This window comes from Melospiza georgiana, chromosome 11 (assembly GCF_028018845.1).
Source record: "Melospiza georgiana isolate bMelGeo1 chromosome 11, bMelGeo1.pri, whole genome shotgun sequence".
NCBI classification, from domain to species: Eukaryota; Metazoa; Chordata; class Aves; order Passeriformes; family Passerellidae; genus Melospiza; species Melospiza georgiana.
In genome coordinates this window covers 1,197,725-1,267,372 of record NC_080440.1, presented here as the reverse complement: position 1 = coordinate 1,267,372, position 69,648 = coordinate 1,197,725, and the positions used below count along the sequence as shown (strand labels likewise).

The following is a 69,648-nucleotide window of genomic DNA, read 5'->3' as shown; positions in this document are numbered from 1 at the left end:
GGTGTTTGCTCTGCGTGGACCCTCAGCCCTGCCCATGTCCATGGGTGCCAGTGCTGATGGGACAGGGCTGGCTTCCCGTTACAGCCGTGGCCTTGCCCCCAGTGCTGCACTTTCCTCCTCTCTGACCTGTGCTCTTTATTCCCGTACCCAGGAGGGGCTCCCACGCTGTTGTTTTCTGAGCACCAGCTCAGCCCGGGGATGATGCCCACAGTCTGTGGCTGCCAGAGCTGTCGCACCAGAGGAATAATTAGTTTCTCTCTGGAGCACAGCTTTATCCTCCCTTCAGCCCCTGGAGTGCAGCAGCTCTCCCTCCTCTCCGGTGGCCTCTGTGCCATGAGAGAGAGAAGAGGCCGAGCTCTCCCCTGCTTTGAAAGGACTGATGAATATGCAAACTCTCAGGGCTGAAATATTGCTTATCCACGTCACGGGGTGTGCACGGAGCTCGGCTTGTGCCGCTGCTGAGGATGTGGACACCACCAGAGTGCAGCTGAGCAGCTTAGGGAAGATTTAACTCTTATTTCTATTCTCGACACTGAATCATTAGTAAGGTTATGGCTGTGTTGGGGGCTTTTCCCAGTGCCCTCCTCCTGCTGTGGCAGGCCTGGGGACCTGCTGCTGGCTTTGGCTGCAGCTATTGATCAGGGCAAAGCTCCAGCCCCAATGGGAGCAGTCACTGATGATTATCTCGTGCTATTAGTGCACGTATTGTGAAATTGGTGTGATCTGAGATGAAATGTGACCTATGGGCATAGGCAACATGTTCTAATGTATTCAGAAAGGCCAGGGCTGACGAGCTGTTGCTGCTGGTACCACGCTGATTAAACCCCAGCTCACTCTGCTCCCATTGAAGTCAGTGGGAGGTCTGTCCCTGCCTTGGCGAGTGCTGGACTGCATCCAGGCTGCCCTGCATGGGATGCATTATTCCCCAGGATTAGAGAGGCACAGGGAGTGGGATTCCTCTCTCTCACTGATCTCTGTGCTCAGATGTTTGCCTTGGAGCTGGCTGGGACACGGAGCACCCGGGCTGGTTTTGGTGTCAGCCCCGGGAGGAGATGAGTGCTGTTTGCTGCTGAAGGTCGCCAGGGCTGGGGTGCTGCTCTGGGAAAGGCGAGGGGCTGGGCACCCCTGTGATCACCCAGGGGGCTCCTGGTGGCGTGGGGATGAAGGAGGCAGGGTTCTCATCAGCATGGCCTGCACCAGTGTTTGACCCTGCAGCGCTGGAGCCCCGTTCAGCAATGAGCAGCCCGGTCCCACAGAGGGGTCCTGGCTCTGCACGCTGCTCAGGACAGGGCTGGGCAGGGGTTTTCTCAGCTTCTCCATTTCACACGAACGTTTGACCTCAAGGAGGCGCCAGTTGTGCCGGGGCTGGGTTCCCCCGTGGCAGGGGAGGTGCGGGGGCAGCTCTCAGAGCCCATCCCAGCCACAGCACACGGGCCCGGCTGAGCCCTGGGGTGGAGGGAGGATGACTCAGGGCCCCGTGCAGGGAGCGAGGGGGTGGCACTGACCCCCCCAGCGCTGCTGGGGAACTGAAGCAATCTGTTTATCATGGAAAAACGGCTCTTTGCAGCAATTCAAATGGAAACTTCCCAGAATGAGTGTTGCAGAGCTTTCCCCTTGAATCACCGGGCCTCCCAAGGGCCGCTTTCTAAGACGATGCCCTCGGGAGAGCTGTCACCGTCCCTGCTCCCTGCCGGGCCTGCCTGGAGCTCCCTCAGTCAGCACAGCCGCTCCCAATCCCTGCTCGGGCCCCTTCCCACGGGAGCAGCGCCCTTCCCCAGGCGGGACAGCCCCGGGACCCCCAGCCGCAGGTGTGCCCGCAGCTGCTCTGGGGGCTCTGCGGTGGTGCCACCCCCAGCCCGGTGCAGGCTGCAGGGCAGCACCCGCTGCCATCCCGACGGGCCATTTGCCCGTTTCCCCTGCCCTCTGGCTGCCCCATCACCTTTTCCGTGGCTGAAATGAGTGTCCAAAGGTCACGGGGAACTCGGGCGCTGCCGGGTGAATAAGGAGTGAGTGAGTGAGTGAGTGAGTGAGTGAGTGAGTGAGTGAGTGAGTGAGTGAGTGATGCCTGACTCGCTCCGCTCCCCTCCCGAGGCTGCCTGGCCCCGCTGTGCCCGGCCATGCCAGCCCAGTGCCCGTGCGGTGCCCCCGTGCTGTGCCCGCAGCTCGGGCTGCCCAGGGATGCAGCGGGCACGGCACAGCCACCGCTGTGAGTGAGCCCTGAGCTGGCAGATCCGGCCGAGATAGCCCCGGGATGTGTCACAAGGGCCGGGAGGGCACCGGGGCAGGGAGGGTCGGCAGCTCGGGCACCCTGGTGATCCCAGTGCCACCCGCGGGGCGAAGCTGCTGATTTTTATACATTTATTCCTGCCGGCCCCGCGGTGCTTGTCCCCATAGTAACGGAGCAGGCTGGCACTGCAGCGCTCGGTGACATCCCTGTCCCCAGGGGGAAGCCAAGGACCTGCGTGCTCCGTGTCCCCAACTCCTCGGCGATGTGCAGGGGCTGGGGACAGCTTTGCTGAGCCTGTCACGCTTTCACTGCATCCCTGCGGCCCTGGGAAAGCGGAGCATTGTCGGCTGGCAGGGCACGTGTGGGGCTGGGCCGGGACGTGGCAGCACCGTGCTGGGCTAGGGGCTGGCTTGGTGGCAGGTCCCTGTCCCCGGTTTGGTGACAGGTCCCTGTCCCCAGGGCAGGTTTGGTGGCAGGTCCCTGTCCCAGGTTTGGTGACAGGTCCCTGTCCCCAGGGCAGGTTTGGTGACAGGTCCCTGTCCCTGGTTTGGTGGCAGGTCCCTGTCCCTGGTTTGGTGGCAGGTCCCTGTCCCTGGTTTGGTGGCAGGTCCCTGTCCCCAGGGCAGGTTTGGTGGCAGGTCCCTGTCCCCAGTGCCCGCAGCAGTGCCCAGGATGTGCTGCACGTGTGACAAGCAGGGCCCGGCCGGGGCAGGAACCACAGAGGGGTTTCCGGGCTCCAGCGAGCACCTGAGGTCAGGAGGCATCTGCAGCTGTTTGAACCCACAGCGAGGCAAAGGTGTTTTGAAGGAGACCGGCAAGACAGAGATCTCTGCTCAGATCCTGGAGGATGAGTCAAAGGATTCCTGAAACAATTAGAGCTGCGAGGTGCAGCAGCAACAGCACCTCCACCGTCAGCAGCCCTGCCAGGCGCCCTCGGCCAGCTGTTCGTGCTTTCCCTTTAATAAGGCACATTAGGCAATTTCCCATTTAAAAATGTTTATGGGAATATATAAATATTCGCTTATACAGAGCCCGCCCGGCCCTTGGTGCGCAGAGCCGTGGCGAGAGTGACTTGAATTGTTATGAACCCATCCAGACAGCCTGGGATGGAGCCGTCAGCACGGGCACAGGGATGTCTCAGAGCCCCCTGAGTCCTGCAGGTGCCAGCGTGGGACACCCTGCTCCGTGGGACACAGTGTCCCCGTGGGCAGGACAGGCCGCCCCAGGCTGTGCCACATCCCCTGTGCCAGCCCCAGGCAGCCTGGGCAGGGTTTTCCCTCTGTGATTTCCCGATGGCCACAGGAAGAGCTTGCACAGACCTGATCTGGATTTAATCAAAGGAATTTTTTTTTTTTCATTTGCTGCCTTATGTGCTGACCACCAAACCACATCCTTCGAGCCTGAGCCCAGCACAGTGAAACAAAAACTAGGCCAGGGCTTTTTGCTATGCTTTTTTTTTTTCTTTTTTTTTTTTTTTCCCTTAGTGCATCAGTTGGGTGCAAAGCTGGCACACACCTCTCCTGCAGCCCCTCTGCTCCCACACAGCCCCTTCCCAGGGCAGCCTGGCATTTCCACCCCCTGAGCCAGCACTTGCAGCTCCACGTGAAACCTGGGAACTATCCAGATTATGTGCACTGAGCACAGTGCAGTGGGAAGGGAATACAGAGGAATAATGAGCAATGACGTGCTGGCAGACCACGTCGGGACCTAATAAGGCACAAGGTGGGGACTGTCCTTGGCTCTCGCTTGCTTGGGGCAGCCTGGCTGTGGGGTCAGAGCGAGCCAGAGGGGCCCCTGGTGTTTATATGGTTTTGTGTGGTGGGAGCCGTGGCTGTGCTGTGACTGTCCCTGGCAGCATCCCACAGCATCCAGGGGCGAGGTGCCTGCGCAGGGAAGTTCTCACGTTCACAGAACAGAGAGCAGCTTTATTGTTGTATTTTGCAAACCAAAACCAGCCGGGAGTTTCTGAAGCGTCTGCCATCCCCGCAGAGAGCTGTTTAGTCATGCCTGGTGTGTGTGCATGTGAGACAGCGAGGGGAGGGAGGCTCGAGGACTTTGCAAAGATTAAAGATTTATGCTGACCCTTGAATCTGATCCAAGGCTACTAATCTGCCCTGATCCTATCATCTGCTCAGGGTGGATCTATTTCACTTTCCTTCATGGTACTCCTGACTCATTCCACTCCCACTCCAGGCCAGTCCAGTGGGAATGGGAAGCGCTACCACATATTTGTTTGGGTTTGCATTTAAAGCTCTGGACCTGTAGTGGGTGCAGCTCATAAAGGAAACCAGTGTGGATAAGATATGAGTGAGCTGAATGCTTGGAAACCACTCCCAAACGCGAGCTGAAGTGGTTTGAAATCAAGGTGGAGTGATGTACTGAAGGCACAATACTTGGCAGCTACGCCCAGCGTGTGAGAAAGGCATTTAAATGCAAGGTGGTGAGGTAGGCAGGGCACCCCGTGTGCTTCCCACAGGACAGCCCGTGCCTCGCAGGGTGTGCAGTGCCAGGGCGCTGGTACCACCCCTGCTGCCCCCTGCCCTCTCTGTGCCCCTGTGTGCCCCCCAGCGCCTGCAGGAAGCTGTGCCAGGGTTCTGCTCTGCCCTGGCACTGCTCCGCCTGGAAAGGGCTGCTCGTGCTCCATCACCCTGCACTGAAATGGCTGCTGGGGCTTCGGTGTAAGGAGCAAGGTGTGGAGGAGAATACGGACCCGATTGTTTGGAGGGCAGAATATAATAAAAAATAGCGTGGCAGAAAGAGAAATGGGAGCTTTCCACCCCTCAGCTCTGCTCTGCTGCAGCCACACGTGTCTGGAGGGAGGCTGGGGATGCCACAGCAGCCTGGCCTGCGTGCCGGCCGGGCTGGGTGGGCGACAGCACCGGGCAGCCCTGGCAGACGGGCAAACAGCATCAGTCACAGGGCCTGGCCGCGGCTGGACCGCCGGGAGATGGAGTGTGCTGTATCCTATTTCAGATCCCCTGGGACATCCTGTTCTCCTGATAACTGATGATATGTAAATATAGCAAATGCAAAGCCAGGCACTTTGCTAGGGTGCCCGGCCCAGGCTGCTTATAGAGCAGGGCCGAGCCCAGCGGCGCTCGGGAACGCCCATTGCAACTGCCACACGGGCAGCGCGCTTTATTTTTAGTTTAACACCAAGTTCCTGTTTGTAAGGCCAGAGGGGTTACAGGAAGAAAAATTATGAAGTGGGATCATTTACTGCTATTTTCTTTTCACGTGTCCTTCCTTCCTTCCTCCCTCCTGAGAAATGGGATGTAGCACATCGCTATTCCAGGCTGCGATGCTCGCCGGTTCCTGCTCCCTCTGAAGAGGCCCATTAAGCCTGGTGTGACAAAAGGCTCCATCGTCCCAGTCCCCGGTTAGCCCTGGTTTGTGCTGCTGCACTGAGCTCTTATCTCGCGGTGCTGACTCGCAGCCCCGTTCTCTCTGGGCAGAGCTTGGGCAGGGTGACAGCCGGGGCATGGGGATCCCTCCCGGCCCATCAATCCCTTCCTCCCCCGCCGCTGAGCAGCCCCAGCAGCCACGGGACCGAGGGAAACAATGGGAAGCATTCGGTGGGGTCAGCCAAAGGAGCCTCCTTAATGAGCAGAGCGCTAATTAGTCGGTGCGCAGCCCCTGCCCCACGGCCGTCCCTGCAGGCAGGGTCGCGGTGCCAGGGCAGCCGCACGGATGAGCCTGGCAGGTGCCCACGTGTTTTTCTCCTCCCCTGCCCTGTTAGGGAAAGGTAATCCCGAGCTGACAGGAGGGAGACTGCGAGCTGCTGACGGGAATTCCCAGCTGAGAGCTTTTGAGAGCGGGGCGAGCTTTGGCGTATGGATTAGGTTGCTTATATACACTGCAGTGTGAAGGAAAAGGGCGGTTTTGCTAATTCCCTTGCACTTTGGTTTAATAAAGCAGGATTTGTCTGCTGGGAAAGCGTAACAGTGGGATTTGAGCTGTGTGAGTCTCATGACTGGTGGGAAGCAGGGAAGCATCCATTGCATTCTGTCTCTCCTGTGTTCTGGTGTTTTTAGACATGATTGGAGTGCCCACAGCTTGGGATGAGCTTTATTTGGGATGAGGTTTATTTAAAAAATCCATATGCAGATGCTTGCACTGAATTTGTTTTCCAGAACTATGGTGCCCTTGTGAGAACCAGGATTGCTCAGTTTATCAGTGCCTTGTGACAGAGACTCACCTAAAGTGAGAAAGAGTAAAAAGGGGGTGGCCAGGACACAGGGGGAGAAGGTGCAAGTTAGTGTCTGGTACAGCCTCTGTAAGGAAACGAGATCCTTCTGCTTCTGGTTTTACTGGGAAAGGCCCCAATGGAAATTTAAAATCTGGATCTGCATCAAATCCTCAAAGCTCAGGCAGTTTGGAGCGAGGACTTTGGTCCATTCCATCACTCATCAGAGCTGTCTGCAAAATTCACATCCCAATACTTTTTTCCAATCATAAATTCTGCCAAAGATGTGTGCTTGGATGTGAGACGTTTTTCTTCTTTTTCATCCCTTTTGCTAATTTAATTCCCAGATCTAAATCAAGTTTTCCGTGTCAGACTCCCAGGAGCTGGGATGCCCTGTGGGCAGCTGGGGAGCTTTGCTGTGCCCTGTGTGGTGTGGGGGGCTGGACAGGTTCACCTGCCTGCAGGTGACCAAGGGAAGGGAGGCCTCAGGGTCAGGCTGCTTCATTGCCAGAGTTTTGGGATGTGCTAGGGAGCAAATCGTTACAGTGCTCCTGCCCTTCTGCCCCTTGTTATCAAGAGGATAAAACCCAAGCCATTTTGGGATATGCACAAATATGCTCCTGATGAGGGCCCTGAGCAAGCAGGCAGATTTTCTGAGCAGCCTTGAAGCAGCAAGGCACAGCAGCCACATGCTGGGCTCTCCCTTATTCTTATTCTTTTCTGTTTTCTTGGGTGTACAATAAGAGCTAATCAAAGTGATGCTCTCCAGCAGGCTTTTGTGTATGGCATTACAGCAAAATCCTAAATTCCCCTTCCTGCTCATGCATACAAAGCAGGAAGAGCTAGGATGGCTGCAGTCTATTTTCAGATGATTTAGCCAAGGAGAAAATAACTGGATGGCCGGGAGAGGAGCATTTGAGAGGAAATAACCTTGAAGGCCAGCTCTGGCATGATGGTGTGGGTGCCTAGTTCCTTGTGATGGCCCCACTCCGTGAAATGCCAGCAGGGAAGGTGACTTGCAGAGGGGATGACAAAGGGCAATACAGACAAGCAGAGCACCCAAAATCCAGTGCAAGAGAGACTGCAGAGTGGGCTGGTGCTGCCTTCTGCTCCTGATTTCAGCACTGACACACACGAAGGTCCCCTGCTCACTTCAGGATTGTCACCAGGTGCTGAGGCAGCAGTTGTGTGTTTGGCTGGAGTGAATGAGTTCAGCTCAGCTGGCTGGGATCCTGGGAGCCCCTTTGTACCTGTGGATTGTTCCTTCTTCCCTCACTAAAGGCACCAGCTGGGATTTGCCCCTCACAGAATCTGACACAGGTTGGATGCTCCTTCAGCACAAGGTGAAAGTGTGGTGACACCTGTGACCCCTCTGGGGACAGCTCCCCTGAGATGTCAGGGGAGGGTTCACACGGGATTGGCTTTGCTGTTCTGCTGTCCGTCTCTCGGGAACGGCTGATGACATCCCTCACCTTGGATTTATCCCGAAAATTAGAGAGGAAGATTTGCTGCGGTGCCCATGTGCCAGGGCAGGGCCGGGTGAGGGTGCTGGCACTGCCAGCCAGGAGCTGTGCTGGGCAGGGAGCCCAGCCAGGGCAGGCAGAGGGTGAGGATGAAGGTGAGGACACAGCCAAACCCTTCGGGGAAGGAGGACGGCTTTGCTGAGGCTGCATCCCCCTCTGCTGGAAAATCCAAGCAAAGGCAGCAGAGCCGCTGGCCAAGGAGAAAACCTGAGAGGAAAAGGGGAAATTAGAGCGCAAGGAACACGAGTGGGACCCGCTGGGACATCGCAGCATCCCTGGGCTCTGCCGGGGTTCATCCCGTGCCCGCCGCAGTGGGACAGGCTGTTCAGAACCGGGACACATCCCCTTTGTGCCAGGCACAACCCCGCTTCCCAGGGTGGGAAGGGGTAAGTGAGGCAGGGACAGCACCCAGGGCCGTGCCTCAGGCTGGTCCTGGTGGTGTGGCAGAGTTTCAAACACAGAATCCTGTCTGGAATAAACAGAATTGCACAGGCGGGCTCAGGGCTGTGCTGCTGGGTTCGGGGCTGCTCCAGAGCCCAGGGGTGCCCAGGTGTGCCCAGGGGCCGCGGCTGATGGGCGTGAGCTGCACAACACCTGGAGGGACTGAAATACACAGGGCAGCCTGGACTGTGGGCACTGGGGTTTGTGGGGAAAGGGGCTGCAGCACTGTTTGGATATTGCCTGGCAGCTGGGAGGGAGCTCTGCCCCAAAGCAGGGGCTGCAGAAATGCCTCCCCTGGCCTGGCACGTGTGCATGGTGCCTGGTGGGCAGCCCCGGGCTCAGTCTCACCAAGGAGTCCCTGCTGTGGCATTCCCGAGGCGCTGCTCCCCTGAATCTGCTCATACAGGTGTGTGTGCAGAGCTGGAGCCCAGCGCTCTGTGCCCGCCTTTCAGAGCCTCGCTTGGAGGCTGTTTGTGCTCAGGCTGGAAGAATGGGTTTGTTTCCTTGCAGGTTGAAAATTTAAATCACAGAAAGGGTGAGATGTGGTGACTGGGCTGGCCAAGGCCCTGAGTGTGCACTAAATCTGCAAGCGTGGGCCTGGTTTGTGTGCAGGGGGCTCTGCAAGTGCCAAGGTCACTGCTAATAAATCTGACTGGAGGACCAGGAGAATTTTATTTAACCTACTGCTAACAGCAGCCTCCTTTTTAACGATCTCTTTTTTTCCCCTGCTCCCTTCTGCTGATTCATGCTCCTGCTCCTTCAGCACTGGGAGATGCCAGCATTCCTAAAGGTCATCACTCGCATGCAGCAGCTCCTGCTGGGGAGTGTTTGCCAGCACCTACGAAACCGAGATGCTGGAGTGAGTGCCATCACTTATATTGTCCCTGGCAGTGACAGACACTTGCACAGCCTGCCAGCCACCGAGCTGCCACGTTTCCAGCCTTGCTGCAAGGTGAGGGAGGCGTGTGGAGAGCGAGCTGACACCAGGTCACCTTGGGATGAGGATTCTCACCTGCAGGCACTCCTGGAGACACCTCGGTGTCTGATCGTGCACCCCTGACCTACAGCCCGACCCTGCTGCGGGGCAGTGATCCCGTGGCTCTGGAAATGGGATCCTGCTGCTGGCGTCAGGGCTCACGCAGCAGTCACGCTGCTGCCCTGGCTGCTGGGGAAGCAGGGCTGGGCTCCCCCCTGCCTCCTCCCTCCCCACCTGGGGCTTTCCTGGGCTGCAGAAACAGGCAGCATTTTGTGGCATGCTGGCAGCGTGCAAACATCTCTGAGGGAAGAAGTTATGGTTTAATTTTCACCGTGTGTCTCGCTCTTCATGGCAAAGGAATACTTCTGGTTTGACTCAAGCAGTAACAGCACAACTGACACATTTATTTTTTCAGGACAGAAGTGAGGAAGACACAGAGAAGTCCTTCCTTTGCCTCCTCGGGTTATTTAATGACTGTTTATGCTGTGGCAGTACTAAAATGCTGTATAGAATGACAGGAGGAGCCTTACAGGCTGTGGCAGGTTTAGGAACCAGCTATTTAATGTCCGTCTCTCTAGAGGTGACCACTAACCTTACCCTTTCCTTTAAGAGGCTGTAACATAAGAAGACACATATCTTGTATCTGCTATCATCTGCCTCCGTTTCTTGTGATATTATTTTGAGTGAGCCTTGAAAGAGCAGAGCTGGAAAGAGCCCCCAGCTGCCTGCTGGCACTGCAGAGCGAGGCTCCTGTTTGTCCTGACAGCCCTCAGATTCCCCAGAGCTGAGAGCTTCTCCCTCCCTCCCTCCACAAGGGAGGATCCTCACCTGGGAGGCACCCACAGTCTCTAAGACATTTTATAATATTTTCTATATTATTACATTTTGCATTATATAATAATATATAATATCATATATATAATTTATATTATTATTATCAATATAAATTAAGACATTATAATGTAATATAATAGATTAAATAATTATAATTCTTAATCTATATTGTTAATATTATAATTTTATATAACTACACTTTATAATATCTTCTATATTATTACATTTTACATAATTTATATTATGAAATTAAAATATTATATATTTTATAATAATTTATATAATATAAATAATTTCTATAATATAGATGTCTATAAATATTGATTTTATTAATCTATAAATTATTATATTAATGACATCATTATTGATGTATAAATTATTATAATAATAGGTAACATTTAAATAATATGAGAGTATATAATGAGTATATAATTTGAATATATATAATATATATAATATATAGTATATATATAATAATATAATATATAATAGTATAGTATAATAACAATATATAATATATATAGTATATAATTTGAATATATGTAATATAAATAATATAAGAGTATATAATTTAAATATAATAATATAAATATAAATATAAATATAAATATAAATATAAACATAAACATAAATATAAATATAAATATAAATATAAATATAAATATAAATATAAATATAAATATAAATATAAATATAAATATAAATATAAATATAAATATAAATATATTATAAATTTAAAATTTACATCATTTTCTATTATAACATTTTATAACCCAACTGAATCCTGGAAGAAAATCAGCACCCAAAGGAGCAGAGGGCACTCCCAGGGCGCGTGTGTTTGCCTCCTGAGAGCACGGAGTGTGAAGGAGCAGGGGAGCAGGAGCTCAGAGCAATATTGTCACTGTGTTTTGGCTGCAGCTCCTTGCTGGGCAGCAGGGGACGTGCCACGCAGCAGGCTCTGTAACTCATCAAATCAATTAGCTCCTTTGTCTGCGGGAGGAGGCGTCAGCCAGACACAAATTAAAGGAAGGGCCTGTAAGATATTCTGCTCTGAGAGGAGCTGTCCTATTTTCTCATACTAATGACAGGCTCCGAAATCTGTGCACAACTTAGCTCGTTATTAGAACTAATTGGTGCCAGGCATTCCATCCTCTCTGATAGGGCTAACCATGGGGATGAAATTTTCTGAGTTAATGAAGCAGAGAATGGATTAAGAACTTTCAAAGTGCAGTTCATATCTCAGCTTAATTGGAAGGAGTATATTAGTTGGCTTTTTTTACGGATACAAAGGAAAGCCGTGTTTTGGGGTGGAAAAGCGCAGGCACAAATGCCTTCCCTGCCGCTGGGAGCAGGGAATTCCTCATTTCAGTGTGGCAGGGCTCTGGCATTTGAAGGCAGTGCCTTCCCCAGCCCTGTGAGCCTGAGGAGGGATGGAAATGGGATTTATTCTCTGCGTGCAGCACTCGCTGCTCCTCCTGTGCAAGGCCCTGTGAGCAGAGACCAATTAGCCCCATCCTGCAGCTTCCTTGTGATTTTTTTTCTGCTCCCTCTCCATTTGTTCCTGCCTGGCCTCACAGTGCACAAACCACTGGGTAACTCCCCACAGAGCTGAGGCCACAACATTTGTGAATTTGGGCTTACTTTGACTGGGAATTGAAATAACCCCAGTTACAGTGACAAGAACCCTGATAAATCATCCAAAAAGTCCATGCAATGCGTGCTGCTCCTTCAACTCCACTTGGAATTGCTTCCTGCTGGAAACTAAAGTGACCTCAGTAAGTTGTGATAAATGCACCTCGTGGAGTGGTTTGGTCAGTGTTACCTATTTAGATACCACTTACCTACTCATAGTTTATTTGGCTCAAGCAGAAAGTCAGTTTACCAAAGTCCATGCAAAAGGCAGGAACTTCTGGAGAACATCTGGTTATGTGAGGATAACTGGGGATAATGAGGTGAAGTGGGCTGTCCTTTTGGTTTTGGAAGTTCTGTGAGCACACAAAAGGTTTTGTATTTCACTAGATTAAAACATACTTGGGCTAACTGGGAATATTGCAGTTGAAGTTTTTTTAATCCTTATTCCTCTGCAAGCTGGGATTGGATTTGTGGGTGGCCCTGAGGGGCCCTCACAGCACTGCAGGGATGGTGTGTGAGCGGTGAGGGTTGGCACCTTCACCCCATCCCCACCGCGGCAGGCAAGGACGAGAAGACACGGATGGAATCCATGCCAGGGGATGCTCAGGTTGGACATCAAGAGGAATTTCTTCATGGAAAGGGTGGTCAGGTGCTGGAAGGAGCTGCCCAGGGTGGTGGAGGAGTCTCCATCTCTGGAGGTGTCCAAGGAACGACTGGACATGGTGACAAGGTCTGGGTGACAAGGTGGTGTTGGACTCGATGACCTTGGGGGTCTTCCCCAGCCTAATGGAGCCTGTGATGGAGAAGGCAGGGCATAGCCTGCTCCATGGCAGGGTCAGGGGGGTCACCACCGCCCACCCTGCTCCATGGCGGGCTCGGGGTGACGCAGCCCTCCTCACCACACCCAACATGGTGGGAGTAGGGGGGACACAGCCCTCCTCACCACACCCAACATGGTGGGAGTAGGGGTGGCACAGCCCTCCTCACCACACCCAACATGGCAGCTCAGGGGTGTCACATCTCACCACACCCAACATGGCAGCCCAGGGGTGTCACACCCTCCTCACCACACCCAACATGGCGGCTCAGGTGTGTCACATCTCACCACACCCAACATGGCGGCTCAGGGGTGTCACACCCTCCTCACCACACCCAACATGGCGGGATCAGGGAGGTGTCACTCCTCACCACACCCACCATGGCGGCCCCGCCCCGCCCTCTCCCGCCGCGGGTCCTCCGGCCGCCAGGGGGCGCTGCGGGCCGGGGCGGGGCCGGCGGGGCCGGGTGACCGCGGCGTCACGTGAGGGCGGCGGGGGGAGCCGGGCCCGGACGAGCGCGGCTGTCCCGGAGCGGCCGAGAGCAGCGCCCGGCACGGCCCAGCGCGGCTCGGCACGGCACAGCCCGGCACAGCCCGGCCCGCAGCGTCCCGGCCCGCCGGAGCCATCGCCCGGCCCGACCCGCAGCGCCCCCGGCCCGGCCCGCAGCGCCCCCGGCCCGCCCGCCCGCCGCCACGATGCTGGCGCTGCTGTCCCGGCTGCTCGACTGGTTCCGCTCGCTCTTCTGGAAGGAGGAGATGGAGCTGACCCTGGTGGGGCTGCAGTACTCGGGCAAGACCACCTTCGTCAACGTCATCGCGGTGAGCGGGGCGGGCGGGGGCCGAGCTGGGGCCGGGGTGCGGGGATGGAGCCGGGCCGGGCCGAGCCGGGCCGCGGGGATGGAGCGGGGCTGGGCCAGGCCCAGCCGGGCTGCGGGGATGGAGCGGGGCCGGACCGGGCCGGGCCGCGGGGAGCAGGGTGTGAGCCCTCGCTGGAGGGATGGCCGAGCCTCGGGGGCTGCCGTGCCTCCGTAAACCTTTGGGAACCCGTGGAGACACCGATCCCCCAGCAGGGTCGGCCCCACAGCGGGCTCGGAAGGCGCCCTTTAGTCAGGGTGTCGGTGTGGCGGGGCTCTCTTAGCAGATGTGGAGATAACATTGTGTGTCTTCAGCTGCCGCCTCTCTTTGACTGCTTTTCGGTAGTCCTAAATCACTTAAGTGTTAGCACCTACTCACGGTTCTCCTCTCAAATATTTGCTTATCGATTGCTGGAACCCATATCAAATAATCTTTCTCTTAAGGTGTAACTTACCTGAGAAGTACAGCTCACAAGCCCATCAGCAGCCCATCAGCACTGGGGCCTGCTGATCTGGTGATGTGCCTGGAGCAGGTAAAGGAAGGGTGTGGGAATACTCCTACACGAAGCTTTTCCATTGTTGAACGAGATAAAGAGTGGCTTTGCCTAAATTGCAGGCGTGTTCAGCTTCATCAGTGTCCTGCTCTGCTGATGTATGGGATGGAAAACATTCCAGGAGACAGGCTGGACTTTTGGAGCTCCTGAAATGGGCAGCCAGGGTGTCTTTTGGTTTTTCAGGGAGTGTGAGTGACCTGAGTGCAGTGCACCTGGAAGGAGAAAGCTGATGTCCCCAGCTTTAGAGTGAGCACACCTTCAGCTTGTCTCTTGGTTTTTGAGGCTGTGTCCTTAGCACCATGGAATTCTTGTAAGTTTGTGTTTATTTAAGTGCCACTTGAATGAGTTAGTGGCTGGGAAAAGGACTTTCATTCTCTTGCAGTTGTGCATCACCCTTGCACACTGACAAACATCCTGGCAAACCATAACCAAGCCCTCGTGTAGCTCAGGTGTGAGCACTCAGTGGGCTCCTGATGATCGTGGAAAATGGGTTACTTCATGAAAGGTAACTTCTCTGGCTTGTTGTCAGCTAAAAGTTGCTGGAGTGACCCAGGAACGCCAGGAACCTTTTCTTTCACACTCTGCCAATACATCTTGGCTCGGATTTGTAGAAATGGAGCTCTGAGAGTGCTGTACAGCCTCGATCTGTGGCTGCTGGGCTGGTACTGGTTGGAGTGTTTCTGCAGCTGGGGGCTCTGGGCAGGCTGTTAATCACCTGGAGTCCTCCTGGTGATGGCCCATAACAAAAAAATGCTTTCCCTCTGTATAGTAGCAGCAGCACGAGTTTGGGGAGTAACCTGTGCAACTCACTGCAGGTATGTGCAGCAGTCAGAGCTGTAGTAGCTGCACATCACTTGAGTCCACCTAAGTTGTCTCCAGTGGGAGAAGTTTCCCCAAGTAAAGCTGGAGCTGTTTCCAGCCTCCTCTGCGGGGGTTGGATCTTGCACGGTTTCAGCCACATGTTAGGATCACACCCAGGCATTTATCTGAGTGAGTGCCATTCAGGGAGCCTTGCAAAACCCCGGGCAGGGAGGAAGCTGCTGAGCATGCTGACACAGCCTCCTTAGCTGGTTTAGTTTGGAAGCATCAGGTCACATTTCTGAAGTTTTTAATTAGGAAATCTGGTGAGCCTTTACACAAAAAAAGCAGAGGGAAAGGGTTTGCCCAGGTCTGTATTATTTGTTTAAACAAAATAATGGCATAAGCTTCAGTTTGCAGTGCAAAATCACTTTTCAGAACAGTGCAGTTCATGGCATGCAGAGCTGTTTCCTTGTTTGCTTCCTTGACTGACTTTAGTACAGAGTCTGCATCTGGGGATGAGTGCAGGAAAAGAACAACTGCTCTCTGCAGGCCAGTTAATGGTTTGGGTGGATGAGGCTGTTGGGATTCCTCAAAACTGAAATGAAAGGAATGACACAGCAAGATGTCCTGTAGGACAGCTCTGAAGGCTGGAGTGCTCACCAGGAGCTTGCTGTGGCTCAGGAGGTTGTGTGCTGCCTAACAAAGGGCTGCTGCCAGTCTGCCAACAGCGAGTTTAATCCAATATCAATGTCTAATGTAATCTCTGCCCATCCAATCAGGCATATGGAACTAGAGGGAAAACTCACCCAGTTACACGGGGAAGCTGGTACAGGGCCTGGCTGCTGCTGAAGTGGACAGGCCACAAGAGGCAGACAGTCCAGTTCTAGAATAATCCTCTTCTAGATTGGTGGTGGGTTTTGATCACGTTTATTCCTCCAGTGTAAACAAACACTTGATTTGTAATCAGGCTAAACAAGGGCCGGGAGAGAGGACAAGAGGGAATGGATTTGAACTGCGAGATGGAAAGGTTAGATTAGATATTAGGGATAAATCCTTCCCTGTGGGGGTGGGCAGCCCTGGCACAGGTTCCCAGAGCTGCTGTGGCTGCCCCTGGATCCCAAGGGCAGCTTGGACAGGGCTGGAGCAGCCTGGGACAGTGGGAGGTGTCCCTGCTATGGCAGGGGTGGCGCTGGATGGGCTTGAATGTCCCTCCCAACCCCAACCCTCCTGTGTTCAGTTTGATTAGGAGGTTTAAAACCCAACGTTAGCAGTGAAATCTCGTTAGAGCTGGATCAGCTAATGCAGCTTCTGCTTTTCTAAGGCTCTGCATTAGTCACTGTCTCTAATTAGATATTAAGCATAAGTTTTCCATGTGTGTGAGTAAACTTGCTCACAAGGGAGGATATCATTTCTTCCTGGTCCTAATTTCCCTAATGTGGATGGCCTGTGGCTCTTATTCAGAGAAACTGCGTGTCATCCCCAGGATCGCATCTGGGATTGTCGGCTCCTGAGCCGAGCCCTGCGAATGCCCATTATTTACAGCCTCTGCAGGACCTGGTGGTGTTTGCAGCTCGTGGCCATTCCCTCAGCCCAGGAGCTGGGAATGCTGCTGTGGGGAGCACGAGGGGCTGCTGGGGCCGTGTGAGGCCACTGAAACACAGCTCAAGTAAGCTGAGCCTGCCCACGGCCCTGCAGGTGTGCTGCTGGGGGACAGCAGGGCTCCCCTGCAGCCAGGGAACAACGGGGCACCCCTGCAGCCGGGGGACAACGGGGCCTCCCTGCAGCTGGGGGACAGGGCACCCCTGCAGCCTCCACAGCCTATTGCACGGAATAGTGGCATGCGCTGGGGTTTCTGTAGAAGTATTTCCTGATGCCTGGCAGGTTGATCCTTGATCCAGGTGTTTGGCACTGAAGCTCATTAGCCTGGTAGTCAGTGAGCAGAGATCTGGAGGAGTGGAAGAAGTTGGACTTTTCTGATATGGTTATCAGGTTCAAGAGCTAAACTCAACCTGTTTGTGGTGACAGGGTAAATAAGGTCCCTCTTTAGGATTTGTGTCAGAGCCTGAATTAGTGTGGTTGGATTTTTAACTTTGGAATATCTGGCAAGTGTTGGAATGAGACTGTGGTTTCTAGAGAGAGGCAATTCCTGAAGTGCCTCTCAAGGAAAGATTCGTTTGGCCAGCTGGGAGCTGCAACTTCCTTCTGTTCTCATGGCTGTTAAAAGTAACTTAGGCTTGAAGAAGTCGCACCAGAGAAGTGCAGGAAAATATTGCTCTAAAGAGCTGCACTGCTGTTTTAATGCCTCTTGAACACCCAGGCAGGCCATAAATCCCGTGTGTTGTCACTTCATACACACCGTGGCTAAGGGAGAAGGCTGATAAAATTTGAAGTGTTTCTTAATGGCAGAAGTCTCTTGAAATGCATTGCATCACTTCATTAGCTAATAAAGCTCCTAGGAGGTGACTCAGACCCTTTCTTTGAGGTCCTGCTGCCTGTACCCTAGATGGGCTAAAACAGGTGACTGAAATCAGAATCTCCTTTTTCCATCTTGGTACTGAGTTCCTTTAGAGCACTTGGTAAGCAATGGCAGAGCTTTAAGTGGTAACATCTGGATAAGGACATTTTCCTTGACTATCAGAAACATGAAATATCCTGAGCTCTTACATGACTGCCTTCTAGACAGACATATGCCTTCTTTATGGTCAATATTTGCTAAGCAGTCCATGTCCTGTTAAATATTCAGTTAAACTCAGGGCTGGGGAAATAAAAATGGCTTTTCTTGTCATATACCACTGTTTTGGCTTCTGCAGGAATCATTCCTGGAAGTGCTGTTGGGAAGCCTTTCAGGGATTAAGTTTCTAATCTGGAGTTCAGGCTTCTGATCGTGATCACAAGTGGCTGGAACACTGAAGTATTTCCTAAAGAAGGAAGCTGGACTGTAGAAAGTTGATTTGTCCATTTATGAGGCACTGCTTGGTTGAGGCTATGAGTGTTGCAGAGGAGGCTTAGTGTAGGGGTAGCTTGATATAATGCTAAAATTGCACTGCTTTTAGAATAATTTTTTAAGAAGACATTTTGGAGACATGCAGCATTTTTTCTTAGTGCGAAGAGAAAGAAATTTTTAGGGATGAGCAGCAGAGTTCAGTGTAATATTCTGGTTCAGGTGGATTGGGAGTGTCCTGGCAGGATTCCATACTCCAATGGTGTTGTCTCCTAGTTGGTTAAGCTTGTTTGTGATCTCATCTAGCTGGATGAAAGGTATTATGATTAAAGATAAAGCAATCTTTCCTGTGTGATAGCAGAGTCCCTGTGAAGAAATGGGTCCTGTAACAGTAGTGAATCATGTCAGCTTTATGAGATGCAAACTAAAGGCTGCCCTGACCTTCTCTGATGGTACAAACAATGTCCTTGTGCAGGCTGTGCAATCAGAATCAAGCTGCTTAGGGGGCTGACAGCCCCTAGAGCTGTCCAAGGCCAGGCTGCACAGGGCTTGGAGCAGTCTGGGGTAGTGCAAGGTGCCCCTGCCCATGGCAGGGGGGAACTGGATGGGCTTTGAGGTTCCGCCCAGTTGAAACCACTCTACTGCTCCATAACTCCCTGGAGTTTGAGTTTCTGGCTGTAGCTTATGGTTTTGGAGGGGCAGATGAAGAAACCCAAATGTGTTTTGTTTGGTTTATGGTTTGACTCGAGACAACTGGAAATGGTAGGTTTAATAAGGTTGTTGTAATATTAATTAAATTATAAAAGAGACTAAACTTGCATCCTTTATACACTTCTGGAATGTCAGGGGATGACAAGTTGTCACTTGTCCCAAGTTTTCCTCTGGGAAATGAGCTGTACCTGTAGCTGGCTTGTTCAGAAATGCTGCAGTCTGTGCTTTAGTGCTGCCACTGATACTGGGTGAGCTGAACCCAAACTGATCCATGGAATAGTTCAGTCTGGATGCAGTTTTGCTGCTCTGAGTAATAAGTACCCATCTGGATAAGTGGGCTCATACTGCACTAAAATCTCTTGTTTGGGTTCTCCAGGAGCTTTGAAGGGAGCATCTCTCAAACCAGGAGGCTGAAGGATTAGTCCTGGGGGCTCTTGGTGGCCTCTGAAATGGCTCTGTTTAGTCTCCCCGTCCCTTATCTCCCACAGGCTTGGAGTTAACTTTGTTTGGTGACCTTCGGTTTGTGCTGGTGCTGTGTGTGTGAGCTCGGGGCTGAGGCTTGCAGCAGAGTCGCTGCTGGGACAGCTCCTGCCCTTCTCGGAGCCCTGCTGGGGTGGGCTGCAGTGCTGGAAACAAGGCTGCTGTCCTTGATGAGTGTTGGAGCAGTGCTGCTGTGTGTCACAGCAGCCAAAGGCTTTCCCATCGGGAATTGACAATATTGCTGTGCATATCAAACTTGTTTTAAAGCTGGTGTTTCAGCAGAAAGCATCTTATTGTGAGCACACAGTGGTAGAACTGAGCACTCTGCTCTGGGAGGGAAGGCTGATTCAAACCAAGTGACTGCTAGTAAAAGTATGTTCCTTTTGTGCTGCTCTTCGAGTAGCTTTTGCATATGAATAGACCAAGTTGAAGCTGAATTCCTGGCTTTTTTCCTCTGAGGAGGTAGTAAACAAAAGCCCTCTAAATTCTGAGTGTAGAGAACAGTTTCTGGGCCAAGGCGGTTGAATGTGGTAGCAGAATCCATCAAAGGAGATCACTGTCTGCTGCTAAAATCCTTTATAATCGTTTTGACCAATTTTTGACCTGTCTTAAAAGAGAAGGGGACTTCCAATAGCTTCCTCTGGGTCCAGTGAGCAGAGGAACACCCACACTCATGTCAGGGGAAGGTCTTTCAAATGAAGACCTGAGCTGACCCGTGTGTTCATGTCAGCTCTGGATCATCCCTCTGCAAAGCAGAGAACAGCTGAAACTCAGCTGGGTGACTGCAGGTTTAAGGGTTTGAGGTTTTCAGCAAGTCAGAACAAGTTAGGGGATGTGCAGCGTGGGTAGTGAGCACTTGGGAAGGAGTCAGATGCAGCAGCTTTCCTGAAGATTCTGTAAAAGTTTCCCTGTGGTGGGTCACAGTAATTTCAACATTAAATTAAAGATGTGGCAAATGAAGTGCTGCTCCAATCTGCAGGAATCTGTGTCCTGAAAGAGCAGTGGGAAAACATGAAATGGGTGCTGCAATTAGTGGGATGACTGGCACAGCGAGTGCTGCAAGGGAGGGCTGTAAACTCCTCACAGGGATGGGCAGGGAGTGTTTGGGCAGCCTAGAGCTTGATGAGGATCACGATAAGGTGGTTTATGGGTAGGAATTAGGCCAACAAGGCAGATATCCCAGTGGGAGTCTCCTCTGGACCACCCAGCTCAGGATGAAGAGGCACCAAAATCCTCCTCAAGCTGCTGGGAGCAGTCTCACTGTGGCTAGGCCTTGTTCTCATAGGACACCTTAGCTTCCCACGTGTCTGCTGGAAATAAATGCAGCAGGGAGGTGATGAGTCCTGCAGGTTCCTGGAATGTGTGTTCCTATTGATAAGAACAGCTCTCGAGAGAAGGATCTGAGTGGGAATAGTTGGCAGCATCTGGGGTAAGGCTCAGCAGCAGAGATGGAGGCTCAGGGAGTGCTTGGGAGACACTGGGATAGGAGCTGTGGGTGTGGGGTGTGACTGGAGGCAGGAATGTGGAGGCAGGAATGCTGTGGTGCTTGAGCAACTGGCAAGTGACCCTCCAGAGGCAAGGTTGGTTTGAGGAGCTGAGCTGAGCTGGCCCAGACGTGGCAGCACAGCTGACCATGGGCTCTGGGCTGTGCTGGTCACTCTGGCTGCAATGGGCAGCTCAGGCCCTGGCATTTGGGGCAGGAGTGGGCAGCTCCTGGGCTGGCATTCCCATTGGGCACCCACCCTGCCACGTTAGAAGGGGGAGAGTGGCTTCTGTAGCAGTGCTGCAGGTCTGACCCAAGCTCCTCGTGCAGCCCTGGTCCTGCTGCCCTTCATGGCCACCTGGTCTGGCTCAGTTGCTCCTTGCAGCCTGTGGGCAGTCAGGCCCTAACTCTGGGCTGGTGTGCCTGCTTCAGAGATCCCAAAAGGCTTTGAGCCCCAGGTAGCTTCTCTGGCCAGTGTCAGGGGAGAGATGCAGACTTTGCTGCTGTGATACCAAACCCTAATTAAACAACTGAATGCTTTGGGATCAACCCTAATTTTTCCAAGTGTGCTTGACTGTCTGGTTCTATTACACATAATGGATGTAGTGAGCTTCATAATGGCCACTGTGGCTGATTCACCTTCTGCCAAACAGCCAAGGGAGAAATCTGTAGTAGTGTTGAAAACTCTTGTTGTGGCTGCAGGAGCTAGTTGGGAACTTGGCTCTCGAGCTGCTGCAGATGGAAGTGTTACAGACAGTAAAACATCTGCTGCTGGGGAAGCTCTCCAGTGCAGTGCTGCTTGCAGCAGCTCTGTCCCAGCTGGGAGTGATGCTGGAAACAAGCTCACATCCTCTGGAGCTGCGTTTGCCACTGCTGCACACGCTGGACACTGGCCTGGCAGGAAGCTGACCCGGCAGGTCCTTCCACTTTGCAGCCTCTCACACTCCTCAGGGAGTCACCCCATACCTGTGGGCTGGAGGCTTCCTCCACAGGAGTGATTTATTGCTGCAAAGGCTGGCCAGAGAGCAGCTTGCATCACAGGGAGCCCTTCAGGATATTTCTAGCTCCCAGGTACCTGGGAGATCCCCACAGGCAGGCCTTGGCTCCAGCAGGTGAATGGCTCCTTCCTCCCTTGCCCTGGCTGTCCATCTGCTGAGCTGTGCAAAGCTCTTCCCCAGGTGACTTTGCTCCTCTGGCTGCCTCAAGGCTTGAAAAACGATTTCAGTGCTTGTAAGAAATGAGTTGTCTGAATGCACACAAGCTCCAGTACACATGGATTTAACATCCACGACTTCTTGGCTGTAAAACCTTCAGTTGGAAGGTGAACGGTTAGAAAAAGCCTGTGATATTTTACTATGTAAACCAGTTGTGTCAGATAAGCGCTAAATTTAACTTTCTCTGTTTTTCTTTTTTCCAGTCAGGTCAATTCAGTGAAGATATGATTCCTACTGTGGGCTTCAACATGAGGAAGGTTACAAAGGGTAATGTTACAATAAAGGTATGTTGCCATTGTTGACTGTTTTCTTTAGGTTCTAGTTTGAAATTTACATGTTTGCTCTGTTTTGCTTCCAGCCTTGAGGCAAATATAGAACACTGAAGAGGCTCAGCTAAATCTGTCAGTAGCTTAAGAAGACATTTATGTTTATTTATGGGGTTTCTGAAATGAGACTCTGTGTGTGATTCCCAGGTTCATGGACTAGCTAAAGCACTGTTGTGGTGATGCTGTCTGGCTTAGATCTGAGTGTTTGAGGCCCAGAGATGATGCTTTCCTGCTCATCAGTTTGCTTAGGGGAAGGATTTTGAAGTGACTACATTGTGTTTTCTTGTGTAGCTCAGTATGTAACCTTCATACACAGGATGCTGTTACATCAGTTTGCACCTCCTGCTGCTGGCCCTAAGCTCTGAGCAGCTGTGCAGGGGATTATTCCTGTTTTAGCATGGGAGGGGTCAAGCAGCTGCCTAAGGAGAAAGGAAAAACTGTAGTGATTTCTTGTCTTATCTTTGCCTGACATGTTTGAACACAGTGCATGGCTAAATTGTCTTTCTCCCCTTGCCTTAAGATTTGGGATATAGGAGGGCAGCCCCGATTCCGGAGCATGTGGGAGCGATATTGCAGAGGAGTTAATGCTATTGTGTAAGTGTCCTTCCTTCAGCTCTGCTTCCTTCACACGGGCTTCCTCCTCTGGGAGCCTCCCTAACACTGCATGCCTCACTCTGTAGTTCTCCTTGTGGTTCTGAACCTGCCCTGCAACCACACTGACCTTGTTCACCCTTCAGTTCAGGGCTCAGATGGGTTATGTTATCAGTGTCTGATCTGGAGTACTAACTCCTCCCTGTCTGAACTGGGTGGCAGTGCTGACTCAAAGCATCTTCCTTCTGCTCTGCTCTTAGAGAATTTTTTTTTAAAGAACTAAATTCTTTGCTCAGAAGGCCTAGCTTTGTTGAAAGCCTTGTTGAATGTGCCCAAACCTGGCAGTGTAAAGGAAAAAAAAAAAAAAGTGATGTTTCTGCAGGAGCTCAGTGTCGCTGACCTAACCTGAAATTCTCTTTAAAGCTACATGGTAGATGCTGCAGATCGTGACAAAATAGAAGCCTCTCGGAATGAGCTGCACAATCTTCTAGATAAGCCCCAGCTACAAGGAATCCCTGTAAGTAACATCACCTTAGACACCGTTAAATGTCTCTGAGGAATGTGCACACTTGAGCAACTCTGAAGTCTGCCTTGAACTCTGAATTATAAGGCCCAACCTTACTGGTCAGTATAGGCATGGACAGTGCCTGCCCCCAGTGCCTCAAACCAATTATTGACCTTCAGTGGTCTTATTTCACTCAGTGCTCCCAAAACATAATAAATACAATTAAGGCAGAAGTTTAGAGGATTCCACAGTATGAGTTTGTGCTGTTGACTAAAGGTTAACCACAGCGTAGTACAGAACTGTAGAGTAAGTTTGGGGAATCTCAATGAGTGTGCTGCAAATGTTTTCAGATTTATCAGCTGACATATTCTCTTGCTTGCTCTTTGCACAGAACAGTTTATTTGTACCCCCTCTTTCCCTGTGACTAGGTCAGTCTTGTTTATTGATCTGGTTTAACTGTGAATATCTTGTTCCATTAGATTTAATAGACAGATCCATGCTGCTCATGAGACTCCCTTGAAGTTTGTTGGTTTTCTGGTTTTGATTGGGGTTTTTGTCTGTTTGGGGTTTTCTAAAGCAAAGCTACAATAATTTCCTTCTCTGGATTTCAGGTTCTAGTACTTGGAAATAAGAGAGACCTTCCTAATGCTTTGGATGAGAAACAGCTAATTGAAAAGATGTAAGTCTAACCCTTGCTAAGAAACATTTCTCTTCCTCAGTAAATTAGTGTACATAGGGTTGTTATTAGATCAGGAAGCTTGCATTTATGAGTGGAAAACCCAGCAACAGCAGGTAACTGAATATTGTACAGAACAAGTTGTGTGGGGAAGGGGAGGAGGAGCAGCTCAGACTGTCAGTAAGAGTCCTTGTGTCAGTGAAATGTGTGCTGACCTGTTCTCTCTTTCCTAGGAATCTTGCTGCTATTCAGGACAGAGAAATCTGCTGCTACTCAATTTCTTGCAAAGAGAAAGATAATATAGGTAACTATTAACCCAATCCACTGAGAATTATGAAGTGCTGTCAGAGGGTGGACTGGGGGGATTTTAAGTTCTTAAACAAACTTCTTGTCTTCAGGAAACCAGGAACAAATCAAAGACCAGTTAAATTCAGTATGACTCCTGATGGCAGTGAGGAAGCCTGACTGGAGTTAAAGTTTTAGGGGCTGTAGTTACCAAAAATGCCAGTCCCTGTGAAATCTGCTCCTTTCTTCAGTCAGCTTGCAGGAAAGAGCTGACTAGTCCATTGCCTTGGCCTGAATGATTTTATACTTCTGTCAGGTGCTCTCACCTCTGCCTCACTTGGTCAGGATGCCAAGTCCTCACAGCAAGTTTTTCCTCAAGTTTATTCCCCAAGATTATTTCCCTTGAAATAATCACCTTCCCTTGCTGTGTTATCAGAGCAGTTTGGGTTGTGGCATCTGCCAGTCCCCTGCAGCCAAACAGTGCCTTTTTCTGGCACAGACATCATATTATGCTTCAGAACTTGGGGTGTTCAAACAGAAACCATGTCCTGTAATCTCTGGTATTTGCCATAAGCTTTGTGAGTAAACTGAGTCATCTCAGCTGAGTGAAAACAGAATTTAACAACACTTTCCACCCTTTTCCTGGTGCCTTCCATGGCTGCCATGGGATTAACACTGGTGCATTGCCAGGGTAACAGGAGTTTGCTGATGAGGAAACTTCAGGGTGATGCTCTCAGGAGAAGCTCTAAAGGATACCAGGATGGCTTTATAGGGAAGAAAGCTTCTTTCTAGGAAAATGGAATAGTCTGTGGAGCAGTTGTGGCTTCCAAGAAGCCTCTGTCACCTTAGCATCAGTTAAATGTTCAGACATGCTGGATGGAAGCAGAGGCTCCTTTCTGTGGAGATCCACACAAGGCTTAACACAAGGTAAAAGGCAGGGCCTTTCCCTTCCTTAGGAGAGCCTCTTCCAGGCAGGGAGGAGCACAATGCCTTGTACCACAGGCTAAAGCAGCTCTGTGCTCATCAGGGCAGGAGCTGCAGGCTGGCTGAACAGAGCACTGCTGATCTAAAACTAATTATTGCAGCCACAGTGAAGTGTCCCATGAAGGAATATCTGATTCCTAGAAATGGGCTGGACTGAGGAACCAGGATGTGTGGGGCAGTGCCTGTCATTGTTACCTAAAGGATGCTGAGCAGTTACAGGATCAAAGCAAGGACAGCAAACATCCAGAAAATCATTGTGTTCATCTGCCCTGGCCATCCTCTAGAGATGGGCTGGGATATTCCTGTCCTGTGTTGGGGACACTGGAATACCAAAGCCTTATCACTTATACCAATACAGACACTTGAATGTGGAACTTCTCTTCTCTCTCCTGTAGATATCACGCTTCAGTGGCTTATTCAGCATTCAAAATCTAGAAGAAGCTGAAGTCTTCCTGGAATCTCCAGTACCAGTTGGCCATAATCTCAATTGTCCACTTCCCTCCATAATGAGATACTACCCCAAAATCCTGTATCAAGAATCTGCCTTTTCACGGTTCATTTCTCATGTGCACTGCTGAAGACTTGTATTCCTATTCTGTCACAAAACAACTAGAGTTGTCATGATAAAGTCAGCACAAATATTTATTTTACAACCATCTGTGGTGGGAGGGTTGTGGGGGGGCTTTTTAAAGAAATATCTCTACCATGTTAACTACGATGGTACACTCTGTTCTGGTTTTTCAGGGCCAGGTTTTTATATGATTTTCAGCAAGTGTTTTATTTCTAGTGTTTAGTGGCTTGAAGATGCTGATGCTTGACAGCATTAAGATTCTGTAAGATGCCACATACAGTAGTTAGAAAACATTTAAGCGTGAATTGTGGGATACTGATTGATCTCACAGATGCATGTGATGTGTGTATGTAAGCAGAGAAATTGAAACTGTTTGCAGAGGGGAGCACAAGGCATAGATCAGCATCACTAATCTACAGCTGAGATCCTGTCACTTGAAAAAGAAAACTCTCGTGATGAATTAGGAAAGTCATCTGTTTAAAATCATTCTGTTGCTTCTGTTTTAACATTTACGTGGGGGATGGGAATGGACTGTTCTGTCAAACTTTCAAAAATTGGAGTATTCCAGCATGAAAACAAATCGCTAGGAACATCAGGCTGTGTTCAAACACATTTTTCTATCTCCAGATTCTCGTGGTCTCTCTCTGAAACCAGAACATGCATTCTGAGCAGCTGCATGACACCCAAATTACTGATGCTCTTGTATCGAGGCAGTTGTTGACCTTTAACACAATCTGTGTGTAATTGTCAGTGTCTCTCCTGCTCCTGGAATGGCTGGGCACAGTTTCACCTGGTGCTATGGAATACCTGGGCTATTGTGACAACTCTAGACCCGCCTGCTTTCTCATGTAACCATGTGCAAAGCCTGTCACATGCAATGAAATGTTTTGCTGTGTCAAAGCACAAGAGAGCCAATGAATCGATCCTGTCTCTTGACTAGCTCCTGCAGCTTAGGGAAGTGTGTATAAACTCAAGACTCAACGTTTCTGTAGCTTTACTTTCTCAGTGACTTCAGCATATTTAAAGGGACAGCCTTGTTGGGACTGGTTTGTTCATCAGCAGTGTCAGTGTGGCTCCTGGTGTGTGCAGATCCATGTGCAGCTGCTTGTGTTGCCTCACACTGTGTGTGACTCCTCACCTCACGTGGTTTGCAGCCCTGGGAGCAGTCCTGTCCCCTCTGTCCTGAGAGCCAGTGTTACTGCAGCCTGCCATGGCCTTACTGTCCTGTCCCAGCTCTGGCACTGCTGCACAGACACTACACGCTGCCTGCCTTCAGTCTGAAGTTACATTTGTACTTTCTGTCCCCTTTCAGTTCTCTGAAGCATGGTTTCAATTAATCCATACTCTGGTGCTGTAGAGGAGAGGGTGTATTAACTTGCTACTGTAGTCCCGAGTTCTCCAGAACTGCTACAGTTACTTTTATTTAGCAAACTTGCTTGTGCCTATCACGAGGAAACTAAACTAGAATGTGTGAATCTTTGTGGGGGACCAGGTCACTGTTTAGTTAACTGGCCTATAGCTAAACTTGATGTGTTTGGTGTTTATCTACTTCACTGCTTTCAGCGTTTATGGCATCCAAACACTACCAATTGTTAACCTGTGCATTACTCTCTGCATGTGAACAACTTATACAATTACTGAACTTTGTAAATACGTGATTTTTTTTTTTATTTAGGTGGATGCATATGTTGGTTTACTGCTCTTCAGCTTTATTCAATAAACTTATGTTTTGAGGGTTGTATTGACACTTAACTGCCTGACTTGAGTTGGTGTGGCTGAAATCATGGAAAAACACAATGGGATGTTTGTCTCCTCTGCCAAAGATTCCAGTGGGGGAAGAAGGATTGGTAAATACCTGAGCTGATTTATAGTCTGTGGTTCAACTATTCCAGTGAAATGCTCACAAAACAACCTTTAAAGCCTGGGGCTTGCTCACCTTACCTGAGCAAGCTCGGATAGTCAGTCTGAGCAGATTGCAGGGCTTTTTTATGTGTGTGAAGAGCACTGGTCAGCTGCAGGGTCTGAAGCAGGGGCAGCCTTCTGGAGCTCAGTTTTCAGGAGAGGTAGAAATGCATGTGTCTGCAAGCTTTGGTTCTTGTGTTGAGCCTAGAGTAAAACCTTTGTTTTTCTACACAAGTGTCAGATCTTGTAGTGCCTGATCATTCACTGCCAATCTCAGTGGAAGTGAGGCTTTTGTTGACTGAGGTCTTGAACAAAATCTTTGCTGTGATTTTAATCTGAAGTTTCACTGACTGTTCTTCCCAAAGGTTTTTGTTGTATTAATTTCTCTTAGGACACTGATTAATTAATAGGAGTGTCTGTCAGCATCTTCCAATTAATGGTAAGAAATTGATGTCTTGTTTCAGGCTTGTCTCCATGTAAGCTTTCAGACTTACTGGGCTGTGTCAGGTCAGTTTTTAGTCCTGAGTGCTGGTCTTGGAGCATCCTTCATGTGTAACTCAGCTGGGCAAAGGACTAGTGACCTGTTAAAGATGCTGTGCAAATGTCTTTGGGAGTTTCCTGCATGCAAAACAAGCTCCCTGCAGGTCATGGTCAAAGTAAAATGTCTCTAGACTCAAATGTGAACACAGTGTCAGTGCACGAAGGCTTGTCAGCCTGATTGGTGTGATAGCAGCACCAGTCATTCAGTAAATCAGCTGTGCTATGAGCTGCCCCACAGCTCTTTGCTTGATGTGCTATCTCAGTACCAGTTTCTAGGTGTAAATAGCAGGGAGAGGCACAGGAACCCCCATGATGTGTGTGCTCTAAAAGGTCCATTTGCAACACCCCAAATGCCCAGCTGGGTTTCACAGTGTGGTGGCACTGCTCTGCCAGCTGCCCTTGGCTACTGCTGGGGCAGGAAGGAGCCCTCAGAGGGGCTGCATTGTTCTGGTTCTGGCCTTGAGTAACTTGCCAGGTACCTTTTCTTGGAAAAGAGGAGGAATTGTTTCCTTCTCAACACCTTCCAGCCTTGGACTGAAAACAACATTCTTCTGGCACTTTATGTCCAAGGTTAAATCTTTTCTGGCCTAATAAAGGTGTGGAGCCCAGCACAGGCATTAGTGGTGTTTGCTGAACTTGGGTGCTGCAGCTGTGTTCTAGAAATGTAATCTCACCAGGATTACTTGTCTCAGGCTCTGTAGGGAGCATGGACAGTAAAAAGAGGCTGATTCAATTTCCCATTCTCTTCACAAGAGTTGCTTTTGGGAACGCATTTTAGTTTATTGCATTTGACATCAATATAGCCATACTTACGTCACACAGTCCTGAAACTCCCCTGATGCAGGTGTTGATTGTTGGCATGCTCAGAAAAGCAGCTCTTGTGAAGAGGCAGACACTGTGTGGTGGTGAACAGCTGGGAGCTGCACAGCAGTCCTGCCTCTGTGGGGTGTGGGCACTGTGTGCTGTCCTGGCTTTAACTCAGCTCTCAGCCCTTGGTGGTGGCTCTGTTCAGTGCAGGTGCTCCTGGAGCAGCAGAGATGGATGAGGAAGGGTTGTGCTTGCCCCCACAGCTCTGCAGGAGAGTTCCCTTGGAGTGTCCCTGTCCTCCAGCTGCAGTGTGGGTGGTGGTTCCATAGATGCAGTTGCAGAGCAGGGGAGCTCCCATCACCCAGGGACAGCTGAGGGCTGGGCAGCTGCACAGAGCAGCTCCTTCCCCCCACTTGGCAACAGGAAAGGTGCACAAATGTGCAGCTGTTCCATCATCTGTGGAACCAATAATCCAGTTCCTCAATGATTTATGTTTTCCCTTTGCATCTTGATGGAAACAGGTTAGAAAGATTTTGGGTGCTGACAAATCAAACTGCATAATCTTCACTTTCTGGTAGAAGTAAAGGCCAAAGAAAATGCCTTAAAGTCTGTCTGTTGAATCTAGGAGTGTTGTGCAGGGATCTGTAATAACCTGAGGCATGGCTTAGCAGGATTATCAAGCTTTGAACTCCCTGAGGTTTCCCTTGTCGTTTGTGGCTGTGCAGTGGCACGTTCTGGTTTGCTTTGTGCAGGAACTGTGCTCCCCCCGCATGCCCACACTGCTCCCCTGCCTTGCTCCTGCACTGACCTGACAGTGTGGATCCCAAAAAGGGCTGCAGAACAGATCTAGCTGTGTTTCTGAGGTGACATGGACAGTGAATCGTGTTACAGGAGAAATCATGTGTGTGAGTGCCTGAGCTTCAGGGCTTCAGTTCCCAAAAGGTGAGTGCAGCACGTGTCTCACCAGAGCATGACCCTCGAGAGGGCTCTGCTGCTCAGGGCTGCAGCTGCTGCTGCTCAGCATGTCTTGGTGGAACAGGGGCTCTCTCTGTGTGCCACTCCAATGGCAAACTCAGAATGGCACTCACGGGGGCTTTGCACATACTCTGTAAAAGGAGAAGTGAAATACTTGATGTTTTTATTTCCCTCCAGTGGAAGGTGGGTAAGTAGACCTTTGTGCCAGGATTAGTGCCTTTTAATTATGACATGACAGGTTTTATTCTGTTAAAGGCAACATGTATCATTGTGATAATTTTGAAGTGCTTCAATAAAGTGTTGTTGAAAACCAATTTTTTGCATATTCATCTGTAGTAGGATAGCTGATTTATTATTGTTAGAAATAGCTAAGAACCCTTATTACCTAATTTAACTACATAACTTCATCTGGAGAATGACTGGAAACCTTGTGCTCAGTGGGGGCAACTTTGAAAGGCCAGGCTGTGAAATTCCCATTCCTGATTATGTTCTGGTGCTGGAAGCATTGGTTGGTCTCATTGGTGTTTCTCTGAACAGACCCATTGGGTTGAACTATATTATTCAACAAACACAGCAAATTTGTCAGTAGAGGAAGAAAAAATTGTGGTGTGTGAAATTTAAAGCTGAACTTGGCTTTCTCAAGAGTCTGAAGAGTAAGTAAACTGTTAAGGTGCTTTTGTGTAATTGTGTTAATTTGGGGTGTGGATACTTCAGTCTTTGCAGCAAGATGGAATTTTCCTCTTCTTAGAATCAATAATGAAGTTCCTTCTTGGTTTGGATAACATTTAAAAGATCCATGAATTCTGCAGACTGAGGAAGGGAACTGAAAGATTGTCCAGGCTAGAGGATTTTATCCAAAGTCAGCATCCAGAAGTTTGGATGGACCACTGAGTTGTGATACTTGGTTTGGATTTATTCATTCTAGTGTTCCTGTTGCAATAACTGGAAAACCAAGACCTGACTCCTGAATACTCTCCAATACAGGCTGAAGACAGATCATTATTATCTGCTTGTCTGTCTGTGCATAACAAGCCCTTTATTTTTTTTCCTGTGCAGGCATTTTTCTCATTCTGTCCCATTTCCTTGTAACCAACCAGGCACTTTGGTAAAAGGATGCAGCACCAGCGTGGAAGGACAGCTCAGCTCGGTGACAAGTGACCAGTTCACAGCCAGTGACCTGGATGCTGCTGAGGGTGCTGGGGTACCTCAGAGCCGGGTTTCCTCTTTATCTCTCCCCTGGCCGTGGTTTCTTTCTGTTCTTTTATTTATCTTCAAGAGGTTTTACCAGTACTGCCGGAGTGTGTTCACTCATATCCACATCCACACCTGGCACTTGTCAGCTCTTCTCTTCCTGCAGCTCTCGGGACCTGCAGCTGCCCCGGGGCTGTCCCTGAGCAGTGCCCGGGCCACCAGTGCTGCGGTCGCAGCTGGTGTGAGCTCTGCTCACCACGCACCGTCCTGTCCCCGCTGGCACTGCGGGATGGCAGTCGCTGTGTCCGTCTCCTCCAGGATCCCGGCCCGGGAGGTGCCTCGGCTCCCTCCCAGGGACCGCAGCTCCCGGAACGCGGCTCCTGCCCCGCCGCCTCCTTCCCTGCCACGCTCTGTGCTCCGGGCCGGCTGCGGGAGCCGCAATCACTGAGGCAGTGCCAGCTGTGCCCAATGCTCGCCCTGTCCCCGGCCCAGAGCCCCGAGTGCCACCTCCAGGTGACACCTCCAGGGATGGGCACTGCAGAGCTCCCTGGGCAGTGCCAAGGCCGGAGCGCCCTTTCCATGGAGGAATTCCTGCTGCTGCCCAGCGCTGTCACCGCACCCCGGGGCGTTTCCGGGAGCGCTGTGGCAGTGCCCGCCGGGCAGGGCAGGGCCCAGCGCTGGGCAGGGCTCCCGGCCCGGGCCCGTCCGGGGAGGCCGCGCCGCTGCCGGCCCCGCCCTGACCCTGCGCCTGCCGTGCCACGACAGCCCCGCGCCGCTCCGCCCCTTTAACGCCGCAGGGCGGTGCCTTTGAGTGACACACCGCGCGCCCAATGGCCGGAGGCCACTCCCTCCTCCGCGCCGTCTCCACCAATAGCAGCGCAGAGTGGGCGGGCGTTGCGCCCCTCCCAACACTTGTTTCCCTTCCGCTCTTAAAGGGGCCGCGGCGCGGCGCGGGCGGCGCCGCTGCGCTATGCGCGGTCGGCCATGCGATGGCGGTCGGTGGTGCTGGGGCTGCTGCTGCTGCGGCTCGGGCTGCAGGCGCTGCTGGCGCTGCTGCCCGCGCTGGCCCGCGGGCTCTGCCTGCACCCGCGCCTGCCCTGCCCCGGCCCGCGGCCGCCAGCCCTGCCCGGCCCGCCCGCGGGCGCTGCGGGCCGCGGGGCCCGGCTGTGGGGCGCGGCGGCGGGCGGCGATGAGTACGAGCGGCGCTACAGCGGCGCCTTCCCGCCGCAGCTGCGGGCGCGGCTGCGGGACGCGGCCCGGGGCATGTTCGTGTTCGGCTACGACAGCTACATGGAGCACGCCTTCCCCCGCGACGAGCTCGACCCGCTGCACTGCCGCGGCCGCGGGCCCGACCGCCGCGACCCGTGAGTGCGGCCGGCAGCGGGGAAGGGCCGGGGGAGAACGGCTGTGGGGGGACGGCTGTGGGGGAACGGCTGTTAGGGTCCGGCTGTGGGGCACCGACCTGTGGGGAACGGCTGTGGGGGGACGGCTGTAGGGGAACGGCTGTGGGGCACCGACCGGTGGGGAGCGGCTGCTGGGGCCCTGCGGGGTGGGCACGGCCCCGGGCTGGCATCGCTCCCTGTGTGCCTCCCTGGGGGTCAGGCTGGGCCCAGCCACGGCACAGTTGGTAATGGCCATATTCTAAAATACAGCAAGTTTCACCTCCGTATGAATCGTGGAATAGTTTGGGTGGGAAGGGACCCTAAAGCCCACTCAGTGCCACCCCTGCCATGGCAGGGACACCTCCCACTGTCCCAGGTGCTCCAGCCCCAGTGTCCAACCTGGCCTTGGGCACTGCCAGGGATCCAGGGGCAGCCACAGCTGCTCTGGGCACCTGTGCCAGGGCCTGCCCACCTTGCCAGGGAACAATTTCCTGTTAATATCCGGTATAAACCTATTCCTTTTAAGTTGGAAGCCATTTCCTCTTGTCCTGTCACTGCAGTCCCTCTCTGTATTTGTTGTAGCCTCCCTTCAGGTACTGGAATGAACTTTGCATATTGGGGCAGAGCTGTGGAACAGCTGCCCAAGGAGTCATGGAGCTTCCCCTTTTGGAGACATTCCAAACCCACCTAGACAGTTCCTGTGTCACCTGCTCTGGGTGACCCTGCCTGCACAGGGGGTTGGACTGGATGATCTGCACAGGTCCCTTCCAACCTTAACAATTCTGTGATTCTGCTCTTCCAGCTCCAACCTGAACATCAATGATGTGCTGGGGAATTACTCCCTGACGCTGATCGATGCGCTGGACACGCTGGCGGTGAGTCCTTGGTGTGGGACACTGCCCTGGCCTCCCTGGGATACTGTCCTGGCCACCCTGGGACCTGTCCTGGCCACCCTGGGACCTGTCCTGGCCACCCTGGGACTGCCCTGGCTGGGGCAGCTCCCCAAGGCTTGCCCAGGTGGTGCAAACAGCTGGATCACGAGCTAACAGCTGGATCAGAAACCAGCAGTGTCACATGGGTAACAGAATGAGAGTAGTTGGAGGTGGCAGCAGAGATTTCCTGAAGAGACAGAGGAAATTTTGGAGCTCCTCCCCAAGGTTCAGACGAGATCTCTTTGGGATTTGCCCGGGGTGGGTGGATTTGAGCTGGAGCTGCTGTGAGTTGCTGAGAGGTCCATCAGGAGGAGGGTTCATTGTGTGCACGGGGGCTGGAAGAGCTCTGGTTGTTTCACTTGGCAGAGAGGGCCTGACTTACACACAGATCTGTGTGAAGTGGTGAAAGGAAGGAGGAGAAAACCTGTACAGCTGCTTCTTTGCTGCATTTCTGCCAGAACTGGGAGATAATATGAGGAGCAGCTCATTTCTGTGTTAGTGCCAGGGCATGGGGTCACGAGGAGGAGCATTTCCAGAGACCCCAGCAGTTTCACTGTTCTCATCTGTGCAGCCAGGGCAGGCTTTGTGCCTTCTGGAGTGGCAGGGCTCACTGATGTGCAGGAGCCACAGGGATGTGTATCTCCTCTGGCTCTTTGGGATATAAAACCCTTCCCACTCCACCCTGGGCTGCAGCAGTGGTGAGGAGCTGCTGGAGCAGAACTGAAAGCAGAAGTGAGGGAGATGTTGGGTTTTACTGACAGAGAAGTTTGGGATCTGTGCTACGTGCCTGATAACAGTGCCTTCCTGTCCTCATCACCACTGGGGCTGTGCTTAACTTCTTTTCTCACATGGAAGGGTTCTGGTTGCTAAATCTCCCGTGTTTCAGAAGCTTCTGCATGAGGCAAGCCTGTTCTGCTCCCCATTGCTCAGACCAACACATGATGCTTCCCCACTGGGTCTGGGTGATGGGGACAGCTGGCACCTGGTGCTTTGGTTAGAAATTTAGGTATGTGCCAGCCTTTTCATGAGCTCAGGCAAGCAGGAACGTGTGTTTTCCTTCCACATTCCTGCTCCCCAAAGCTCAGGCTGAATTTACATCTGTCTCTGGATGCAGTGGAAATCAATTCCTAGGTTAGACCTGTGGGAGGCAGGCACAAGGGAACTGCTGGGTGTGCAGTGCTGGGTCAGGAACCTGAAAGGTTGGACTGGCCTTTGGTCAGATAAACATTCAATCAAACTTCATTGTTCTGCAAGTTGTGTTATGTTTTAAGCTGAATTTAACTCTTGAACTGATAGTTCAGGCAGTTTGAATACTCAGTGTGCTAAATGTGACTGCTGGGCTAAGATGTGAACTTGCCATTCTCTTCCCCAAGCCTCTTCTGAGGCAACAATTGTACAAACTAGCTTTGTTTTTCTGTAACAGGTAATGGGAAACTCCTCAGAATTCCAGAAGGCAGTGAAGTTGGTGATTGACACAGTTTCATTTGACAAAGACTCAACAGTCCAAGTTTTTGAGGCAACAATCAGGTATGTGGTGCTGAGTTTCTGTCTTTAAAGGTTAAAGATTTGGTGTGTGTAACTCACAGTGAAATCATTGATTAGGAGGTCTTTGGCAGGCTTTATTCCCTACATGGTTCCTCAAGTAAGCTGTTTCTTAATCTCCTATGAAAATATTCCATCCTTTCATATAGGAAACAATTTTAATCAGTCCTGTGTGACCTGGAGCAGTGAGGCAGTGGTTGGCTCTGTGCTTGCAGCAGAGACTCAGATCTGTGCCCTGATCAGCAAACAGCCCTGGGACAGCTTTTCCCTGCTCTGTTTTTGGTTCATGGACTTCTGCTCACTTTCATTTTCATTTTAGATGAAAAAGACTCTTCTTTGTTGGAAATGGGTTTAGATACTGTCTGATTTTAAAGGGTTTTGTTTTCTGAGTGCCTCAAGCAATGTTTATTCCTGCTTCACATGGCTGGCTTTCTTTTTTCTGAGTACTGAGTTTATGCAACACCCTTTCTGCCATTTGCAGGGACAAGGAGGTCTTCACTCCTAAACAGATTTGTTCCAAGAACTCCTGGGTTAGGTAAATTTTGCAGAACCACATTTTGGAACAGTGGCTGACAACAGCATGAGTTCTACATGTGTTCACTACTGCTGGGGGAAAAGCCAGGTCATTTTGTGTAGTGCCTGTAAGGAGCACAAAGTCATAATTCTGTCAGACGTGACAGCAGTAAGGTGTTCAGGTGAGGAATGAGCTTCAGGTGAGGAATGAAAACCTGAATTTTCCTTTTCCCACAGGGTTTTGGGAAGCCTGCTGTCTGCCCACATCATCATTACAGACACCAAGCAGCCCTTTGGTGACATGACCATCAAGGATTATGACAATGAGCTGCTGCACCTGGCTCATGACCTGGCAGTGAGGCTGCTGCCAGCCTTTGAGAACACCAAAACTGGCATTCCCTATCCTCGGGTGAGTGACAGCAGCCCTGGGGAAACAGGCTCAAAGCAGTTTCACCTGTGCTGCACCTTCAGTTTGGTGCCCTTTTATGTGCACTTGGGGTATTGAGCCTGCCCCAAGGTATTCTGAAGTGACACAGGGGAAACTGCCCTGAGTTGTGGTGATGTGTATAGTACAGTTTGCTGCTTCTGTCTAGTGAATGTTTTCCCTGGGCTGATTTTCACTGTGTGTATTGTTCCCTGTGGGTCAGGAGTCATTTGTTCCCTTGCTGGTTGGTGGAGCATTCCCTGCCCTGTGTCACACAGCAGCAAACAATGCTGTCAGTAACAAGGAGTACTGTAAAGACAAAGAGGAGGAAAGTGACTCTATTGGTGACTTGCTACTAAAACAATTGTATTAGAATAAAACTCTTCTGAAATATTTATCATACTGGGCTTGCAATTTATAATTTTCCTGAAGACTGCTCAGTGTGTCTCAGTACTCTGGGACTGCTGGATGCTGCAGCCTCTTGTTTGAAGCAGATGCAGTTGGCAAGGAGGAGGATGTCACTACTACTGGAACAATCCTAAACTGCAAAACTATAATTAGCACTTGCCTGGCTGCTCTTAATTTCTGGAGACAGCAGCACTGCTTTTCCCCTTGTAGAAATGTGAATTTTCACTTCTGTTCAGAGCCTGGTAAAGCAGCTGAGGGTGCTGTAACTTCCCTTCAGCACCCTGTCCTATGGGGAAGGGGAGGAGCATCCACTGAGGAAGCTCTTGGTTTCACCAGCACAAACTGAGGCCAGCAAAGAAGGAAAAGCCTGAATGTTTAGTGGAAGGCATGAGAAAGTGAAGTTTGCAAGGGTTAGCAAGTATAAGAGAAAATGAGGCTTGCCCACTTTAGGCATGGTGTTGTAATGCTGGAAGAAGAATGTCAGGAATTCTACAGGAAAGCTTTCCAAGTGTGCTGGTTTTGTGTCTCTGTGCACGTTCCATGCTGCACATTGAAAGGCTTGTGCTGAAGGGAGGGTGCAGCTGTGAGCACAGCTGGGAGTGCAGCCTGTCCCTGCCCACAGGTGAACCTGAAGAAGGGGGTTCCCCCAGACAGCCACAACGAGACCTGCACAGCAGGAGCTGGGTCCTTGCTGGTGGAGTTTGGGATCCTCAGCAGGCTGCTTGGAGACTCCACCTTCGAGTGGGTGGCCAGGAGAGCTGTGAAGGCCCTGTGGAGCCTCAGGAGCAATAACACTGGACTGCTGGGTAAAGACTGAGTGCCTCTGTGTCCTCGTGTGTCCTCACCTTTTTCCTTCTGCTCCCTCTGTAGCTGTTCAGTCGCGTTCTCCTTGTGTACCCAGGGCTTGTGTTGAAAAATGGAGTCTCTGAAAGACTCCTTAGGGCACAGGTTTTCAACTCAAATTTTCCACAAAACTGGGGAATGGAACTGAAGGCCCTGATTTGTGTCCCCATTAATATAATTCAGATTGGCAGATGACTCAAAGTACTTAAAATAACTGCATGTGTGTGGGTGTTCCTCAGATGAATCCACCACTGTAGCACTTCATCTGATGTTAATCTTTGATTCTTCCTCCTTGGGAATTTCTGAACCTGTGATATTGCCAAGTCTTGACTGGATTGTTTCTCTCTGATATACTCAGCAATCTCAGACTAAACTTGTTGTTTGTTCTGAAAGGAAATGTTGTGAATATCCAGACTGGTCACTGGGTTGGAAAGCAGAGTGGACTGGGAGCAGGGTCAGATTCGTTCTATGAGTACCTGCTGAAGTCCTACATCCTCTTTGGGGAAAAGGAAGACCTGGACATGTTCAACTCTGCTTATCAGAACATTCAGAACCACTTGAGGAGAGGGTATGTGATTCATGTCAGCATCAATTCCTTGAGCAGGGAATCCTCCAGCAGGATCTGAAACACATCTGTTTGTGGTGCTTTGTGTCAGGCTCTAGAAAATCTGTTCTTAAATCTCCTTTCCATGGTAGTCTCCTCATTCCTCAGCAACTGATGGGGTGCAGAGAAGCCAAACTGCTTACTGTCCCATTTATAAATGTTGAGAAAAGTCTGGCACTGCAAAAGAAATGTATTAAATTGGCTGCTTTGTCCTGAAAGCCTCATCTTGCCTAGCATGACTTTTGGTAGAAATTCTGCTGGCAGAGCTCTGAGATATGATCCCAGTATGAATTAACATCCCTGTATGAATTAACTCCTCTGAGAGCATGACAGTGTTTGGGTTCCCTTCACAAGGAGCCCAGCAGAGCAGAGCAGTGCCTGCCTGAGCTGTGGCAGTGTGCTGTGCTGCCCAGGCAGAGGCACTGCCCTGCATTGCTCCCTGCATTGCTCCCTGCATTGCTCCCTGCATTGCTCCCTGCATTGCTCCCTGCATTGTCCCTGCATTGTTCCCGCATTGTTCCCGCATTGTTCCCTGCATTGTCCCTGCATTGTCCCTGCATTGTCCCTGCATTGTCCCTGCATTGTTCCCTGCATTGTTCCTGCATTGTCCCTGCAGCAGGGAGGCCTGCAATGAAGGAGAAGGGGACCCTCCCCTCTACGTCAACGTCAACATGTACACGGGCCAGCTGATGAACACCTGGATTGACTCTCTGCAGGCCTTCTTCCCTGGGCTGCAGGTGAGCTTTCCTGCTGGGAAGGGCCGTGTGGGAAGGCCCATCCTAATCCTGGCCTGGGGGTGAGCCTGAGTCCTGGCCTGGGGGTGAGCCTGAGTCCTGGCCTGGGGGTGAGCCTGAGTCCTGGGCTGGGAGGGAGCCTGAGCCCTGGCCTGGGAGTGAGCCTGAGTCCTGGGCTGGGAGTGAGTTTTCCTGCTGGGAAAGGCCCATCCCAGTCCTGGCCTGGGGGTGAGCCTGAGTCCTGAGCTGAGCTCCCACCTGTGGCTTTGCAGAGTTCAGTTCAGCCCTGCATTAACACAGCCGTGTGGGGAGCCCTGCCCTGCTCTCTGCTAGATCTGAGATTTTCCACTTCCCTCTTTTAGCCTCAGCATTTGTGTTCTGTGCTGTGAGGCTCTGCTAGAGCTTTTACTGCAAAGAGTGAATGCATTAGTACTTTTGGGGGGTTGTTTTCTGTGTGTTTTATGGGGGAAGAGTTGTTTTAGGTGCCACACTCTCATCTTTGCTGGCCTGCAGCACTAAGTGTGTGTATCTCTGGCTGCTCTGGTGCCCAGGTGTTGATAGGAGATGTGGAAGATGCCATTTGCCTCCATGCCTTCTATTATGCCATCTGGAAACGCTATGGGGCTCTCCCAGAGAGGTACAACTGGCAGCTGCAGGCCCCAGATGTTCCCTTCTACCCCCTGAGGCCAGAGCTGGTGGAGTCCACATATCTTCTGTACCAGGTATCTGCCTTCCCTGAGCTGCACGTCCTGGCTGGGCCAAAAAGCTTTTGTTCAGAAAGTCACTTTATCCCCCTGACCTCTGGCCAGCTGAATTTTGGCAGCCCTGCAGCTGCCTCTTGTCCTGTGGAGTCTCTGGGCAGGCACTGCAGTGTTGTGCAATGTTGTTGCTCTGCTGTTTGCTTCAAAAACAGCCTTTTTTATAAGGCAGGCAAAACCAACACAAAACCACCTTTTCTAAAATCTGCTGGCAGATTTTTACAAGGCAGAGACCTGTGACTGCTCAACCAAAATTGCTGAAGTAAATGTAAGAGCTTTCCTTGCAATGCTGCCCCAGGCACAGATACAATAAACTAAAGTAACTGTCCCTACAAGGAGGGGATCAGAGAGTTTGGATTTACTGCAGGTTTTCTAGGATTTGCTCTAAAGCAAATGTGAGAAGCTTGCACTGGCTAATCCAAGTCATGCTCCCATAGAGATAAGTTTGCTGATACAAGACTCTGGTACCAATAGGCCTTTGTTGTGTTATTTTTACAGGATTTCAAAATTGCTGACTCTAACTCTTGTCTGTCTTCCTTATTTAGGCCACAAAGAACCCGTTTTACCTTCATGTGGGAATGGATATTCTGCAGAGTTTGGAAAAATATACAAAAGCAAAGTCAGTCTTCAATGTTCTTTTCTTCTCTCAGTGCTATATATCTATATTTTATTCTACAAATATTGTATAGAATCCAGTCTGCCACATGTAGGTAAACCAGAAAACCCAGTCCTCCTTGAAAGCCACAAGTGATGATTTATTTATTGAGCACTTCTTTCTTTCCCATCTGAAAATGAAATTACAGTCCAGTGGATAACTTTATACATTTGGAATTTTATCACTGCCTTTCAAAATGCACTGCTGATGATCAGCTGCTAAAAACTGCTGAAAACAGTGGTTGGGATTTTTCCTAGGGATCCTGCAAGATTATTTCTCCCCTCCTGGTGTTTAGCTGAACTGGGGGATGGCCCCTAAGGCAGATGCTGCTGGGTGTCAGCTTCCAGTTCAAGACAGCAGCAGTGAATCCTTTAATACTGAGTAGCTGAACTTCTTGCAAGGCTCAGGGGGAAGACAGTGCATTTTTATTCCTTTTTATTAATTGACTCATTTTCTAGACAAATGTGTGATGGCTGGCCAGGTCAGGCATTGCTGGTGAGTGGGGTTCAGGTGATCACAAACCAATACCCAGTGAGTGCTGCACAACACAGCTGTTCCATTTGAGCTTGCCCTGGCAGCTGGAATGCTCTGAGGTGAGGGGGTGTCTCCAGCAGGAGGGCTGGAGCTGATCCCAAACCCTGTCCGATGTTGCAGGTGTGGCTATGCCACGTTGCACCACGTGGTGGACAAGACCAAGGAGGATCGAATGGAGAGCTTTTTCCTCAGTGAAACCTGTAAATATTTGTACCTGGTAAGTGTGTGCTCCTCACTGCAAGGCACTGCACAAAAAGGGCACAGGAGGGGGCAGCAGTTATTAATTATTAATTAGAAACTGGGTTGGGGATGGGGCATCATTAATGACAACGTGCTGGGCTCTGGGGTTTGTGTATGGGGGTGGTTCAGGCTGAGCTATGGGGATGATTCAGGCTGAGCTTCCCTTGTTTGACCTCACCCCACTCTCTGAGCTAAAGCAGCTGCCCAGGTGTGGTTCCTGCACCTGGAGAGCTGCAGATCTTTGGGAAGAGGCTGGGAAGGAGAGGGAGCAGGACTGGAGGGAGCTGCTGCTCAGCTCTGAGCTAAGTACTGCTTGCAGCCCTCCTGCCTGGGGCACAGCCTCTGCTTTCTCCCTGCTGGGCTTTGGCACTCACAGGAGAAAGCATTTGGGCTGGCATTGCCTAAGCCCCTGTTCTCAATCTCCTTTAGTGCAGAAAACCAAATAAATCTGTGACTGAGTGGATGCCAGCCTAGAAATGCCTCACAGAGCAGCTTAGAAAAATAAGGGCACTTTCAGTTGTGTGAGAAGTTTTTCTTCTGCTCTCCTCTTCTAACTGCTCAGATCAATCCCTTGCATTAAGACTATTTATTTCCATTTGCTCCAGCATTATTTAGCACTAAAAGGTATTTTTGTGTGATCCTTCAAAGTGTGAGTACCTGTTCCCAGCTGCTTGTTACTGGGAGGTGAAGGATGATGAAGGCATGCAATGGCTGTCTGTCCCATCTCTGCTTCAGCTGTTTGATGAAGAGAGCCCAGTGCATAAATCTGGAGTAAGTTCATGTTTAGGACTGATGTAGTACAGTCCCTGTCTCTCCTGTCTCTCCTTCAGCTGTTTGATGAAGAGAACCCAGTGCACAGGTCTGGCAATAAGTTCATGTTCACCACCGAGGGCCACGTGGTGTCTGTGGACGAGCGGTTCCGGAGCTCGCTGTGGGAGGACATCCTGCCTGCAGGGGAGCACAGCCTCAAAGCCAAGCCCTCCGAGCCCAAGGCAGCCAACTTCAGCTCCAATGTAAGCAACACACTGCCTGGGGCTGGGGAGGGGCAGCCAGGACACACTGAGCCTCTGGGAGGGCTGCTGCAGGGAGTTCCCTTTGGAAATGTCAAACACCCAAGGAGCTCCTCTACTGCTGCAGAGAGTTCCCTTTAGAAATGTCAAACACCTGAGGAGCTCCCCTGAACAGCACTTGCAGCAGCAGCATAAATGGCATCATGTGTGGGATGCTGGTGAAGGTGAAACCTGTCCCCTTTGAAGTGTTTTGCAGCAATTGTTTTGTTATTTGTTAATTTACTTCCAATTATTTTTCCTTTCCCCTTTTCTTTGCCCTTAAAACTCTCCAGTGTTTCTGTCAGGGGCAAAGGGAGAAGCAGAGGGTCATCCAAACTCAGCTTTGTCTTCCTCAGTGGGGTTTTGGGGGATGTAAAAGGGGACCTCTCTCAGCAAGGCCTCAGCTGGCCCCAGAGCTGTGGCTCCAGTGCCCATCACCAACCAAAACAGATCTGGTTTAATCACAGAATGCTGGAGTTGAAAGGACCTTAAAGATCACCTCATTCCACCCCTAGTGGGACAGCTGCCACTAGAGCAGTTAAGGACAATTTAAAAAATATCTCCAATATCTCCTGGTAGGTTCTGGTGTGGCTCCTTCCTCCTCCCCACAGAGCTCCAGGAAAAGAGCATTATTTTAAACATTCACAGTTGTCATAGTGAAGGAAATCTCAGTTGCACAACAAGCTGTGCTGTGTGTTTGGAAGCTGCAGCCTGCACTGAGGAAACACTTGCTGCTCATTTGTGGGATTTGTGCTGCAAGTCTGCACAGAACAAGGGAAAGTTGGGGGAAAAAGTGTTATTGGGTACAGTTTTCTGTACTGGGAGGATCTGAGGCGATTGCAGAGGGGATGGGCTTGCTTGGGTTTGGATCTGAGTCTTTAAAAAGATGTAAATTTTCTCAACAGTGTAACAGAGTCCCTGATGAGAGGAGATACCTGCTGCCCCTGAAGAGCAACTACATGAGACAGATCGACAGAATGGTGGGGCTGATCTGAGGGACTCTGCAGGGGAACTTGGGGGAGCTTGGCATCCTCTGCAGACATTCCTCCCCTTCAGCTGCTCCCTGCAAGGCTGGGTCCCCCAGGTGTCCCCCAGGTGTCCCCCAGTGTCCCCAGTGGACACCCAGGAGATGGAGCTCATTCCTCTGAGCTGGGGTAACCTCCCGTGCCACCTGAACAAACAGCTCTTGTTTCAAGACTTCTATGAGAAATGTTGTTGCAAATGAAGGCTGAATCTATTTTAAAAGAAAAAGAAGGCAAATTGGCCTGTGCCACTTAGCTACCTCCTTGTAGCTGTGTTACAAATGTCCCTCTAGAGCAGGGTCTGCTGTTTAATCTGAAATGATCTCGGGGCTTGGGGAAGGAGTGGGGAAGTGCAATTTTTTACACCAAGTGGAACTATTGAATTTTTCTGACTAGCAATACACAACCTAAAGGTCTACTCAGGTAGGAACCCACTGGGTTTGCTGAAACAAAACTGCTCTGTGTACTCTTGGAGAGATCACTGCTGGTGGTGTGAGAGCTGCTGGCAGTGTGACATCCCTCCCAGCCCCAGCTGATAGAAGCTGCAGGGCTGTGGGAGCCTGTGGCTGCAGAAACCAGTGATCAAACCAATCCAGGTGCCTTTTTGGAAGGGGGAATTGCAGAGCCACTCAGGCAGAAGTTCCCAAAGTTTCCTTGTTTGCCAAGTTTTCAGTGCCTTTTCAGGAGAGATGCTGCTAAGAACTGGTGTCACAGTACATGAAGAACAAACTATTTCACATTCCTGACAGGATTCATGTGTTAGTGCCTTAAGTTCTCTTCACTACCAGGGAAATCTGAGCTTCCTTGGGAAGATGGAAAAGTATTTCTGATGAGTGGGTTGCAAAATACAGTGGAACCCAAAGTCACTTAAAAAGAGGTGTTTGGAGTTTTTTTGAAGATACTGGAAAAATATCTGTGAACTTTCAGGAAGAAGGCAGTTAAGGGCTTGAGGGATGACAACAAACTGAGGCCAAAACAACTATTTAAAATATACCAAGTTGGGGTTTTTTTTCTGGTCGTTGCTTATATACTTCTAACTTTTGACTACAGTTGAAGTAGTAGAATTTCATTTTTGGGTTAATGACTTTTAAATTGAGGCATAAATACGAGGGCAACTTGATCTGCTGTATTTTCACCTTCTTACAACAACATTGGTTTTCATAAACCACGTGTTGCAACTCAAAACATTTCTAATAAATATGAAGTTTGTGCTGGAGAGGTTATTGTTGGAATCTTTTAATGTACAGATGCATCTCAGGGACTTTGTTGTAGAATCTTCTATTCCATGATAGTTGAATCTTTTATTCAGGCAAAACAAAATAATCATCAAGTCTTCTTAGTGTTATTATGTGTGTTTGAGGGGATGAAGGGTTGGAGGGGGGACAGGGAAATAGGTTAAAATTTCCCAAAATATTGCAATAGAATGGGTTGCCTTGGTGTTTGAGTCAGCTGGTGATTCAGCTCCTGTGGCATTGGCTTTGCCAAAGGTGTTTCTGCAGTGTCTGAGTTTGTGTTTCAGGGGAAAGCAGGATTGGAGGTGCTGTGATGCAGGGAGGGTCAGGCAGTGCTGAGGGCAGGGTGAGGAGGGTGGCAGGGGCACTGCTGCCCTCACAGAGCTCTGGGCTCTCAGTGCTGCTCCTGGGCCAGCCCTGCAGGGAGCAGAGAGGGAGCCCAGCCCAGCACCCACACGGGCTGGGTCAGCTCACAGGGTGGGCAGAGTGTGGGCATGGCCAGGATAACCAGGACAGACCCACCCTGAGGCTGCTGGTGGCTCCTCCTGCTCCAGTTTGTCCCTGGCTCCCAGTTCAGCTCCCTGGCTGTGGCTTGGCCACTCTCCCTGTGATGGTGATGGTGATTGTGATTGTGACTGTGCTGTCTGAACTCCTGAACCCAGGGAGGCTCCCAGCCCAGCACTGTGCACAGAATCCATTCCAGAGCGTTCCAGACACAGTTCCAGGACTGGGAGGAAGTTGCACAAGTGCTTTGCCATTGTGTTTTCCTTGTGATTGCCAGGAGTAGTGAAAGGTGGTGAGAATGACAGCAGCCCAGACAGGAATTGCAGCTTCCCTTGGGAATTGCTGTGGAATTTCTGCTGCCAGGTGATGTGACAGTCATCTTTCCATAGGAATGCTTTTATCCTCCCAGAAGCTGCTGGTAAAAGACTCTGTGTTCCTTCAGGAGCCAACTTTTCTCCCTCTTTGTTCTAAAACTGCTTGGATACGTTTTTACTCTGTAAGGACAGGGCACCCGTTGTGCACTAAAATGAGCTTTTGTATAAGTCAATGGCATCAAAATGGAGCTGATAACAGTGCTGGAATCGTTTGCTGAAATAGACTCTTGTATTTCTTGGTATCATGTGCAATATCAAGTTTTCTGAACTGAAAGTGCCATGTATGCTTAATTGTTATTTATCCATGAAGTATTTAACTGAGGAAACCTGGAAGAGGACCAAATGTGCTTTCATGAAATGTCCTGAATTTTCAACACTTGCCTTGCCTTTTGCAAATCTTCATTAAAAAATAGCGTGTTTGACTACTCTGATGTGTGTTTGTCCTGTAGGGGGGATCTCTCTGCACCTTCTGAACACTGGGATTTCATCTGGTTAGAGCTGGGACAGTTCCATTTATCCTTCCTGCAGGAGAATAAACCCACTCCAAAACAACAGGGCTCTTCTCCCTCTGTTCCCTTCTCTCCTTGAGAGTTTGGGGGCAGCTGAGAGCAGGGCTTGGTGTGGGATAAGTGAAGTGGACTCAGGAGCAGGTCCTGACCTCCCTGCTGGGATTCCCAGTCCTTTGTCCAGTCAGTCCATGAAAAACCTGGAATTCTGCACCAAGAGCCTTGCTGAGCTCTCTCCAGCCCATGGAGAACCAGCCTGGGAAACAGCTGGTGCTGGGTTTGGGAGCAGGAATGTGGAAATGAGCTGTGACCATCGCTGTGATTTATTGGCTCTCCTTTGCTGCCTTTCCCTCCTGGATTTGTTTTCAGTCGGATTGGCATTACCTCTGTGCTGTTTCCCGGTTTGCAGCGCTGGTGCAGGGGCTGTTGGGGCTGGCAGGACATTTGCTGTGTCTGGATCAAGCTCCACATTCCTGGGAAATGTCTGTGGAACGCTGGGGATGGGGATTTTGCAGTGGTTCTAAAGTTCCTCTGGGTTTTTGGATAATGAGATCTTTGCCTTGCTTTACTTTTGCTGCATTCAGATTTCCAAGAGTCAATTCCAAAGTGGGTGTAAAGGGGCTGAAATGCTGATTTTGGGGCAAGCACCCCAGCTCTGATGGTTTCCTCCCTGTGGTTGCACATTTAGCAGTGAGTCTCTATTTGCTGTCATTCCTTAGCTTGTCACCTGCCTCATCTGCTCCCAGAGGCTTGAGCAGCTCTGAGTGCTTTACTTGCAGCTTTTCCAGCCCGCATTTCAGAAATTATCTCCAAAAACGCCACTCTGCCATTGTTGCTTTCCTGGGAGACTGGAGTGGAGTAAGATCGCCGGTGATGCAGGATTTAAAATCCAAAGATGAGATTGAAAACTGGCATTTTTAGGGTGAATTGCTCGGGAGCAGCCGGGTTTCAGAGGCGGCCAGAGGAGCGGATGCTGTAGCTCCGGCTGGCTCCAGCAGAGCCCTCCCTTGTGCCACACTTCGAGCCTTTGGCTGAGCACTGAAACCCCGCTGGCCCCAGCGCAGGGAAAAGCAGATTTACACCTGGGAAAAGCAGATTTACACCTGGGAAAATGCGGGATCAGCACTGCCCAAGCATCTCCGAGAGGGAAAGGACATGGCACTTCTCATTCCTGCAGGTGTTCACCTTTATCCGGGCTTGGAACTGCTTTTTGGGAGGGATTTTGTGCCCCTGATCACCTCTGTGTGGTTTACCCACCTGAAAGCACCAATAAATGTTCCCTGGAGCTGCTTTGTACCCTTCAGCCTCCTTTGTGCCCACACTGATGAGAGCCCGCTGCTTTGGAACCATTTCACTGAAAAGCACTTTTTTCCCCCAAAGGTTTTGTTGCCTGGCATTTTGCAGGGATGGGGAGGAGCAGAGCTCAGGAGCAGCCCCAGCCCTGCTTGGTGATCACAGCTGGATTTACTGGGGCCAGGGAGGAGTTCCAGTCCCCATGGGGAGCAACTGGTGAGACTGGGGACAGTGGAGATCATGGGAGAACTCCCTGGAATTGGGATGTTGTGGGGAGAACTCCCTGGAATTGGGATGTTGTGGGGAGAACTCCCTGGAATTGGGATGTTGTGGATTTGGGATATTGTGGATTTGGGATGTTGCAGATCTCCCTGGATTTGGGAGATCGTGCGTACAACTCTATTGCTTTTGGACATTGTAGGGAGCGCTCCCTGGAGTTTAGAGATTTTGGGGAACACTCTTTGAAATCCGGAGGTTATGGGGAGATCTCCCTGGAATTTGGAGATTGTAGGAAACACTCCCTGGAATCTGGAGATTGTGGGGAGAATTCCCTTGGCATTACAAGATCACAGGGAGAACTCCCTTGGCTTTTCCCCACTCGAGGCAGGTGCTCTAAGATACAAAAAATCCAGACAAATTAAGTGAGGAGGGAAGAAAAAGGAATATTTCAGTTTATTAATACTTTTGAATAATTGAAATTACTTGCTGAGTAAGGCCTGGGGGCTTTCCAATAATGGCAATCTGCATACTGTTAATTATTTATAATGTTTACAGGGATGAAGTCATTGCTGACATGAATGGCTCTTGGAAAGCTCCATGGATCACCATCCTGGGCTGTGACAGCAGCGTGGCTCTGGCACAGAACTTGGTGTGGAATCCAAACCTCTGGCCTGAGCAAACACTGCTGTGTTCCAGAGGAGGTGGAGCTTTTGCAGCAGCTTCAGGAGGAAAAATTAACTCTAGAAGGAGTATTTAAATAAGCATTTTTAATAGATCAAATATCCCCGTGCTCGCAGACGCTGCTTAATGAAAAAACAAATTATGTGGGAGCTACAGATTCTCTTTTTTTAATATTTATGTGCAAATGATTCCTCTCCTTTCCTTTTGCTTCCCTGCCTGCAGCTGAGTGCACCATGGCAGAGCTGGGACCTGGGGGAGCTGGAGGAGAGCAGGCAGGATGTTTATCCATCATTGGTGGCAGAAAAATCAGATTCAACACAGCTGGGGTTGTTTGGGGTTTTTTACCTTTTTTTTTTTTCTTTTTTCTTTCTCTTTATTTTCCGTCTTTTTCCTCCCTTCTTTTCTTCCCTTCCTTACCCTCCCTTTTCCCTTCTTTTTTCCCCTTTCATTATTTTTTCCCCTTATTTTCCTGGCTGGGAATGTGTGATGAGGAGAAGAGCAGGAGGTCTGCTGTCCCATCTGGGATTCCCTGGGGTTCAGGCTGTTTGTGGGAGCTCACAGATGTTGGGATCATCCCCTGTGGTTCACTCCTGGTTCATCACTCCCTGCTTACCCTGGGGATGAGGAGGTGGAGCACGGGGCAGAGCAAGGATGGTCCCTGGAAGGGGTTAGAAAGTACATTTAACACCTCAGAAATGCCATTTGAAATGTTTATTTTACATTTATTCCTGCACTTTGTCAGCCATGATAACCAAAATCCCAAAGCCATGCTCAGCCCATCTTTCCCCTCTCTTTTCTCTCTTTTCTCTTTCTCTCCAGATTCACCCTGGGATGATTTCTCCTCAGTGCAGAGGAATGCTTCAGCTCAGTGATTAATTAGTATTGCCATTAATGCAAGATGCAATTCCATTGGATTAATCTATCTTATTGGTCAGGCTTTAATTAATTAGGTAATAAAAGCAACCCTAAAAAAACCCCTTTGAACGCTGGTTAATGAAACCCATGGATCTACTTATTAAGAATTAAAACCTTTCTCTCTTTGATACTTCTCTGCTTTATTAAACTCTGCTCCATTGCTTTGTGTGGTTTGTCCCATCAATAACGAGGCTCTTTCTTCTGGATTGCTTGGTGTGAGCCAAGAAATCTCATATTATCTAATTAGGGCCAGCTCTGCCTGCATAATGAATACAGCAGCAGCAAAAGCCATTCGTTCTGGGCATTTTGTGGTGGTTTTATCATTAAAAACTCCTGCCTCACACTCCCTACACCTGTTTAAATATAAAACCAGCTCTGTAAATAAACTGGTTGCACCCCTGGGGCAGCTCCAGTGGGACACAGCCTCAGCCTGCCTGAACCCCAGAGGGGCTGGAGGAAAACCCCCTGTCAGGGATTGGGGTTTGGGGTTTTTGTTGTTGTTGTTTGGTGGTTTTGTTTGTTAGGTTGGTTTTTCTGTGTTGTTTTTTTTTTTTTTTTTTTTTAAATTTTATTTTTTCTTTCGGTTTATTTTCCCTTCCCTTCCCTTTCCTTTCCTTTCCTTTCCTTTCCTTTCCTTTCCTTTCCTTTCCTTTCCTTTCCTTTCCTTTCCTTTCCTTTCCTTTCCTTTCCTTTCCTTTCCTTTCCTTTCCTTTCCTTTCCTTTCCTTTCCTTTCCTTTCCTTTCCTTTCCTTTCCTTTCCTTTCCTTTCCTTTCCTTTCCTTTCCTTTCCTTTCCTTTCCTTTCCTTTCCTTTCCTTTCCTTTCCTTTCCTTTCTTCTTCCTTTTCCCTTTCTTTTTTCCCCCTTTTTTTTCCCAGCTGGGAATGTGTGATAAGAAGTAAGGAGGTCAGAGGGATTTCTCTGGGATTCCCTGTGAGGAAAGTTCAGGGAATTCTCTGCAGGAGCAGCTCAGAGGTTTATTTAGGAAGAATCCAGAGGTTCTCCGTTTGAGTTTCACATTTTGTGCCAAAACATTTCTGGCCACAGCATGGCAGGAGCTGTGATTCCCTGGTTTGTGGCTGTGTCCTGAGGGATTCCCTCCTGCAGTTTTCCAGCCTGGCAATCCCTGGTTTGCCAAGGCCACGCTCTGCCGTGGGCACAGATGGCAACGGGGAGTGCAGGAGAGCTTCTTTCAAGAAACAACAAATTCAGAGAAAGCCGAGGAGGCACAAAGTGATTGTCGAGATGTAATTATTGCACGGAATGAGAGGCAGGCAGGCTGCTTGAACCTGCCTGCTCGGGGCTGGATTAATGTGGAGCATTTCATCATTGGGGAGATGGAATTAGTTCACCCAGACTGATCTCCAAGCTGAACTGGAGAGTTGGACACAATAATAACTCCATAAACTTCCTCAGAATAATAATTCTCCTGGACAGTCCTGCTGAAGGACATCACCTTGTGGGGCTCTGCTTTCCAGGTGTGCCTCACCTGGGAGGGAAGGTGGAAAATGGAGCTGCTGCTTTGAGAGGAAGGAGTGAGAATGTTTTGTCTCCCCTGCTCATGCCTGGGGGAAAGGTTTCCTGGATTTTCAATGTTTCTGCTTTATTTGTTTTATTGAAGGTTTGCTTGGGGAATATTTAAGGGAAGTGTCTTTATTCTCTCAGTTTTTAATTTCCAAGCAGGAACTGTGATTTCAGCAGCTCCTCTTCAGTTTCCAGTCCCAAGTGTAGTTGGGTTCAACTGCCAGAATTTGTCTGAAGGATGGAAAAAAAATGGGAAAATAATTGAAGAAAATGGTTGGGAATTGTTACAATGAAATAATGAGAACCAGGGCAATGTAATTAGCAGGTAATTATCAGAGGGGTTTTGCAGCAGGTTAGGACCTGCCCTTCCAGCTTCTCCTGGCTTTGAGGGACGTTTCATAAAGCCTTTTTGGGGTGAAATGTTGGAAAACTGTCCCTCATCACTGCTGCCTGTTCCCATCCCTCCATACAGGTAACTTGGCTGGACTCTGCTTTTCCCACCTGAAATTTGGGACCATTGCTCTGAGCATGGCAGATTTCAGAGCCTTTCACTGGCCTGGGTGCTTGGAATGGTTTGGGAAGGTGGGGATTGGCCAAAGGCTGTGCTGCTGGCCTTGGGAGCGTTTTCCCAGCTCAGTGAAATGAGAAGTGAGGTGAGAAATGAGGAATCCATCAGCCAAACTGGGGCTGTGATCCGGGGAGCAGAGCCTCCCTGGCAAGGACAGGACTGGAATTCAGGGCTCTGTGCATCAGGAGAGGACTCCCAGTCTGAACTGGGAGCCTCCCAGTTTGCCAGTGACCCATCAGGAGCACAGCCTGTTGCTTGTGCTGGATTATCAAAGTGTTTTTCAAACTCCTCTAATGCACAGATGTTCTGTTTGTCCTTGAAGTTTACTATAACAACAAAAAAGTCATTTATAACCTACAAATGAGTGCAAGTTTTAAAAAAATGAGTGCAGGAGAATGCGGAGCTGGGGAACGGGGGCTCTGCTTGCTGGGGTCCCCAGGACAGGGCAGCTGTGCAGCCACAGCAGCTGGAACGGGCCCCAAGGATGCTCTGCCACGGCTCCGCTGCCACAACGAGTGAGATCAGGGCAAGAGGGAACATTTCCCAGCCCGAGGAGCTGCCAGGCACCTGGGCAGGGCAGCAGCCCCGCAGTGCTCCAGGGGATGCTCTCATGTGCAGCTTTGTGCTGCAAACAAAGCCCGTCTGTAGCTGCCTATTGACAGATGACTCAGAATAATGACACTGCGAGCAGTAAACAGTTTTAATTTATACAGGTGACATTTAAAATGCAAATCAGACCTTAAGATAATTGCTGGAAAGAAGGGAGCCTCTGTTGGTTTGGGGAATGTTTCCAGTTTCTATGGAAATTGTTTGCAATGCGGTGAGAGGAGGAAGGAGCCGGAGCTGCTCCTGCCTGGGCACAGGAGCTGGGCCGGGGAGTTCTGGGGCAAAAAGTTCTCAAAGCTGTTGGAAAAGGAGCATTTTCCTTTCCTCTTGACATTGCAAATGCAGGCGGGCTGAGATGAGGTGGTGTCCCCATAAACGTGAGTGCCCAAATCTGCTGGGCAGGGCAGGGCTAGCCGGGGTCTGGGAGGGATCCTGCCCCGGGAGAGAGCCCTGAGCTGTTTCTGCTGCTCAGGGGATTTTGGGAACTCTGCCCTGACCTCCTCCAAAGCAATCATCTCCTCTTTGTCCCCTCAGAGGGGACCTCAGCATCTTTATTTATCTGGTTTAGAGCAGATTTGTGCTCTCTGTACAACCCCAGTCCTGTTTGCTGCTCTGATCCCATCTTCCTCTCCTGGAGCTGGACTTGCAGTAGAGGCTTTGGGGATTTTTTGATGGGAATTACCTGAGTGCCTTTTTCCCGATTAACCTCCCACGAACCCTTTAAGTGACCTGCCATTAATCCCCTTTGTGCTCACCCAGCTGCCTGGAGATGCAATCTCCTCCTCCCCATGGCTGGGAATGTGCCACAGCAGCTCCCACCTTGCCCTGGAAATGCAGGAGGTTCTTAAGGCATTTTTCATTTTAATGTTACATTTTAATTCTTTGGATCCCCCACCCTGGAATAGAGCAACAGGCTGTTCTGTCTGCTCTGCCTTTAATTGGGCCTCCTTAGCAGGTTTAAAGAGGTTTTCATGCTCAGGTTAATAACCTGCACTTGCACTTCACTCGAATGTTTTTATTCAGTGATCAGCTGTTGGTGCAGGTTTGAGGACTCAGCAAATCCCTGAGTTATTTATAATAAATCCTGAAACCACCTGATAGCTATTACAGACTCTTTAAAATTAATGCCACCCTCATTTGCTGCTGTTTGTAACAGCCCCAGCTCCTTAAGCACTGATAAATAATGCATAAAAAGCAGAGTAAGGAGCAGATTGGTGTCTTTGCCCGCCTTGCCCGTCTGAATTGCAGGAGTGTCCCTGGCTGGAGTGTGGCCCTGGCACAGGTGAGCAGGGCTGGGACAAACGGAGCCCCAGCAGGAGCCACCAGGGCTCTGACGCTCCTCTGTCCCGTCTGAGCACACACACTCTGCACAAGGGATTGAATTCAGGCGTGGCAATTAAGGGAACAATTATCTCCCGTGTCCCGGGCTGATCTCTGGGTCATCCGAGCATTATCCCTTTTGATCTCATTATGAATTTAAAATATGCAATAAATCGGCTGCTGATTCGGTGGGAAAGGTCAGGCTTGCTTTCTGCAGGAGACAAGGGTGGGTTTAATGGGAAGATCCCAAGGACAAGGGAGCATTTGCTCAGGAGTGAGCAGAGCTGAGCAGGAGCTGTGCGGGTTCAGGACCCTCCCAGGGCATCCCAGGGGTGAGACCTGGCCCAGGGGCAGCTGAGGGCTGGGGCCCCATCAGGAACCCCTTTTGGGCATCCAGGGTTGGGGAGGCCTGACTGGATCCAAGAGGGGCACCTGAGGAACCCCAGCTCTTCGTTCCCTCTGGGGCAGGTGGGTGGGCAGGTGGGGAACAGCTCAGAGCGTGGTCATGGCAGGTGCAGGACATCCACTGCACCCAGCTGAGCGTTGCTTCCCACGTTAAATCCCGATTTGTGTTGGTTTTGTTTGGTGCTTTTTTTATGCATTTATACAGTTGCGTCATAATCAAAGCATCCATTCGAAAAAGTGGATTTATTGCTCAGCGTAAGCAATAAATAACTTTGTTTTCCCGTCTCAGGTGTGCCATTGCAGCAGAGCTGCAGGGCTGGCGGCAGCGTGGGGCTCTGGCATCCCCACCTGGCAGGGGCAGCTCTGGGGTGGCCCAGGTGGGACAGGCCTGGCTCTCACCTGGGGGCTGCCCCTGGGTCCCTGACAGTGCCCACGGCCGGGCTGGATGGGGCTGGGACAGCCTGGGATGGTGGGAGGTGTCCCTGGAACGGGATCACCCTTGGGGTCCCTCCCAACCCACAGCACCCACAGCTGGTTCAGTTCAGTCACGGGCCCCTCGGGGTCTGTTCTGGGCTGTTTGTGGAGTGTCACCCTGTGGGGAATGGCAAAGGGAAGAAGATTGGCAGGGAGCTGTAAAAGCAGGCTTTAGGAACAGAAAGAACAAAATACTCAGAGTTAGCTGCAGCTGCAAAGTCTAAATGTAGAGAAAGTTGCAATGGTATGGTAAGCGAGGATATGAAACAATAGCTTGAGTTTTAGGCTTGGTTAGGATAGACCTTAGGACTGTAGGAAAATTTGTTTAGTAAGTAGAAGGCTTTACCTTACTAATGGTGCATTGTGTGCTGTTAATAGAATGAGGACAAGCCTTTTCCACCTGGCTTTGCTGACACGCAGGGTGGAAACCATCTCATCTCTGGTACCAATCCAATTCTCAATGCCTAACCCCAGCTCCCCTCCATTGTCTGTGCCCGTGCAGCACCTGCCCTGGATTAATTAAAACAACTTGTGCTGCGATTTGGCAGAGCAGCCTCGATGGGCACCTGCTTAGTGAGGAGCTGCAGCGTTTTATCAGCGTTAATGAGTGATGGGAGACTCCTGGTGCCCTTTTCACCCAGGTCCCGCTCAAATCACCGCCTGATCAGCCTTAATTACAGCAGCTAATTGGCTGTTCCCTGCCTGGCAGCTGTTCAGGCAAACATTCCATGGCTCAGGGATGGTGAGGAGCCCCTGCAGCTGGGCAGGGACAGGGCTGATGAATGGTTCTGCAGGGCCCCACCTGCCCAGTCCAGCAGTGATCACCCCCAGTTCTGTCATGGTCATGTGGGATTTAATATTAATAATATTAATAATATTAATAATATTAATAATATTAATAATATTAACACTATTATTAATATTATAATAATGGGATAATAACAACAACAACAACAACAATAATAATAATAATAATAATAATAATAATAATAATAATAATAATAATAATAATAATAATAATAATAATAATAATATCCTAGCCCCATGGTTGAAGGAGTCAGAGCTCTTCATTTCTTGGTCTCAAGGCTGCTTATTGTTCCTTATCTATAAAATTCTTTCTCCTGTCCAGCCCAGCTCTGCTCAGCAGGACACACATTTATTTCCACTCTGCCTGCCCTTGGGGCAGTGTTATCTTTTTATTCTAAAAACTACCTCTACAATATTTACAATCACTTCCCAATACCTATCACCTGTGTTAGACAGTCAGCTTCTACTCTAAACCAATCTCAAAGTGCCACCATCACTGCAGAAGATGGAGGCCAAGAAGAAGAAGAAGAAGGAGAAAGGCTGGATACGCTCAGATTCCTCCATCTTGCCCCCTGAACCCCCATTCTAAAACCCCAAAAATCAATTTTTCACCCTGTGATAAATTCACTATCATTCTACTTAAACTGTCGTGGCCTGCAGATCCTCATATAAGGTTGGTGATTTGCTTTCTCCATGGGTCATAAACCACAGGGGCATCTTGGGCTCTGTGCCAGGGTCTCTGAGCCCCTGGCAGGGTCCTGGCACTCCAGAGGGATGTCCTGGATTCCAAAGGTCTGGTTTTGGCTGTGCTGGGAGAATTGCTCAGCAACCCCGATGGAAAAGCCACCCCTGGCACCATCAGCGCTGCCCTGCCCTGGCAGCACCGTGCACGGGCAGCTCAGGTTTATCCCAGGGCAATAATTCACATTTATTTCCACCTGCCATTGGGTGTTTGCAAGCCCCAAGGGGTCTCTACCCCGAATTAACTGGCATAAGTGCAGAGGTGTTGCTGCAGGCCCAGGGCTCTGGCTTGGAGGGATTCTCCCCAGCCCCGGGTGCCAGGCAGGCAGAGGGGCGCAGAGGTGAGGGCACAGTCACAACTGGCACAACCACTGCTTTTCCTTTCCCCTGTTCTGGCAAGGAGTCCTCTGCATCTTGTAACCATTCCCAGGGGAGAGCATGAGTGCTGCAGCCAGATTAAGTCAGCATGAGCAGAATCACATTTTCTGGGGGGTTTGGGAGGCTGTAGCTCATTATAATTATCCAGAGGATGCAGCCAAATTGTTTAAACACTCTGTGAGTGTCAGAAAATGAGCCGAAACCCAAAAAATGAAGACATAAATAGTGATAACAGGCTATTCCAGACTTGTTTTCAGAAATGGATGCCTGGATTTTGGAAAGGAGTTTTATAAGGGCTTCATAAGCCTTATTTAAAAGTGATTTTTGAAAATCCTTTTGAACAGTTGCTGAGACTCATCCACTGATAATTACGTTTGTGAAAAATGAGAATCAGGAGGAACCTGCTGGCGTTCTGCAGCGCTCTGGAAGGGTGGGGAGGGGCTGAAGGGAGGCTGGAGCCTGGTTGGAACCCACAGGTGTGAGCAAGGTGAGAGCAGACCCAGAGGGAAAGGGGCTGCAGGCTGGGCTGCTCTCCTCTCATCCCTCCCTTTCATGGGGAGCACAGAGAGAGCGGAGCAGGAAGGGCACAGGCTTCACTCAATCCCAATTATCCCTTGATTAAGCCCGCAGCAGGGAGGAAGTTTTCAAAAGCGCCGTTTCTGCAGCAATTCCAGGGATTTTGGCTCCGTGGTTCTGCAGTTCCATCCCCAGCCACGGGGCCGGGCTCGGGGCTCTGAGGTGTCTGAAAAAACAGATGGTGCCAAAATCTGCTCTCGTTCCCAAAATATGCTCCTGTTCCCAAAATCTGCTCCCATTCCCCCAAAATCTGCTCCCATTCCCCCAAAATCTGCTCCCATTGCTCCATTCCCCCAAAATCTGCTCCCATTCCCCCAAAATCTGCTCCCATTCCCCCAAAATCTGCTCCCATTCCCCCAAAATCTGTTCCTATTCCCCCAAAATCTGCTCCCACCCCCAAAATCTGCTCCCATTGCTCCATTCCCAAAATCTGCTCCCACCCCCAAAATCTCCTCCCATTCCTCCATTCCCCAAATCTGCTCCCATTCTCAAAATCTCCTCCCATTCCTGCCATTTCCAAACCTGCTCCCATTCCTGCCCCTCCTGGAGCTGGAGGAAAGCTTTTTCACCTCCCTTTTCTTCCCTGCCCCAGGCAGGAAACCTGTTCAGCTCAGGTGGCGTCAATAATCCTGTTTATTTAGTCTGGGATTTAAAACTCCTCATGATTTCTGCTTCTCCTTTTTTCCCCTTTTCCTTTGTTCCTTAATCCTCCTTTCTTGAGCACCGAGGAATCCCCAGAGCCGTTCAGAACAAACCCCAGCCTTTCTGCCCGAGGATGGAGCTCTGAACTCCCGTTCCCTTTCTGCAGGTACTGGAACTGCCTGGGAATGAGCCTCTGTAAAAGGGGCGTTGGATGGGTCTGGCTGCAGTTTGCTCTGCTGCAGGTGCCCCAAGGGCTCTGTGCTCACAGCATTTTAGGAGAGATGCGAGGTTTGCTGTGCTGGGGCAGCCCAGCAGGGATGGAATTCCCTGGGCTCTCCCTGCTGGAGGTTTCTGGATTGGTGCTGCCTATTCCCAGTGCCCAGGCACGCAGCCATCCTCTGCCATCCCTTCAGAGAGCAGCTCTGAGCACACCAAACCTCTTTCTGCGTTGGAAAGAGCAGTGGGTGACTGGGATGTGATTCCCCAGGCTGACTCTGAGATTAAAGTGCATCCTCCAGTGCCCACAGCCTCTCTGCCTGGCTCTGGGAAGCAGCCCCCCATAAAAATAATGGCATTTGCATGCTTTTCTAGCAGGAATTGCCCAGAGTGGTGCTTTGGGCAGGCTCCAGGAGCTCTGTTCCCCCTCTCCACTGATTCCTGCTTTGTTAGGCACTGTGATTCCATGGGATTCCTGAGGCAGGAGTGAGATCCTGCCCGGGCTGGCAGCACCAGCCCCAGCACCAACGGAGCAGTGCAGGGCTCTTAATGAGCTCGGGTTTATTTACAGCTGGGGAAGATGGAAACAAACTGAAAAACCTCCTGGCACTCTCCTCACAGAGTTAAATAAATAAATTGGCCGCACACTTAAATGCAATAAACACGTACAAATACAGTTAGCACACGGAATAAATACAAATTATCTCTGGCCACTGACTCCTCTGATGCCCAGGGAGTGCAGCCAGCCACTCAAGGAGCATCAATGCAAATAGTACAAGAATGGTAATTATTAGAGCAAATAATTACAAGGGCAGTGAGAGGACAAGGGGGAATGGTCTCACACCGACCGAGGGCAGGGTGGGACGGGATATCAGGAGGAAATGGGGCTGGATGGAAGAGCAGCAGCAGTGCCAGCCCCTGGGCTGCCTGGAGAGGGAGGCACAGCCTCAGGAACGGCAGAGCCCGCAGGCAGAGCCCAGCCCTCCCCAAATCCCGGGATGAGCGAGCTCTGTGTGCCTGCAGTGGGCACTGCGTGTGCCACCCCTCCCTGCCATCCCTCCCTGCCATCCATCCCTGCATCCCCAGGCTCCACATCAACCACCCAGCCTGCTCCTGCCCGTTCCCCAGCCGGCTCAACCAGCTGCAAACTGCAGGAATTGCAGCAATTGCAGGAATTGCCCCTTTTCTCCACCAGTTCTGGCCAGTTTGGCCATTCCAAGGCTGCTCTCCAGAGCTGTGACAGCAGAGCTGAGTAAGGAACATCCTCACCCCAGCTTTGCCTCTCCTGCCCACGGCTGCAGCCAGAGGGATGGGATGGGATGGGATGGGATGGGATCAATGGGATGGGATGGGATGGGATCGGTGGGATGGGATGGGATGGGATGGGATGGGATTTGTGGGCAGCAAGGTGAGGTTTGTGAGGGCAGCTAAATGGCAAAAGTAATCAGCGCTCCATGTGCGGTCCTTTGGTAATAAAAGGATAAAGCAGAGCTGTTACATGGGGAAGGAAAAGGAGTGGAGAGTGGGTTTGAACAGTAAAGATGGCTTTTTTAAAATTAAGAAAAAAAGAAGTTGAGATCAAAATATTTTTGCTCAGTAATTAGGGATTTCATTTTTCCTGTGGCTAATGGTGTTTGCGAGGCAGTGCCTTGCTGGGTAATTTTTAATTAGAGGCTGGGACATGGATTCAAGCTCCAAAACTATCTTCTGCTTATGCTCATCCATTTTCTCCACTCTTTCTGGAGATAATGAGTCCTGCCTCCCTTCCTCACTGTCAAATTTCAGTTCGACCTTTTTGCTTGTAAATAGATTAGAAAAAATTAATCCCAGGCTGTAATAAGGTCTTTCATTATGCTGTGGGGAAGGTTATTTATGCTTTTAAGGCTTGTTCCAACCTAATAGGTGTGAAAGGAAGAGCACTTAAGCTCTCCAGTGCTGACAAGGATGTTGGATCTGAGAAATGGAAGTCACAGTGGGTTCATCTCGCTGCTGCTCTTTAAGATGAATATCAGCACCACATGCATGAACTGGAAGATAAATCTTGAGAGAGGAAGGAAATGCGTTTTGCACCATTCCAGATGGAATTACAGCTGCACGTGGCTGAGGGTGAGCAAAGGTGGGGAGTGGGGAGAGGAGCTTCCTTCCAGCTGGGGGCTGGCAGCGATGGAAGCAGCTGTGGGTGCTGCATGCAGTGTTCTCAGCCTCTTGGGCCATTTCCCCGAAATGTGTGAGGGGATCTCTGCAATCTCAGCTGAGCAGGGTGAGGGGAGAGGCAGCTGTGGGTGCTGCATGCAGTGTTCTCAGCCTCTTGGGCCATTTCCCTGAAATGTGTGAGGGGATCTCTGCAATCTCAGCTGAGCAGAGTGACCAAGGGGAGAGGTGCTGCTGGGTGCTGCATGCAGTGTTCTCAGCCATTACCCAGTGCTGCACCTGGCACTACAGGACATGAAATAACACGATGAGGACACGTAGCTTTATTAAGGTAAAAAGAGAATTTTTGATTTCTGACTCCAGCATTTACAGATTTCCAAGAGTGGCGGTGGGTTGGAGGGTGACGGTGCCACCTCTCCAGTGACACTGCACAAACCAACAGCCCATCAAACTTCTCTTCTTCCATGGAAGAATGCAAACCAATGAGTTATTTACAGAAAGTGTGCGAGAAAGTTCCTCACAAGAATGTCAACATCAGAAGGCTCAAAAAAAGCAGGGGGACACAGCACTGACCTCTGGCTCTGCAGCTCAGACCTGGCTGGGGCTGGCACGTCTGGTCCTGTCACCTGGCCAAAGCATTTGACACAGGTCCCTAAAGCCAAGAGGTGCCCCAGGGCAGGGGAAGCTGAGAGGAGCAGAGGAATTAATGACAGATGAGAACAAAGCCTGGCCTGGCTGAGCCTGGCTTGGGCTGCTCACTGCACCTTCCACCAGGGTTCTTGTTTCCTCCACAGGTGCTCTTTTAGAGAAGACATTTGTCCTGCACTGTCCACCAGAAGGTGGAGGGAGAGGTGGCTCTGAGAGTGATCTCATCACGGGTAAGCCCCAAATCCTCAGTGAAAGCCGTCAGTGGCCACTCACTGCCCTTTTAACCCTGTTTGCTGGGATCTGTCTGGGTGAAGCTGCACAATGCCTTTGGAAAGGTGAAACCCCTGCAGCCTCAGGTTACTCGAGGTGTTTGCAATTCCTGTGGGACGGCGCCTCTGCTGCTGGGGATGAGCCTGGGGTGCTCTGCTGGGCATTGATAACATCACTGAATGCCCAGGCAGAGCAAAAACAGGCACTGCTTTGTCTGGGGTAAGAAATGTATTTACATCCTAACTGAGTTGTTTAAGTGTTGCTTAAATGATAATGAGTAAATTGAGGGTGCTTTGTTAATATAATTGATGTCACCGACTGGAATTTATAGTTACTGGAGCAGTAACAAAAAGTAACTTATAATAACCAGATAATGCTACACAATCTTTGAGATTACATTGGATAGGCATTAATGTCCCTTCCAACACATTCCATGGTTCTGAAGCCTTTAAATATTTGCTGACAGCCTGTGGGCATCCCACCCTGGGGATAAGTGAGATATGGGCACTCCGTGTTCAGGAATGAGCCCTGTGCAGTCAGAGCTGTGGGACAGGCTGGCTGCTGGCACTGGATTTTGGCTCCAGCTGTGCCCAGGTTGTTGCTGCTTTACCAAGAACACATCCCCAGCAGGGTTTTACCCCAGGGCAAAGCCTGAGGGCGGCTGAGCCCAGACCTGAGCCCAGCTGGGCTGCACCCAAAGCCCAGCCCATCCCCTTCTCCTGGGCTCTATTTATACCCACACCGCTTGATTCATTACCAAATCTCTTCCCTGGCAGGGCAGGCATCCATCATTAAATCAAAATCTGTCTGGAAACAGAACAGAGGCTCCAACTTCAAAGCCGCCACTGCTTCCCGCGGAGCTCTCCTTGCTGCTTGCCTGGGAGGCTTGTTTGAAATCGTGCAGGGAGAAATGAGCTCCACACTCCCCGTAATGATGCCCTGGGGTGGGTGAGCCCAGGAAACACTTGGGGGGCAGCAGGGACAGGGAGAGACACAGCTCCATCCCTGCACCCCAGAGAGAACCAGATCCCCCAAACCCCAGGGATGCTCCAAACCCTCTGGGGACACTCCTCACCCTCTCAGTCTGCAGACTACCCTTGTTTTTACTACCAAATCGTCTCCCTCTGGCTGGAGAAGGCTGGAGGTACAAGGATAATAAAACTCTGTCTGCTCTTTCCAGCCCTCTGCCAAAAACATCCTTGCTTTGTTACCACAGCCTGCAAATCTCAGCCATGCTGGGCTTAAAAAGTGTCATTAAAAGGCCATTTTGCCTTGAAACGTTTCCACTTTTACAGCCTTAGGCACGCAGGTCTGTGTGCTCCAGTTGGTGTAAGCAGAGCAGGGCAATGGGAGGTGATTCAGTGTCAGACAGAGTTTGCAGTGCCTGGGAGGATTCGGTGCTGGGTAAACAGAGCTCACACACCATCAGGCGGGGGTCAGGAGGGTTAATTTTGAACGAGTTTTAAGGGCTCATTAATTCACCCAGCGGTCCAAAATGTATTTTCTAATGTACACAAGCCTTCATGTGTATTGTGAGTGCCTGGTACAGCTGTGTGTGCAGGTTTGAGTTGGTTTCCATGGAGTGTCTGAGCCCAGGGTCGGGTCACAGGGTCCAGGGAAGCACTTCCATGGTTTTGCTGGGGCTTTGTGTGCTGATAAACACTGGGCAGACTGTGGCAAAACATGGAATGGCTCTATCATGTTTTGAGAGACCAACAGCAGTCAGACACTGATCTCATTAATGTCTGCTTAATTAGGCTCAAGTGGATGGTTTCAGAGCAGGAAGCCCAGCGGAGGGGGAGTTGATAACAGGGTTATTCAGGAAATGCAGAGTCCAGGTTTGCCTGCTCCATCTCCCAGCACAGCTCCATGGCAGGGAGCAGGAGAGCCTGGTCCTTCAAACGCTCCCTGCTGATTCATGAGCGCTCCTCAGCCAGCTCCACACTTATAAGATATTTATTCACTCCTGCCTACTTGGGCTGTCCCCAACGTTCACCTTGGGGGATTGTGCTCTCACTGAGGGTTTTGATAAAAAATTGAAATGCCCTTTTTGTTGTCCTGCAAGTCATTATGTTCACCTGATAAAAATGATTTCACACCTAACTCCACCCATTAATCAAAAAGGTCAGTACAATAAATAGTTTTTATCTTTCCTGCCAGAAACCTTCCTTCCCCGTGCTCTTAGGAGCCGAGTGCAGGAGGAGATGTAGACAAAAGAACAGGATCTCAAAGCCTGGCTGATCAATGCCATGCAGAGACATGAATTATTGTTGAGAACTTCGGGCAGAAATGGAGTGCTCTGATGCCAGGGAGAGGCAATATTGCCCGAGTTTCCATCCTCCAGGCACTAAAGGGGAATGAAGTAGCTTCATTCATCTTAATAAATTCATGTCCAGCTTCTGCTTCTGAATGAGATGGATTTTCCTTTTCAGGAGATCTATAGGTGTGAGAATATATGGATATAAAATATGTATATATCCCCCACACCACTGCTCTCAAACCTGGCACTCCTGACTGTTCCAGTGCGTCTGCCTGCAAAGTTTGGAGCTGGAGCTTTTGCTCCTGGGCTTTGCATTGATTGTCCTGAAATCCCCCAGCCCCAGAGCTCCTGCTTGGCAGGGCTGGGCAGGGATGTGCTCCCGGGCCAGCTGTGGAAATGTGGATTGGCTTTCCTGGGAATCTGCACCTCCTCCTCGTTCCATGGGCCCTGTCCTGAGCTCCATTGATGTTTGCCCATCTGCAGTGACCCCTGCAGCTCCTGGAAGGCTGCAGCAGTGTGGACATGCAGAATGTCCAGCCAGGGCTGCTCCTGCAAATGTCACGGGAAATAAATCCCTGGAGTGGCATTTGCCTTTGTGATTATTATTGTGATTGCCTTTGTGATTATTATTGTGATTACCTTTGTGATTATTGCCTCCCGTCCTGGCACGGCGTGCACGCTTCCATTCCAGCATCCTGGGTGACGAGGAGGAGTTGGATTTGCACTGTAAATGGATTTTTAAATGTCCTCACTTCCTCCCAGGGCCTCTCCAGGCTCGGCTGTGCCCTCCTGGAAGGGGAGCAGCAGAGCACCGGGCAGGAGGTTACAGAGCTCTGAAAATTATCAATTAATTCTCCTTTCATCCAGAGGGGCAGATGGGGATGAATATTTATTTACTTTGACAGCTTTTATTAGAGGGGGAAAAGGTCTTCACTGCGTGTTTTGATTTCACAGCACAACCAAGGAAATTAGTACAATGCACCAAGCAGTAATTAAGGCTGCCGGGTGTGTGAACTCGCCCTGCCAAGGCACACCTTCCCCTGCTGCAGGGCTCCTGGCCGTGTCCGGGCACTGAGGTCATGGTGCAGTGTCAGTTCATCTCTCTTTCGGATGGATTGTGTGCTTTCCCCACTCAGAGCTGTCTCTGGGTGCCCCGGCCCTGCCAGCCTGGGGAGAGGCTCCAGCTGTGCCCAAATCTCCTGGGCTGGAGCCCTGCCTGCCCCTGCCGCAGCGATGGCCAACAGGTACAGGTGTGTGATTGGGCTCCTGCACGGGGGCTGGCCCTGCTGGGCCGAGATAAACGGGGGGAACGACCCCGCCTTGGCCCAGGTGTTCATTTATTTACTGGGGTTTGGGGCTCCCTGTGGCTCCTGGGCTCGTTTCACAGACATGATGTGAGGAATTCCTGCGTGGCTCCACAGGCACTGCTCAGAGGGCTCCACACCCTGCTGGATATGTGGTAAATATATTAAGGTAGACTGTATTTATTAATTAGCTTATATATAAATGTATTTATTAATTAGATAGCTTCCTAGCAGGAAAAATGGTGTTTTAGCAACAATCTGGAATCAGACAAAATAGGGAATTATGACTGTAAAAAAGAGAGAGTTGAGATCAGATCCTTTATTGGGGATCTGCTCAAAGGGCTTCAGACCCTGCTGAATACGTGGTAAATAAATTGAGATAGACCATATTTATTAATTAGCTTACATATAAAAGTATTTATTAATTAGATAGCTTCCTAGCAGGAAAAAATGGTGTTTTAGCAACAATCTGGAATCAGACAAAATAGGGAATTATCCCTGCAAGAAAGAGAGAGTGGAGATCAGATCCTTTGTTGTTCTGGGCAGTGTCACTGTGGGAAGGCACCATGTGTGGTTTTTAGCGTTGCAGTGAAGTGGGAGAGAGAGGAAGAGTGGGCTGCCCTCGGTTTGGCAATCACAGGGCACCAGCCTGACCTGTTTCCACAGCTGAGAACCTTCGGCCTGCAAAGTTCTTGTTTAAAGACTTTATCTCACTGACCAGATGGTGCAATTTGTCTGCCACGGACATTTGGGAATATCTGCTGAATTTTGCATAAGGACAAGTGTTTTAATCATGCAGTGTCTTGCTGTGCTAATCTCATTTGTGTGCAGTGACCAGCCCTGCTCTCATCCCTGCAGCCGTTCTGGGGGGGCTTTAGTGCAGCCACCTCCCCATCCCTGAATTTTCACTGTCCCTTGGGAATTTCCTGGGGTTTAACTCCTCCTGTTGGGGTGCAAGGAAGCACTATGGAAAATAAAGTGGATGTGTAGGAGCTGGGATATTTAAAACCTCTCTGCCAAGTGAATCCTTTCATCAGAACGAATTCTCTCAGAGATGGAGGCAGCATTAGGGCAGAGGAGGAGCTGGGGAGCTCCTGGATGCGGAGGGGATGGGTGCTGGTGCATGCCCAGTGCCCCTGCTCAGGAAGGATGCAGGGAATTCCAGAATTTGAAGAAGTGTTAAAACAAGAACCATGAGAGATGAAAGTCATTGACTTTGCATGCATTATGTGAAGGACAAAACTCTTCCTGAGCTCCCTGGTGCTCTCCCAGCTGTGGGATGGGCTGCAGCTGGAGCATCCCCACAGCTGGGTGACACTGCCAGTGCTGTGCCAGCTGTGACCCCAGCCCGGTGTGCCCAGGGATAAAGGAGCAGCAGGTCTGTCCCACAGCCCCTGTGCTGCCCATGGTGCCCACCTTGTTTTGGGATGCACATTCCAAATCTATTTTCCATTTTTAGCTTTATTTAGGAGGTTCAGGATGGGGTTTGAGCCTCCTTCCAGTGTAATTGCTGGGGTTGCCTGGAGCAATTCCTCTGCACTGATAGAGCACAGGAAAGTGGCACCCTCAGAGCAAACCTCTCTGCCCTTGATTGCAGTGGGAAGGTTTACTGTTTATTATTTGTTATTTGTTATTTATTATTTATTATTTATTATTTATTATTTATTATTTATTATTTATTATTTATTATTTATTATTTATTATTTAGGCTGTGTTTGTGGTCATGCAAGGCCGGGAATCCCGCAGCTCCTCCCACACCCCCGGGCAGCTCTGTGCTCACCTGTGAGGCACACAGAGCATGGGCTGTGCTGGTGAGGGTCTCAGAGCAGCTCCCTGTGTGCCAAGGCCATGGAATTCCATGGCTGAGGATGTGTTAAATGTGCTGTTACCCCTGGAAACTGTGATGGATTGTGTGCAGCAACTCTGGAGCACAACTGAACAAGCAGGCAGTTAATTACTGCAATGATAACATGTTGTGGGAGGGAGCTGCACTCGTGGCCATTCATTATGATGATGAATTTCCCACAGCTCCTCGCTGGTCATCGGCAGCCCTTGCATGACAAATGGCCAGGGTGCCGTGCAGAGGGAAATCCGCCCTGCCCTGCCCTGCCCTGCCCATCCAAGGAGGAGGTGTTGTTGGTGTGACAGTGCAGAATGGCTCCAAGTTCAATATTTATATCCATTTGTACACATCACTGACGTCAGAGCGTGCTGGGACACTCTGCAGAGCTGGCTTTCAGAGTGGAATTCATTCTGGGCTTCCTCTGGCCAGGCAAATGCACTGCAGTGCTCTGAAACCCTTGGAGGGCCGGGGCAGGGACAGGGTTGGGGAATGGTGTGGAGCAGTGGCAGGGAATGGGAGCAGCGCTTGGGGCAGGTCCCTGACCCTTGCTGGGGATTTGCCAGCACCAAACAGCTGGCACGGTCTGTTACAGGGGTGACGGTGCCCATTCCCAGCTGCTTGGAGGCAGGATGGCATTAATGCAGGGCTGGAGCCTCTGGGTGCCTGTGCAGGACTGCAGCAGCAATTCTGTGTGTGCCTGTGGGCACCCAGAGGGCAGAGGCACCACCACAGCTGTGCTTGAAGGGAAGGGATTGAGCTTTTCCCAATAAGGACCCTGATCGCAGTATCAGAATGCCTCATTAATTAGAGCCAGCCTGTAATCAATAGCTCAGCTTCCTGCTGCACTGAGGTCCTGGTGCTCGAAAAGAAAAAGTCTGCAGTGATGCGATGTGCAAGCCTAAAGGGATAAATATTTTAGAGAGGATATCGAGCTCTGTGGTTGGAAGAACCAAGGTGAGACCTCCTCAAATGCTTGGCTGACCCGCTGCCCTCCTCATCCTTTGGGATCCTGCCCTTCTCTCCACGTGCTGGAGGCTGCCAGGGCTGGGTCTGGGCTGGCTGCTCATGTTCCCCTTCTCCTGCAGGGTGTGCAGCTCATGCCCTGAGTGTGCAGGGTGTGCAGAATGTGCAGGGTGTGCATGTCATCCCCTCACAGCAGCCCCTTCTCACAATCATTTATTTTTGGCAGCCAGTGTGCAGAAATTCTGAACCCAAATGATATTAGCTCAAAAATGCCCCTAACGTGACTATTCATATGATATAAGCTCAAAAACACACCCAATGTGAATATTCATATGATATTAGCTCAAAAATGCCCCTAATGTGAATATTCGAATATCGGCTCAAAAACACCCCTAATGTGAATATTTGAATGATATTAGCTCAAAAACACCCCCAATGTGAACATTCTAATGATATTGGCTCAAAAACACCCCTAATGTGAATGTTCATATGATATTAGCTCAAAAATGCCCCTAATGTGAATATTCCAATGATATTAGCTCAAAAACACCCCTAATGTGAATGTTCATATGATATTAGCTCAAAAATGCCCCTAATGTGAATATTCAAATGATATTAGCTCAAAAACACCCCTAATGTGAATGTTCATATGATATTAGCTCAAAAATGCCCCTAATGTGAATATTCATATGATATTAGCTCAAAAATGCCCCTAATGTGAATATTCCAATGATATTAGCTCAAAACTGCCCCTAATGTGAATATTCATCAATGGAAAATTTTCTCTCTTCTCCTCCAAGCTGAGGAATGTTAAAAGTCCCTGGATTTTGTCACTGCTGCACCCAGCCCCAGGTCTGTCCTCATTTCTGAAGGTCAGCACCTCCAGCCCCGGGCAGGTTATTATCCCAGGGATGTTTTATTCATGCTAATGCTGCCACATGGAAATGATCTTTTTCATGTTAATGAGGAGCAATTTGAGAAATCAGAAGAATCAGCATTTCCCTCAGAAAGGCTGGGGGAGGCAGCAGTGGGTGACACCTCAGTGGGTCACACCAGGCTGGGGGAGCTCACCTGGGAGGAGAAGCTGCAGGGAGAGCTCAGAGCCCTTCCAGGACCCAGAGGGGCTCCAGGAGAGCTGCAGAGGGACTGGGGACAAGGATGGAGGGGCAGGACACAGGGAATGGCTGTAAAAGCCAAAAAAGCAGGTTAACATTGGAATTCTTTACTCAGGGAGTGCCCAGAGCAGCTGTGGCTGCCCCTGGGTCCCTGGCAGTGCCCAAGGCCAGGCTGGACACTGGGACAGTGGGACATGTCCCTGCCATGGCAGGGGTGGCACTGGGTGGGATTTGGGGTCCCTTCCCACCCAAACCAGTCTGGGATTCTGTGATCTCAGAAGTTTTGCTGGTTCCAGATGAATACAGAGTGTTTTTCAGTGTTTTCCAGATTTTTCAGAAATCTGACCTTTCAGGATCCATCCAAAGAAATGTTCTGTCTTTGATGTCTCCTTGTCCAGAGCAAGAGGGAATTTCTGCAGCTTTTAATGTGTTTTATTCCTCATGTTTATAAAGAAAAGAAAAGCCTTTTTGAACTCCTTGTTTGATGAGCGAGGCTCATTTAAAAAATGACGGAGATTAAAACAGAGACCAAAGCACTGTGGGCATCATTTTGAGCCTCTTGCAGAGTGGGAGGATTAAAAACCTCTGTGGGTGTTGGGTGTGGCACTTGGGGACACGGGCCAGTGGTGGCCTTGGAGTGCTGGGTTTGACCTTAGAGCTCTTCTCCAGCCTAAACAATTCAATGCTGTGATTTTGTGATCTGTCAAAAGGAAGGGTCTCAGAATCTCAGAATCTCAGTAATCCTGCAGAGCTGTTTCCATCACTCCTCTCAACCCAGGCTCCCTGCTCCTGCCTCCATCAGCATCTCCTTGTGCAGGAATTTGGATAATTTCTGGAAGCTTTTTGTCTTCCCCAAGCCTCGTCTTAGACAATAAACAAAGCCAGACAAACGCTTTTTTCAGTCTGGAAAGGCACAAATAAGCAACCTGTACTTGTTAAATTAGGCACTATAAAAATGCCGAGCTTTAAATCATTGTCCCAGTAATTATTGTCATCATGGTGGTTATTAGATGACATAAGATTTTATTGCTGATAATTTGGAGGCTTTGATACATTTATTTGAACTGACTGCTCCTTTGGCTAAGAATAATTGCTTAAATTTCTCTCTTGGGTTTTTGCTTCTATAAAAGGATTGTTGACCTTGAAGCTTTTGCTTTGTTTTGGATTCTTGTTCAAATCCAATGCAAATACTGAGAAAATAACTAGAGAAAAAAAATGTGACTTTTCCCAAGCAGAACGTGGAATTTGGAGAGCTTGGACAGAGCAGCCAGGTTTTGGGTTGTCAGAGAGCCCCAAGCTTCACTCTTAGTCCCTTTTTAATATTATTTTAAGAGTAGAAAGTAAGGTTTGCTTTTCCCTAAGCAGCTGTTGATGTGTTTGAGTGCTGTGGCTGCTGAGGGTTTGTTCTGGGGGCGGATGGAGGTGATGGATCCTGTGTGGAGCTGCAGGTTCCACGGCCAGGAGCCTGCCCAGGACCTGCTCTGTTTGGGGGATGGATGCTCCTGCTCCGCTGTGGGGAGAACCAAGAGTGAGGAAATAAATTAAAGAGAAAGAAAGAGCTGGCTAACAGCAAGAAACGGTGCCAGGCAGGGTGACAGACTCTGGAGAGCTCTGAAATGTCATGGTTTCATGCAGTGTGCAAATAAGGATGAAATTGAAAATCAGCTCTTTTAGGAGAGGTAACTCTTAATTTGCATGAAATAATAATCAAATCATTATCAGGCCACCTTAAACAGCCCCGCTGAAGGTCACTTAGCTGCACAGACAGCACCCAACAAGCTCTGTCTGGCAGCATTGGGAAGGAGGAGGATAATTACCCGTGGGATCTGTTAATTTGTGTGTCCATTAATCAGGTGTGTGCTCCCAGCTAATAACTGCCTCCAGTCGGACAATGTTTGACTCTCAGATGGTTTTCCAGGAATGAACAGGCCTTAGCCTGAAGTGGGAGAAACTGAGGCAAAGCATGAACGGGACACAAAGTTCATCAATAATTCAAAGCTCCTCAATAATTCTCAATCAGGTGAGTGAGATTAGAGATTGCAGTGCTGAGGAGCCTCCTTGTGGATAACAGGCAGATGAGTCAAAAACCTTCCATCCATCAATAAAAACACCTTTTTTTTTTTCCTGTGGGAAAAGGAAGAGGGCATTTAAAAACACCTTTTTCTGTGGGAAAGGGAGGAGGGCCCCTTTGCTGCAGAGAGCCGAAGTGTTAGAGCTGAGCAGAGACATCCCGGGGCCACTCTCAGAGCTGTCACTGGTGACATTCTCACCGAGCCCGTGGCCAGGAAAAGGTCGCAGTCTTGGCAGCACAAAGGAATAATCATGTCTGGTCAAGTGTGGCACAAAGGAGCTGAACTCCAGCGGAGGGGAGAGCCACCTGTTTCTGGGTGATTTATGGCCATGGCAGGAGAGGGTCGGGCTCAGCTCCAGAATCAGAGCTGGGGTAAG

At 50.1% G+C, this 69,648-nt stretch overlaps 2 protein-coding genes across 2 annotated transcripts; both read left to right on the top strand.

Annotated features, from left to right (window-relative positions):
• The first annotated feature begins 13,293 nt into the window (after window positions 1–13,293).
• ARL8B (ADP ribosylation factor like GTPase 8B) lies at window positions 13,294–27,364 on the top strand. Its single transcript, XM_058032030.1, has 7 exons — window positions 13,294–13,455; window positions 21,878–21,958; window positions 22,521–22,594; window positions 23,015–23,108; window positions 23,708–23,775; window positions 24,006–24,076; window positions 25,437–27,364. Exons 1-7 carry the CDS (start codon window positions 13,333–13,335, stop codon window positions 25,484–25,486), a joined length of 561 nt encoding a protein of 186 aa, XP_057888013.1. The 5' UTR covers window positions 13,294–13,332; the 3' UTR covers window positions 25,487–27,364.
• Window positions 27,365–32,011: 4,647 nt separating this feature from the next.
• Window positions 32,012–45,203, top strand: EDEM1 (ER degradation enhancing alpha-mannosidase like protein 1). Its single transcript, XM_058032121.1, has 12 exons — window positions 32,012–32,391; window positions 33,212–33,284; window positions 34,765–34,868; window positions 35,634–35,805; window positions 36,851–37,034; window positions 37,465–37,639; window positions 38,292–38,412; window positions 38,961–39,131; window positions 39,713–39,786; window positions 40,477–40,573; window positions 41,427–41,609; window positions 42,551–45,203. Exons 1-12 carry the CDS (start codon window positions 32,012–32,014, stop codon window positions 42,638–42,640), a joined length of 1,824 nt encoding a protein of 607 aa, XP_057888104.1. The 3' UTR covers window positions 42,641–45,203.
• The last annotated feature ends 24,445 nt before the right edge of the window (window positions 45,204–69,648 follow it).

Excerpts from the sequence above, each read along its gene's own strand:
- EDEM1 (XM_058032121.1), top strand. The coding sequence starts at position 32,012 with ATGCGATGGCGGTCGGTGGTGCTGGGGCTGCTGCTGCTGCGGCTCGGG. Across the intron at positions 32,392-33,211 it reads GGGCCCGACCGCCGCGACCC|CTCCAACCTGAACATCAATG; the intron begins GTGAGTGCGGCC and ends CTGCTCTTCCAG. Across the intron at positions 39,132-39,712 it reads CCACATATCTTCTGTACCAG|GCCACAAAGAACCCGTTTTA; the intron begins GTATCTGCCTTC and ends TTCCTTATTTAG.
- ARL8B (XM_058032030.1), top strand. The coding sequence starts at position 13,333 with ATGCTGGCGCTGCTGTCCCGGCTGCTCGACTGGTTCCGCTCGCTCTTC. Across the intron at positions 22,595-23,014 it reads AGAGGAGTTAATGCTATTGT|CTACATGGTAGATGCTGCAG; the intron begins GTAAGTGTCCTT and ends TTCTCTTTAAAG. Across the intron at positions 23,109-23,707 it reads CCCAGCTACAAGGAATCCCT|GTTCTAGTACTTGGAAATAA; the intron begins GTAAGTAACATC and ends TCTGGATTTCAG.